This window comes from Lepidochelys kempii, unplaced genomic scaffold (assembly GCF_965140265.1).
Source record: "Lepidochelys kempii isolate rLepKem1 unplaced genomic scaffold, rLepKem1.hap2 scaffold_83, whole genome shotgun sequence".
In the NCBI taxonomy this organism is placed as follows: Eukaryota; Metazoa; Chordata; order Testudines; family Cheloniidae; genus Lepidochelys; species Lepidochelys kempii.
The window spans coordinates 239264-310416 of NW_027333647.1; the positions used below are offsets into that span (position 1 = coordinate 239264).

The 71153-nt window shown below is 50.5% G+C and overlaps 1 protein-coding gene and 1 pseudogene across 1 annotated transcript; both read right to left on the reverse strand.

The window, feature by feature from the left end:
- Positions 1 to 7407: 7407 nt before the first annotated feature.
- Positions 7408 to 13937, reverse strand: LOC140904834 (phospholipase A2 inhibitor and Ly6/PLAUR domain-containing protein-like; annotated as a pseudogene).
- Positions 13938 to 22310: 8373 nt separating this feature from the next.
- Positions 22311 to 45734, reverse strand: LOC140904826 (phospholipase A2 inhibitor and Ly6/PLAUR domain-containing protein-like). Its single transcript, XM_073327153.1, has 6 exons — positions 45655 to 45734; positions 43184 to 43281; positions 41549 to 41665; positions 41037 to 41189; positions 40698 to 40844; positions 22311 to 22502 (listed from the first exon to the last, which is right to left on the reverse strand). Exons 1-6 carry the CDS (start codon positions 45732 to 45734, stop codon positions 22342 to 22344), a joined length of 756 nt encoding a protein of 251 aa, XP_073183254.1. The 3' UTR covers positions 22311 to 22341.
- Between the last annotated feature and the right edge of the window lie 25419 nt (positions 45735 to 71153).

The following is a 71153-nucleotide window of genomic DNA, read 5'->3' on the forward strand; positions in this document are numbered from 1 at the left end:
AGCCTCAGCCGTGAAGACTGATGCAGAGAATTCATTTACTTTCTCCGCAGTGGCCTTATCCTCCTTGGGTGCTCCTTTGGCATCTCAGCAAGTAGGACTCCAGGGTTCTCTCTGCAACTCTGCCAGGGGAGTGGAGTCTAGTGGGTCAGAGCAAGGGGGGCTGGGACTGAGCCAGGACACCTGGGCTCCACCTCGTACTCTGTGTTCAGACCCCGCCCCCATCTGGAGGACTTACCCAGTGTTAACACCCCATAATCCTCAACACAATGGTCCTCGGCGCCGGTGCAGGCCAAGAGCTCCTTCTTCTTCTGCCAGTGATCTGCCCCCGATTTGAAGAATGACAGGCACTGCCGGCCGTTGGGGACGGAGCTCACAGTTGGCACTGAGAACAGTCAGACACACACAGTCAGCCAGGGGTGGGGAGTCACCACACCCTGGGCTCAATCCCAGCTCAGGGAAGCGAGTGGGGTCTAGTGGTTAGGGATGGGGGCTTTGGGCTGGCACCCAGGACTCCTGGGTTCTCTCCAGGCAGGTGTGGCCAGAGCAGGGCTCTAGGCTTGCAGCAGACACACACCTGGGATGGCCCCGGCGTTGCAGCCGTCGGTGTCACAGCAGGCGATGTTCGCCCGCACAGTGACATTGTGCGGGTAGGTCAGCGAGAAGGGGCCGGGCTCACAGTTCTCGGGCTCCAGGCACGACTTACCCGTGTAAGAGAAGGAGTTTCCCTCTGTGGAAGGGAAACAGAGCATCACCTCTGAGCTCCCCAATGGACCCCCAGCTACTCCATCCTCCCCTTTTGTTCCATCCACCCCACCCCCAACTAATCTCATCTTCCCTCCGACCCCCGATAAAATCCTCTCTTCTGTCTGATCCAGGCCCCACAGCCACCCACTGCAATTCCCCATCTCATCCCATCCCCCGTCTATGACATTACCTTTCCAGACTGGGCAGTCCCTGCTCCTGGAGAGGAGCAGAGTCTATTGGTTAGAGTAGGGGGAGGGGCTGGGAGCCAGGACTCCTGGGTTCCACCCCTGGCTTCAGGAGGACAATGGTGTCTACACTTAGTAGGAATCTTCTTTCACTCACCCAGCCTGATCTCTGCCATGACAGTGATGCAGGTCCCTTCCGAGGGGGCGCAGGGCTGCAGGGGGCCGGAGCACGATTGCTCTCTGGACGCACACACCTCGCATTGCAGAGCGCTCCCTGGAGGTTGGGAAAATCCCTTCTCAGTACAAACCCCGGCTCCCCACCCCTCCCCAGGCAGTGCCCGTGGGCGAAATACCACCAAGAACCAAGAGGTGGCGCTGTGGGAGTTGTTACCACCAATGCCTCCTCACTGAACGTGTGGGCAGGCAGATCTTGGAGAAATGCCACCTGCTTTTTCAGCAGTTCTGCCCAGTTCCATTTAACGCTCCGGATGGGGAAAGGCATCTTGCTAGCTGGTCATTTGTATCTTACTCAACACTGCAGACAAGTCTGTTTGCTGCCTGAGTGTCTGTGGCTAGAATTCATTTTCATCTTCTGACGTGGCTATCTGGGGTGCAGCTTGTGCCTGCGAACAAACCCCACACGTCTGTGTAGGCAGAAAAACAAGAATTCAGCTGCTCTGAGGAGGGGTTTCTGCCTGGCTTTGCGGTGGACTTTTCACACACACACACACACACCCCGCCGTCACTCTCTGCTCCAGGCCTCTGCCTCTCAGAGTTACGTCAGCTCAGCCACACTCGACTTCAGCCCACTTTTCATCGCTAATCCTGCCAATTCTCTTCTTCAGAATATGATTGACGCTTGTTAAGACTCTGGATAGATGGCTGTGTGCCTCCAGCAAGTGATCCCAGGAGCATCAACTCTTTCCTCTCCAGAGAGTGGGGGCCTTAGAATTCATAATGTGAGCATAAGGCTTTTTAAGAAAGAAAGAAAGAAAGAAAGAAAGAAAGAAAGAAAGAAAGAAAGAAAGAAAGAAAGAAAGAAAGAAAGAAAGAAAGAAAGAAAGAAAGAAAGAGAAAAATTTTCCCACTTTGGTTTTTTTCGAGTTTTCATGTGGAAGCATCAATTAAACCTCAGAACGCCTTCCCCTGCCCCTTCTATGTCCCTAGATGGTAGCAAAGTGATCTTATCCCCATCTAAGAAATAGGGAAACTCAGGTAGAAAAAAGATGTGTTCAATTCAGGGTTAGAAGAAAGATAACAGCCGAGAAGTCCTCACTCCTGACACCCAGCCCACTCTAACCCACGAGACCCCACTCCTCTTTCCGAGCCACGGACAGAACCTGGGAGTCCTGATTTGCAGCCATCTCTGCTCAAACTCACTACACCCCAGCCCTCTTCCACAGCTGGGGAATGAACCCAGGAGTCCTGGCAGGAATCTCAGTGCTGGTGGGCAGGGGAACATTTCCAAGCAGGATTACAAGTGGACGGGGGTGGTGCTCCTCATCAGGATGACCCCAAGCCTGGGCGAGAGCTGGAGGAGGAATGAGAAGAAGGAAGGACAGACGGACTCAGACCCGCTGGCCAGACCCCTAGCGTTGGCTGTGGGAGTCCCAAGCTCCAATCCCTGCTCTCCCCGAGTCAGCCGGGGGACGTGGCCCCGGGTTTTCCTCTCACTGCTTTTACCCACAAATTCCATCCTGACCCCAGAATCCGCTATCGACAGCGGTACGTTCCCCAAGTAAATTCCCGACCCCCCCACCCGGCTCCCTGTGCCCGGGGACGGACGGGACTCACCTGTGGCCAGGAGAGCGGACAGCAGGCAGAGGGGCAGAGCCACCCACATGGTGCCCGGGTGTTTGCTGCAGTGAGCAGAACAGCGAAGAAGGATCTGGCTGTGGTTTTATCCGGCAGGATGGCAAATACCTGCCCCTTGGGGGATCGGCTGGGGCTGCCCCATGACATCCTGGTGGACCCGGAGATGGGAGATTTCACAGCCTTGCATGTGACACTGGCTGATCAGGTGATGCCAATGTGTACTGATGCCAATTCCCTTGTGCATTAGTGGAGATCAGTGGTTCTCAGCCAGGGGTCCGTGTACCCCAGGGGTACACACAGGTCTTCTGGGGGGAACATCAGCTCATCTTGATGTTTGCCTCATTTTACAACAGGCCAGATATAAAGCACTAGTGAAGTCAACACGAGCTAAAATTTCCGGACACAATGACTTGTTTGTGCAGCTCTATGTACTGTCCACTGAAATGTAAGTGCAATATTTATATCCCAGTGGAGTTATCTTATAATTACACGGTGGAACTGAGAAAGGAAGCTATTTGTCAGTCACGATGTGGCCGTAACACTTATGTATTTTTATAATAACATAAGAAAGGACCTGTCATAAATATAAAGGGAAGGGGAACCACCTTTCTGTCCCCAGTGCTGTAAAATCCCTCGTGGCCAGAGGCAAAACACTTTCACCTGTAAAGGGTTAAGAAGCTAAGGCAACCTTGCTGGCACCTGACCCAAAATGACCAATGAGGAGACAAGATACTTTCAAATCGGGAGTGAGGGAAACAAAGGGACTGCTTGTCTGTGTGATCTTTTGCTGGAACAGCTCAGGAATGGAGTCTCAGAACTTCTGTTAGTTAGTAAGTAATCTAGCTAGAAATGTGTTAGATTTCCTTTTGTTTAATGGCTGGTAAAATAAGCTGTGCTGGAGGGAATGAATATTCCTGGTTTGGTGTCTTTTTGTAACTTAAGGTTTTGCCAAGAGGATTCTCTATGTTTTGAATTTGATTACCCTGGAAGGTATTTACCATCCTGATTTTACAGGGGTGATTCTTTCACCTTTTCTTTCATTCAAATTCTTCTTTTAAGAACCTGTTTGCTTTTTCATTGTTCTGAAGATCCAAGGGTTTGGGTCTGTGTTCACTTGTACAAATTGGGGAGGATTCTTATCAAGCCTTCCCCAGGACTTGGGGTGATATTTTGGGGGAAGACATATCCAAGTGGGCTCTTTCCCTGGTCTTTGTGTAAGACGCTTGGTGGTGGCAGCGTACGGTTCAAGGACAAGGCAAAGTTTGTACCTTGGGGAAGTTTTTAACCTAAGCTGGTAAGAATAAGCTGAGGGGGTCTTTCCTGCGGGTCCCCACATCTGTACCCTCGAGTTCAGAGTCGGGAAGGAACCCTGACAGGGCCACACTGGGTCAGACCAAAGGTCCATCTAACCCAGTATCCTGTCTTCCGACAGTGGCCAATGCCAGGTGCCCAGAGGGAATGAACAGAACAGGTAATCAAACATCAAGTGTTCCATCCCCTGTCATCCATTCACAGCTTCTGGCAAACAGAGGCTAAGGACACCATCCCTACCCAGCCTGGCTAATAGCCATTGATGGCCCTATCCTCCATGAATTTATCTAGCTCTTTTTTGAACCCAGTTTACTTTTGGAATTTGCACATTCCTCTGGCAAGGAGTTCCACAGGTTGATGGTGCATTATGTGAAAAAACACTTCCCTTTGTTTTTTTAAACCTACTGCCTCTTAATTTCATTTGGTGGCCCCTAGTTCTTGTGTTATGAGAAGGAGTAAATAACACTTCCTTATCTACTTTCTCCACACCACTCATGATTTTCTAGACCTCTCTCCTATCCACCCTTGTCCGTCTCTTTTCCAAGCTGAAAAGTCCCACTCTTATGAATCTCTCCTCACGGAGCTGTTCCATCCCCCTAATAATTTTATGACCCTTTTCTGAATCTTTTCTGAATACAGTGGATGTATTGTTTCTTGACTTTAGCAAAGCTTTTGACACGGTCTCCCACAGTATTCTTGTCAGCAAGTTAAGGAAGTATGGGCTGGATGAATGCACTATAAGGTGGGTAGAAAGTTGGCTAGATTGTCGGGCTCAACGGGTAGTGATCTATGGCTCCATGTCTAGTTGGCAGCCGGTATCAAGTGGAGTGCCCCAGGGGTTGGTCCTGGGGCCGGTTTTGTTCAATATCTTCATAAATGATCTGGAGGATGGTGTGGATTGCACCCTCAGCAAATTTGCGGATGATACTAAACTGGGAGGAGTGGTAGATACGCTGGAGGGGAGGGATAGGATACAGAGGGACCTAGACAAATTGGAGGATTGGGCCAAAAGAAATCTGATGAGGTTCAATAAGGATAAGTGCAGGGTCCTGCACTTAGGACGGAGGAACCCAATGCACAGCTACAGACTACGGACCGAATGGCTAGGCAGCAGTTCTGCGGAAAAGGACCTAGGGGTAACAGTGGATGAGAAGCTGGATATGAGTCAGCAGTGTGCCCTTGTTGCCAAGAAGGCCAATGGCATTTTGGGATGTATAAGTAGGGGCATAGCGAGCAGATCGAGGGACGTGATCGTTCCCCTCTATTCGACATTGGTGAGGTGTCATCTGGAGTACTGTGTCCAGTTTTGGGCCCCACACTACAAGAAGGATGTGGATAAATTGGAGAGAGTCCAGCGAAGGGCAACAAAAATTATTTGGGGTCTGGAACACATGACTTATGAGGAGAGGCTGAGGGAGCTGGGATTGTTTAGCCTGCAGAAGAGAAGAATGAGGGGGAATTTGACAGCTGCTTTCAACTACCTGAAAGGGGGTTCCAAAGAGGATGGCTCTAGACTGTTCTCAATGGTAGCAGATGACAGAACGAGGAGTAATGGTCTCAAGTTGCAGTGGGGGAGGTTTAGATTGGATATTAGGAAAAACTTTTTCACTAAGAGGGTGGTGAAACACTGGAATGCGTTACCTAGGGAGGTGGTAGAATCTCCTTCCTTAGAGGTTTTTAAGGTCAGGCTTGACAAAGCCCTGGCTGGGATGATTTAACTGGGAATTGGTCCTGCTTCAAGAAGGGGGTTGGACTAGATGACCTTCTGGGGTCCCTTCCAATCCTGATATTCTATGATTCTATGATTCTATGATTTTCCAATTCCGATATCTCTTTTATACGCTGAGGTGACCACATCTCCACACAGTTTTCAAGAATGGGAGTAGCATGGATTTATATAGGGGCAATATGACATTTACTGTCTCATTATCTCTCCCTTTCTTAATGATTCCCAACATTCTGTTCTCTTTTTTGACATGCACTGCGTACTGTGAACTATCCACTGTGACTCCAAGATCTCTTTCTTGACTGGGAACAGCTAATTTAGACTCCATGTCTGGTTTTGGAAGCAAGTAGCTTTAAGTGAGGGGAAACTTGGGCTATGCAAGACACATCAGACTGCCACAATGGGTACAGCGGTCTGGAAAGGTCGAGAGCCCCTGGCCGAGATCAAAGGCATGGCGAAGGTAGAACAGTGTGTTTGGAGTTTCAATTTCATGAAAACCAATGGGCCGTGGTATGGTTTTCCCTTCCCCGTCTGCTGTTTTCGCGGAGTAACAACCATTCACCCTGAGCACAGCCCTGGGACTCACTGACCCAGCAGAGACGGTGGAGGGATGCTAAGGAGGAACTTTCGCACCAGGAAAGTGCTGAGTCCAAAGGCAGGGGCCATCGTGTGTGCTGACTGCCGCGTTCCTCCCTCCCTCATCGAAGGCAAAGCCCACGTGGGTGGGGGCCCTGCCAGCTTGTTCTCTGGGAGAAGAAGCTGTAAGGATGGATTCAGGGAAGGATCCTGCCTCGCTGGGCTGGCTGGACTCTTACAGGGACCAGAACCAGATGCAAAGCAGGGATCCCCGGAGACCGTCTGGGGGCACCTGAAAAGACTTGGGAGAATGGCAGGTTCTTCCATCACCGCCACCGTTTGGAATTACAGAATGCGACTCATCTGGGCATGAATTTTACCGCCTTTAACCCCTTGTGACCCTCATTTCCTTTCCTTAGCTCACGAACCTTTAGCGAGTTTCCTACAGACCTGGCTGCCAGGGTTGCCTTTAGTGGAGGATCTGGGGTCCCGTGGCTCTGGGGTAAGTGACCGGTCTCCTGGGGCTGGGAACAACCTGGGTGGGCTGGTTTGGGGTGTACGTGACCTTTCCTCACAAAGTCCGGCTTGTCTGAGAGTATCTGAGGGGACTGGCTGTGACTCCGGGGTCAGACGGGGGCAGCGATCCAGGAGTTCACGCTGGGTGAAATCTGCTCACAGAGCACCACCGGTTGGGGGGATCTGCCCTGTTTCCTGACACCTTCCCTGAGCCCGGCACTCCCAGTGGAGCCGCTCCAGAGAGCGGGACGAACTGAGCCCTGCAAAATCAACCTAGAAGGACATTTCTCCCCTCCAGGGCGTTCCCGCCCGCCAGGACAGCTGGGTGAGCCACGGCCTCTCCTTCCCACAGCCCTCCTTCCCCAGGGAAGATCAGAGATCATGGGGGGTACTTTCCCCACAACTCGCTTTATTCAACCAATGCACAAAAGGAACCCGCAATCTCCCCCAAAGAGAAGCAGCAGCCAGTGGCTGCTGAAGGGAGGTGCACTGCAGCCCGGCACGCAGCAGAAGGGAAGGATGCTAGTCCGGGACTCAGGGCTCCCCGATGCCTCCACCGGCCCTGGGAGCTGGGTAGCACTCGGCCCAGATCAACATCTCCACCATGCCCTGGGAGTATTTCTTCACCCCCACTCTCTTCACGCAGGCGCCAGGCGAGCCACATCCAGCCGCAATCTTTATCACGGTGATGTCACCTGTACGGGGGGAGACAGACATGATCAGAGGCTCCCACATCCCCCCCCCAACCCCCATGAGGTCTCTCACACACTCCCCTCCCAGCAGGACTGCACCCGGCTCTGCAGGCAGACTGGGGTCTAGTGCTCAGAGCAGGGGGCTGGAACAACGTGAGAACATAACAGAGGAACGGCCCCCCTGGGTCACCCCAAAGGTCCATCTAGCCCAGTATCCTCTGGCCAATGCCAGGTGCCCCAGAGGGAATGAACAGAACAGGGAACCATCCAGTGATCCATCCCCTGTCGCCCATTCCCAGCTCCTGGCAAACAGAGGCTAGGGCCACCATCACTGCCCATCCTGGCTATAGCCACAGATGGACCTGTCCTCCAGGAACTTCTCTAGTTCCTGTTTGAACCCTTCGCCTTCACAAGATTTCCCGGCAATGACTTCCACAGGTTGACTGTGCGTTGTGTGAAGCAGTGCTTCCTTTTGTTTTTTTAAACCTGCTGCCCGTTCATTTCATTTGGTGGCTCCTAGTTCATATGTTAGAAAGAGTAATAACACTTTCTTCACACCCTTCAACCTTTTACAGAACTCTTTCCTATCCCCCCTTAGCCATCTCTTTTCCAGGATTAAAAGTCCCACTCTTATTAATCTCTCCTCATATGGCAGCCGTTCCATCCCCCTCGTCATTTTGGTTGGGCTTTTCTGAAGCTTTTCCAATTCCAGTAGATCTTTTTGGAGACAGGGCGACCACATCCGCACTCAGTGTTCAAGCTGTGGGCGTCCCATGGATTTATATTGAGGCAACACGATTTTTTCTGTCCTATTCTCTGTCCCTTTCTTAATTATTCCCAGCATTCTGTTTGCTGTTTTCACAGCCGCTGCACATGGAGTGGATGATTTCAGAGAACTATCCATAGTGACTCCAAGATCTTTCTTGAGTGGTAAATTTGACCCATCATTGTGTATGTCTAATTGGGATTATGTTTGCCCATGTGCATTATTTAGCATTTATCAATATTGAATTTCCTCTGCCGTTTTGTTGCCCAGTCACCCTGTTTTGAGAGACCCTTTAGTACTTCTTCACAGTAAGCTTTGGACTTAACTATCTTGAGTAGGTTTGTATCTTCTGCAAATTTTGCCACCTCACTATTTACCCCTTTTTCCAGAACATTTCGGAATATGGTGAATAGCTAATGTACTCAATGCTTTTTTGACTCTGTCTTCAGGAACAAGGTCAGCTCCCAGACTGCTGCGCTGGGCATCACAGCATGGGGAATAGGTGGCCAGCCCTCTGTGGAGACAGAGGTGGTTCGGGACTATTTAGAAAAGCTGGACATGCACAAGTCCATGGGGCCGGATGCATTGCATCCGAGAGTGCTAAAGGAGTTGGTGGATGTGATTGCAGGGCCATTGGCATTATCTTTGAAAACTCGTGGCGAATGGGGGAAGTCCCGGATGACTGGAAAAAGGCTAATGTAGTGCCCATCTTTAAAAAAGGGAAGAAGGAGGATGCTGGGAACTACAGGCCAGTCAGCCTCACCTCAGTCCCTGGAAAAATCATGGAGCAGGTCCTCAAGGAATCAATCCTGAAGCACTTACATGAGAGAAAAGTGATCAGGAACAGTCATCATGGATTCGCCAAGGGAAGGTCATGCCTGACTAATCTAATCGCCTTCTATGATGAGATTACTGGTTCTGTGGATGAAGGGAAAGCAGTGGATGTATTGTTTCTTGACTTTAGCAAAGCTTTTGACACGGTCTCCCACAGTATTCTTGCCAGCAAGTTAAAGAAGTATGGGCTGGATGACTGCACTATAAGGTGGATAGAAAGTTGGCTAGATTGTCGGGCTCAACAGGTAGTGATCAATGGCTCCATGTCTAGTTGGCAGCCGGTATCAAGTGGAGTCCCTCAAGGGTCAGTCCTGGGGCCAGTTTTGTTCAATATCTTCATAAATGATCTGGAGGATGGTGTGGATTGCACTCTCAGCAAATTTGCGGAGGAGTGGTAGATAAATTAGGAGGAGTGGTAGATACGGTGGCAGGTAGGGTTAGGATACAGAGGGCCCTAGACAAATTGGAGGATTGGGCCAAAAGAAATCTGATGAGGTTCAATAAGGATAAGTGCAGGGTCCTGCACTTAGGACGGAAGAACCCAATGCACAGCTACAGACTAGGGACCGAATGGCTAGGCAGCAGTTCTGCGGGAAAGGACCTAGGGGTGACAGTGGACGAGAAGCTGGATATGAGTCAGCAGTGTGCCCTTGTTGCCAAGAAGGCCAATGGCATTTTGGGATTTATAAGTAGGGGCATAGCCAACAGATCGAGGGACGTGATCGTCCCCCTCTATTCGACATTGGTGAGGCCTCATCTGGAGTACTTTGTCCAGTTTTGGGCCCCACACTACAGGAAGGATGTGGATAAATTGGAGAGAGTCCAGCGAAGGACAACAAAAATGATTAGGGGTCTGGAGCACATGACTTATGAGGAGAGGCTGAGGGAGCTGGGATTGTTTAGTCTACAGAAGAGAAGAATGAGGAGGGATTTGATAGCTGCTTTCAACTACCTGAGAGGTGGTTCCAAAGAGGATGGTTCTAGACTATTCTCAGTGGTAAAAGATGACAGGACAAGTAGTAATGGTCTCAAGTTGCAGTGGGGGAGGTTTAGGTTGGATATTAGGAAAAACTTTTTCACTAGGAGGGTGCTGAAACACTGGAATGCGTTAACTAGGGAGGTGGTAGAATCTCCTTCCTTAGAAGGTTTTAAGGTCAGGCTTGAGAAAGCCCTGGCTGGGATGATTTAATTGGGGATTGGTCCTGCTTTGAGCAGGGGGTTGGACTATATGACCTCCTGAGGTCCCTTCCAACCCTGATATTCTATGATTCTATGAATAGGACTGGGCCCAGTGCAGATCCCTGGGGGACTCCCACTTTTTACCTCTCTCCGTTCTGAAAACTGACCATTTCTTCCTACCTGTTTTTCCCTATCTTTTAACAAGTTACTGAGCCATGAGAGGATTTTATCCCATGACAGCTCACGTTTCTGAAGAGCCTTTGGTGAGGGACCTTTTCAAAGGCTTTCTCAAAATCTAAGTACACTGTATCCACTGGATTCCCCTTGTTCACACGCTTGTTGACCCCCTCAGAGAATTCTAGTAGATTGGTGAGGCGTGATTTCCCTTTACCGAAACCATGTTGATCCTTCCACAACAAATTATGTTCATCTATGTGGCTGACAATTCTCTTCTTTCCTGTAGTTTCAATGAGCTTGCCCTGTACTGAAGTCAGACTTATTGGCCTGTAGTTGAAAGGATCACCTCTGGAGCCCTTTTTAAAAATTGGCGTGTCATTAGACGTCCTCCAGCCAGTTGGGACAGAAGCTGATTTAAATGCTAAGTTACAAACCACAATAAGTCGTTCTGTAATTTGACATTTGAGTTCCTTCCGATCTCTTGGGCGAAACCCATCTGGACCTGGTGACTTATTACTGTTTAATTTATCAATTTGTTGCAAAACCTCCTGTAATGACTCCTCAATCTGGGACAGTTCCTCAGATTTGTCATGAAAACAGAATGGTTCCGGTTTGGGAATCTCCCCCCCAGCCTCAGCCGTGAAGACCGATGCACAGAATTCATTTAGTTTCCCCGCAGTGGTTTTATCCTCCTTGAGTGCTCCTTTGGCATCTCGGCAAGTAGGACTCCTGGGTTCTCTCTGCAACTCTGCCAGGGGAGTGGAGTCTAGTGGGTCAGAGCAAGGGGGCCTGGGACTAAGCCAGGACACCTGGGCTCCACCTCGTGCTCTGTGTTTAGACCCCTCCCACATCTGGAGGACTTACCCAGTGTTAATATCCCAGATTCCTCAACACAATGGTCCTCGGCTCCGGTGCAGGCCAAGAGCTTGTTGTCCTGACAGTTTCCTCCCCACAGGTTGAAGCATGACGGGCACTGCCGGCCGTTGGGGACGGAGCTCACAGTTGGCACTGAGAACAGTCAGACACACACAGTCAGCCAGGGGTGGGGAGTCACTACACGCTGGGCTCGATCCCACCTCAGGGAAGGGAGTGGGGTCTAGTGGTTAGAGCAGGGGGGCTGGGAGCCAGGACTCCTGGGTTCTCTCCAGGCGGGTGTGGCCGGAGCAGGGCTCTAGGTTTGCAGCAGACACACACCTGGGATGGCCCCAGCGTTGCAGCCGTCAGTGTCACAGCAGGCGATGTTCGCCCACACGGTGACATTGTACGCGTAGGTCAGCGAGAAGGGGCCAGGCTCACAGTTCTTGGGCTCTAGGCACGATTTAGCCGTGTAGGACAAGGAGAATCCCTCTGTGGAAGAGAAACAGAGCATCACCTCTGAACTCCAAAATGGACCCCCAGCTGCTCCATCCTCCCCTTCTGTTCCATCCACCCCACGCCCAACTAATCTCATCTTCCCCCTCACCCGGATAAAATCCTGTCTTCTTTCTGATCCAGGCCCAACAGCCACCCACTGCAATTCCCCATCTCATCCCGTCCCCTGTCTATGACATTATCTTTCCAGACTGAGCAGTCCCTGCTCCTGGAGAAGAGCAGAGCCTATTGGTTAGAGTAGGGGGAGGGGCTGGGAGCCAGGAATCCTGGGTTCGACCCCTGGCTTCAGGAGGACAATGGTGTCTATACTTAGTAGAAATCTTCTTTCACTCACCCAGTCTGAACTCTGCCACGACGGTGATGCAGGTCCCTTCCGAGGGGGCACAGGGCTGCAGGGAGCCGGAGCACGATTGCTCTTTAGACTCACACACCTCGCATTGCAGAGCGCTCCCTGGAGGTTGGAAAAAATCCCTTCTCAGTACAAACCCCAGCTCCACACCCCTCCTCAGGCAGTGCCCGTGGGTGAAATACCACCAGCAACCAAGAGGTGGCGCTGTGGGAGTTGTTACCACCAATGCCTCCTCAGTGAACGTGTGGGCAGACAAATCTTGGAGAAATGCCACCTGCTTTTGCAGCAGTTCTGTCCAGTTCCATTTAACTCTCCGGATGGGGAAAGGCATCTTGCTAGCTGGTCATTTGTATCTGACTCAATGCTGCAGACAAGTCTGTTTGCTGCCTGAGTGTCTGTGGCTAGAATACATTTTCAGGTGCTGATGTGGCTATCTGGGGTGCAGCTTGTGCCTGCGAACAAACCCCACACGTCTGTGTAGACAGAAAAACAAGAATTCGGCTGCTCTGAAGAGGGGTTTCTGCCTGGCTTTGCGGTGAACCTTTCACACACACACACACACCCCGCCGTCACTCTCTGCTCCAGGCCTCTGCCTCTCAGCCACACTCGACTTTAGTCCACTTTTCATGGCTGATCCTGCTAATTCTCTTATTCAGAATACGATTGACGCTTGTTAAGCCTTTGGATAGATGGCTGTGCACCTCCAGCCAGCGATCCCAGGAGCATCAACTCTTTCCTCTCCAGAGCGTGGGGGCCTTTAATTTATGACGTGAGCGTAAGGTAGTTTTAAGAAAGAAAGAAAGAAAGAAAGAAAGAGATTTTCCCACTTTGGTTTTTTTAGAGCTTTCATGTGGAAACATCAATTAAACCTCAGAACGCCTTCCCCTGCCCCTTCTATGTCCCTAGATGGTAGCAAAGTGATATTCTCCCCATCTAAGAAATAGGGAAACTGAGGTAGAAAAAAGATGTGTTCAATTCAGGCTTAGAACCAAGAAGACAGCCGAGAAGTCCTCACTCCTGACTCCCAGCCCACTCTAACCCACGAGATCCCACACCTCTTTCAGAGCCACGGACAGAACCCGGGAGTCCTGATTTGCAGCCATCTCTGCTCAAACTCACTACACCCCAGCCCTCTTCCACAGCTGGGGAATGATCTGAGGAGTCCTGGCTCCCAGCCCCCACCCGTTGCACCCGCATTCCCCTTTCAAACCCGGGGAATGAAGCCAGGAGTCCTGGCAGGAATCTCAGCGCTGACAGGCAGGGGAACATTTCTAGGCAGGACGACATGTGGACGGGGGAGCTGCTCCTCATCGGGATGACCCCAAGCTTGGGCGAGAGCTGGAGGAGGAACGAGAAGAAGCAAGGACAGAGGGACTCAGACCCGCTGGCCAGGCCCCTAGCGTGGGCTGTGGGAGTCCCAGGCTCCAATCCCTGTTCTCCCCGATTCAGCCAGGGGAATGTGACTCCGGGTTTTCCTCTCGCTGGTTTTACCCATTAATTCCATCCTGACCCCAGAATCCACCATTGACAGCAGCACGTTCCCCAAGTGAATGCCCGACCCCACCACCCAGTTCCCTCTGCCCGGGGATGGATGGGACTCACCTGTGGCCAGGAGAGCGGACAGCAGGCAGAGGGGCAGAGCCACCCACATGGTGCCTGGATGTTAGCTGCGGTGAGCAGAACAGCAAGGAAGCATCTGGCTGTGGTTTTATCCGGCAGGTTGGCAAATACCTGCCCCCTGGGGGATCGGCTGGGGCTGCCCCATGACATCCTGGTGGACCCGGAGATGGGAGATTTCACAACCCTGCATGTGACATTGGCTGATCAGGTGATGCAATGTGTCTTGAGGCCAATTCCCTTGTGCGTTAGTGGAGATCAGTGGTTCTCAGCCAGGGGTCCGTGTACTCCAGGGGTACACATAGGTCTTCCATGGGGTACATCAGCTTATCTTGATGTTTGCCTCATTTTACAACAGGCCAGATATAAAGCACTAGTGAAGTCAGTACGAGCTAAAATTTCCTGACACAATGACTTGTTTGTGCAGCTCTATGTACTATCCACTGAACTGTAAGAACAATATTTATATCCCAGTGGAGTTATCTTATAATTACACGGTGGAATTGAGAAAGGAAGTTATTTGTCAGTCACAATGTGGCTGTGACACTTATGTATTTTTAGAATAACATAAGAAAGGACCTGTCATAAATATAAAGGGAAGGGGAACCACCTTTCTGTCCCCGGAGCTATAAAATCCCCATGCCCCGTGGAAAAACACTTTCACCTGTTGTCATAAATAGAAAGGGAAGGGTAAACTCCTTTATAATCCCTCCTCTCCAGAGGAAAAATCCTCTCACCTGTAAAGGGTTAAGAAGCTAAAGGTAACCTCGCTGGCACCTGACCAAAATGACCAATGAGGAGATAAGATACTTTCAAAAGCTGGGAGGAGGGAGAAAAACAAAGGGTCTTTGTCTGTCTGTGTGATGCTTTTGCCGGGGACAGAACAGAAATGGACTCTTAGAACTTAGTAAGTAATCTAGCTAGTTATGTGTTAGGTTATGATTTCTTTAAATGGCTGAGAAAATAGCTGTGCTGAATAGAATGGATATTCCTGTCTGTGTGTCTTTTTGTAACTTAAGGTTTTGCCTAGAGGGATTCTCTCTGTTTTGAATTTAATTCCCCTGTAAGGTATTTGCCATCCTGATTTTACAGAGGTGATTCTTTTCTACTTCTATTAAAAGTTTTCTTGTAAGGAAACTCAATGCTTTTTCATTGTTCTAAGATCCAAGGGTTTGGGTCTGTGGTCACCTATTCAAATTGTTGAGGATTTGTACCAAACCTTCCCCAGGAAGTGGGGTGCAAGGGTTGGGAGGATTTGGGAGGGAAAGACGTGACCAAACTACGTTTCCCAGTAAACCCAGTTAAAGTTTGGTGGTGGCAGTAGAAATCTAGGGGCAAAGGACAAAATTAATTTGTACCTTGGGGAAGTTTTAACCTAAGCTGGTGAAAGTAAGCTTAGGAGGTTTTCATGCAGGTCCCCACATCTGTACCCTAGAGTTCGGAGTGGGGAAGCAACCTTGACATGGTGGCGGGGGGGGGGGGGGGGGTTAGGATTTTGATTTTTTTTTAGAAGGAGCACAGATTTGAACACGAAATTTTTTTTCCTTTGGGGCTGCTGATAAGCAGGTTACCAAGTAGTTGGAGGTTTTTTGCTTTGATTTGGGGCCAGAGCAGAGACAAAGGGAATTGTCTTTTTCTGTAGGCTGACAATCACTATCAGAGAATAGGTATCCTATTCCAGTACAGCAAAATTTTACAGCCAAGTTTTGTTTGTTTATTTCCAAACCTCGGGTGTAAAGTTAGTTAAAAACAGAGAGGGTAGGATGACAGAATCCACGGCTCAAGAAACGCTGGAATTTCAGGCTGAGGAAAAACAAAAGGAACATGAAAGACAGATAGAACTCATGCGGCTGGAGAAGGAGGTACAGGAGGCTGCCCACAGGAGGGTAATGGAGGCAAGGAAGTATGTGGAGGAGGAGAAGGAAAAAGAGAGGAAGCATGTGGAGGAGAAGAAGGAAAAAGAGGAAGCATGAACTGGAGATGGAGAAGGTAAAGACTAGGCAGAATATACCAACAAACCCTAGCAATCCTTCTCCAGGTACCACTTCCCATCCCAGAAAGTTCCCCACCTACAAGGCAGGCGATGATACCGAGGCTTTCTTAGAAAACTTCAAAAGGGCCTGGCTTGGGTACAGCATCTCTACAGACCAATACATGGTAGAGCTGAGGCCGCAGCTCAGTGGACCCTGAGCTGAGGTGGTGGCAGAAATGCCTAAAGAACACATGAACAAGTACGAACTGTTTAAATCCAAGGCGAGAGTTAGAATGGGGATAACACCCAAGCATTCTCGTCGGAGGTTCAGAGCCCTAAGGTGGAAACCAGACATGTTATTTACCCAACATGCCTACCACATTGTGAAACACTGGGATGCCTGGATATCAGGAGCAAGTGTTGAATCTCCAGCAAATTTGCCCTTCCTAATGCAAATGGAACAATTATTAGAGGGTGTTCCTGAGGAAATAGAAAGATACATCCTAGATGGGAAGCCCAAAACTGTAATCGAGGCAGGAGAGATTGGAGACAGATGGGTGGAGATGGTAGAGAAGAAAAAAACTGGTCGCAGTTGGAGCGGAGACCAGAAGGAACAACCCCAGACCACACCCTATTTCCGGGGGCTGCCCAAGGCCCCACCTACCTCCCAAAGAACCCTCCAAACACTTTATCGTCCCACCACCCCGTTCTCCAGCAACCCACCTCACCCCAGTGACCCGTCAGCTGGACGATGTTTTAAATGTAACGATCTGGGGCATGTAAAGGCCAACTGCCCCAAGAACCCCAACAGATTACAGTTCATTGCACCGGAATCACACCAAAGATCCGCAGGCCCAGATACCTCCCAGATACCCTTGGAGTGGAGGAAAACTGTGAGTGTGGGCGGGAAGAAGGTCACCGCGTGGAGGGACACCGGAGCACAAGTGTCAGCTATCCATGCTTCCTTAGTGGACCCCAATTTAATCAACCCAGAGATCCAAGTGACGATTCAACCCTTCAAGTCCAACTCTTTCAATTTGCCTACAGCCAAGTTGCCTGTCCAGTACAAGGGCTGGTCAGGAACGTGGACTATTGCAGTCGATGATGATTATCCCATCCCCATGCTGTTGGGGGAAGACTTGGCCAATCATATGAAGCGGGCCAAGAGGGTGGGAATGGTCACCCGCAGCCAGGCTAAACAAGCCGTGAGGCCTAGCTCTGTTCAGGAAACTTCTATCAGGACCCGGTCAGAGGTGATGGACCCGGACCCCAGGCCAATGTCTGCAACAGCAGTAGTGGATCCAGTCCCAGAGACCCAGACAGAACCAGTCCCAGAACTGGAACCAGAAGAACAACCAGCACCAGACCCATTGCCAGCACTGAATCCAGTACTTGCAACCTCAACACCAGAGGGCCCCACCGAACCTGAACCGGCAGCAGCCCTTAACCCTACATAAGAGGCTCAGCAGGAGCCTGAACCTCAACATAGTGTCCCAGCGGAGAGCGGTTCACAGTCAACGGAAACAGCCCCATCCCCTACATCGCTTCCAGAGGGACCAAGCATAGGTCCACAATCTAATGAGGAACTGATGTCTCCAGCATCAAGGGAACAGTTCCAGATCGAACAGGAAGCGGATGAAAGCCTCCAGAGAGCTTGGATGGCAGAATGAAGTAACCCACCGCCTCTCAGCTCTTCTAATCGATCCAGGTTTGTTGTAGAAAGAGAACTTTTATACAAGGAAACTCTTTCTGGTGGACACCAGGAAGTCTGACATCCTCAGAGACAGTTGGTAGTTCCAACTAAATACCGGGCCAAGCTCTTGAGCTTAGCCCACGATCACCATAGTGGCCATGCTGGGGTGAACAGGACCAAAGACCGTTTTGGGGGGTCATTCCACTGGGAGGGAATGGGCAAGGATGTTTCTACCTATGTCCGGTCTTGTGAAGGATGCCAAAGAGTGGGAAAACCCCAAGACCAGGTCAAAGCCCCTCTCCAACCACTCACCATCATTGAAGTTCCATTTCAGTGAGTAGCTGTGGATATTCTGGGTCCTTTTCTGAAAAAGACACCCAGAGGGAAGCAGTACAGACTGACTTTCATGGATTTGGCCACCCGATGGCTGGAAGCAGTAGCTGTAAGCAACCCCAGGGCTAAAAGTGTGTGCCAGGCACTAGCAGACATTTTTGCCAGGGTAGGTTGGCCCTCCGACATCCTCACAGGTGCAGGGACTAATTTACTGGCAGGAACTATGGAAAACCTCTGGGAAGCTCATGGGGTAAATCACTTGGTTGCCACTCCTTACCACCATCAAACAAACAGCATGGTGGAGAAGTTTAATGGGACTTTGGGGGCCATGATCCGTAAATTCGTAAATGGGCACTCCAATGATTGGGACCTAGTGTTGCAGCAATTGCTCTTTGCCTACAGAGCTGTACCACATCCCAGTTTAGGGTTTTCCCGATTTGAACTTGTATATGGCCATGAGGTTAAGGAGCCATTACAGTTGGTGAAGCAGCAATGGGAGGGATTTACACCTTCTCCAGGAACTAACATTCTGGACCTTGTAACCAACCTACAAAACACCCTCCGAACCTCTTTAGCCCTTGCTAAAGAAAACTTACAGGATGCTCCAAAAGAGCAAAAAGCCTGGTATGATAAACATGTCAGAGAGCGTTCCTTCAAAGTAGGGGACCAGGTCATGGTCTTAAAGGCACTCCAAGCCCATAAAATGGAAGCATCGTGGAAAGGGCCATTCACGGTCCAGGAGCGCCTGGGAGCTGTTAATTTTCGCATAGCATTCTCCACCTCCAACCGGAAGCCTAAGGTGTACCATATTAATTCTCTAAAGCCCTTTTATTCCAGAGAATTAAAGCTTTGTCAGTTTACAGCCCAGGGAGGAGAGGACGCTGAGTGGCCTGAAGATGTCTACTATGAAGGGAAAAGTGCTGGTGGTGTGGAAGAGGTGAACCTCTCCATGACCCTTGGGCGTATGCAGCGACAGCAGATCCAGGAGCTGTGCACAAGCTATGCGCCGATATTCTCATCCACCCCAGGACAGACTGAACGGGCATACCACTCCATTGACACAGGTAATGCTCACCCAATTAAAGTCCAACCTTACCGGGAGTCTCCTCAAGCTAAAACTGCTATAGACCGGGAGACCCAGGATATGTTACAGAGTGCATGGGCATCTCCAGTGGTTCTAGTTCCCAAACCAGATGGGAAGATACGTTTTTGCGTGGACTACCATAAGCTAAATGCTGTAACTCGCCCAGACAACTATCCAATGCCACGCACAGATGAACTATTAGAGAAACTGGGGCGGGCCCAATTCATCTCTACCTTGGACTTAACCAAGGGATACTGGCAGGTACCGCTAGATGAATCCGCCAAGGAAAGGTCAGCCTTCATCGCACATCTCGGGCTGTATGAATTTAATGTCCTCCCTGTCGGGCTGTGGAATGCACCCGCCACCTTCCAAAGACTTGTAGATGGTCTCCCAGCGGGATTAGGAGAATATGCAGTCGCCTACCTTGACGATGAGGCAGTATTTTCAGATTCCTGGGCAGAACACCTGGAACATCTACAAAAAGTCCTTGAGCGCATAAGGGAGGCAGGACTAACTGTTAAGGTTAAGAAGTGTCAAAAAGGCCTAAACAGAGTGACTTACCTTGGACACCAGGTGGGTCAAGGAACTGTCAGCCCCCTACAGATCAAAGCGAATACTATCCAAAAGTGGCCTGTCCCAAAGACAAAGAAACAGGTTCAATCCTGCTTAGGCTTGGCCGGTTATTACAGACGATTTGTACCGCAATACAGCCAAATCACCACCCCACTGAGAGACCTAACCAAAAAGAAACAGCCAAATGCCGTTCAGTGGACCAAAAAGTGTCAGGAGGCCTTTAACCAGCTTAAAGCGACACTCATGTCTGACCCTGTACTAAGGGCCCCAGACTTTGACAAACCCTTCCTAGTAACCAGAGATGCGTCCGAGCGTGGTGTGGGAGCAGTTTTAATGCAGAAAGGACCGGATCAAGAATTCCACCCTGTAGTGTTTCTCAGCAAAAAACTGTCTGAGAGGGAAAGCAACTGGTCAGTCAGAGAAAAAGAATGTTTCGCCATTGTCTACGTCCTGGCAAAGCTACGCCCATACATTTGGGGACGGCGTTTCCACCTGCAAACCGACCATGCTGCACTACAGTGGCTTCATACCGCTACGGGAAATAACAAAACACTTCTTCGGTGGAGTTTAGCTCTCCAAGATTTTGATTTCGACATCCAACACATCTCAGGAGCTTCTCACAAAGTGGCTGATGCACTCTCCCGTGAAAGTTTCCCACAATCAACTGGTTAAAACCGTCCTTGAGATGTGGAAAAGATTGTTAGTCTTTATGTACTTGGTAGTATATTTAGAGGTGCATGTGTCTTATTAACTCTGTTTTTCCTAGAGCTCCAGGAAGAAATCCTAGCCACCATTTCACCCTAGCTGAGATTTGGGGGACGTGTCATAAATATAAAGGGAAGGGTAAACCCCTTTAAAATCCCTCCTGGCCAGAGGAAAAATCCTCTCACCTGTAAAGGGTTAAGAAGCTAACGGTAACCTCGCTGGCATCTGACCAAAACGACCAATGAGGAGACAAGATACTTTCAAAAGCTGGGAGGAGGGAGAAAAACAAAGGGTCTGTGTCTGTCTGTATGCTGCTTTTGCCGGGGATAGAAAAGGAATGGAGTCTTCGTACTTTTAGTAAGTAATCTAGCTAGGTATATGTTAGATTATGATTTCTTTAATTGGCTGACAAAAGAACTGTGATGAATAGAATGACTATTCCCGTCTGTGTGTCTTTTTTGTAACTTAAGGTTTTGCCTAGAGGGAATCTCTATGTTTTGAATGTAATTACTCTGTAAGGTATCTACCATCCTGATTTTACAGAGGTGATTCCTTTACTTCTATTAAAAGTCTTCTTGTAAGAAAACTTAAAGCTTTTTCATCTTTCTAAGATCCAAGGGTTTGGGTCTGTGGTCACCTATGCAAACTGGTGAGGATTTTTACCAAACCTTCCCCAGGAAGTGGGGTGCAAGGGTTGGGAGGCTTTTGGGGAAAGACGTGTCCAAACTACATTTCCCAGTAAACACAGATAAAGTTTGGTGGTGGCAGTAGAAATCCAAGGGAAAGGGTAAAATTAATTTGTACCTTGGGGAAGTTTTAACCTAAGCTGGTGAAGGTAAGCTTAGGAGGTTTTCATGCAGGTCCCCACATCTGTACCCTAGAGTTCAGAGTGGAGAAGGAACCTTGAGAATGGCGTAGGGATGCTAACGAAGAACTTTAGCACCAGAAAAGTGCTGACCCCAAAGGCAGGGGCCATCGCGTGTGCTGACCACCGCGTTCCTCCCTCCCCCAATCGAAGGCACAGCCCACGTGGGTGGGGGCCCTGCCACCTTGTTCTCTGGGAGAAGAAGCTGTATGGATGGATTGAGGAAACCCTGCCTCTCTGGGCTGGCTGGACCGTTACACGGACCGGAACCGAATGCAAAGCTGGGATCCCTGGGGACCGTCTGGGGACACCTGAAAAGACGGGGGCAGCGATCCAGGAGTTCACAGAGGTTTAGATTGGATATTAGGAAAAAATTTTTCACTAAGAGGGTGGTGAAACACTGGAATGCGTTACCTAGGGAGGTGGTAGAATCTCCTTCCTTAGAGGTTTTTAAGGTCAGGCTTGACAAAGCCCTGGCTGGGATGATTTAACTGGGAATTGGTCCTGCTTTGAGCAGGGGGTTGGACTAGATGACCTTCTGGGGTCCCTTCCAACCCTGATATTCTATGATTCTATGATTCTATGAGAGCACCACCGGTTGGGGGGATCTGCCCTGTTTCCTGACACCTTCCCTGAGCCCGGCACACCCAGTGGAGCCGCTCCAGAGAGAGCGGGACGAACTGAGCCCTGCAAAATCAACCTAGAAGGACATTTCTCCCCTCCAGGGCGTTCCCACCCGCCTGGACAGCTGGGTGAGCCACGGCCTCTCCTTCCCACAGCCCTCCTTCCCCAGGGGAGCTCAGCCAGCCGGTGCCCTTCCACAGGCCACGGGCCTTGCCTTTGGGGAGGGGGTCTAGGTAGGACTCCTGGGTTCCATTCCCTGGCCCTGCAAGGGGAGAGGGGTCCAGTGGTTAGAGCAGGGGGCTTGGGAGCCAGGACTCCTGGGCTCTATCCCTGGCTTTCAGAAGGGAGTATGGTCTGGTGGGTTACAGGGTGGGGTACTGGGAGTCAGGACTCCCGGGTTCTCTTCCTGCCAGCATCACTTGTGCACAGACAGGGGTTGCGGGGGGGGGAGCCGGTACGGGACGGTCAGGGGACAAGGAGCTAGGGGGGTACTTTCCCCACAACTCGCTTTATTCAGCCAATGCACAAAAGGAATCCGCAATCTCCCCCAAAGAGAAGCAGCAGCCCGTGGCTGCTGAAGGGAGGTGCACTGCAGCCCGGCACGGAGCAGAAGGGGAGGATGCCAGGCCGGGGCTCAGGGCTCCCCGATGCCTCCACCGGCCCTGGGAGCTGGGTAGCACTTGGCCTGGCTCAGGATCTCCGGCACGCCCTGGGCGTATTTCTTCACCAACGCTCTCTTCACGCAGGCGCCAGGGGAGCCACATCCAGCCGCAGTCATCCTCAGTTTGATGTCACCTGGACAGGGGAGAGACGTGATCGGGGGCTCCCAATTCTCCCCCCCGACCCTCATGAGGTCTCTCACACACTCCCCTCCCAGTAGGACTGCACCCGGCTCTGCAGGCAGACTGGGGTCTAGTGCTCAGAGCAGGGGGCCTGGAACAACGTGAGAACATAACAGAGGAACGGCCCTCCTGGGCCACCCCAAAGATCCATCTAGCCCAGTATCCTCTGGCCAATGCCAGGTGCCCCAGAGGGAATGAACAGAGCAGGGAATCATCCAGTGATCCATCCCCTGTCGCCCATTCCCAGCTCCTGGCAAACAGAGGCTAGGGCCACCATCCCTGCCCATCCTGGCTAATAGCCACAGATGGACCTGTCCTCCAGGAACTTCTCTAGTTCCTGTTTGAACCCTGTTATAGTCTGCACCTTCACAACTTCCCCCGGCAATGAGTTCCACAGGTTTCTTGTGCGTTGTGTGAAGCAGTACTTCCTTTGGTTTGTTTTATACCTGCTGCCTGTGGTGACCCCTCGTTCTTATGTTAGGAGGAGTAAATAACACTCCTTCTCTACTTCCTCCACACGCTTCAACCTCGATCGTATGCCCCCTTAGCCGTTTCATTTCATGGTGAAGTTACTGAGACATGAGAGGATTTTATCGCATGACAGCTCACTTTGTTTAAGAGCCTTTGGTGAGGCATGCTTTCTGAAAATCTAAGTACACTATATCCACGGGATGCCCCTTGTCCACACGCTTGTTGACCCCCTCAGAGAATTCTTGTACATTGGTGAAGCGTGATTTCCCTTTACCAAAACCATGTTGACCCTTCCCCAACAAATTATGTTCATCTATGTGGCTGACAGTTCTCTTTTTTCCTATAGTTTCAATGAGTTTGCCCAGTACCGAAGTCAGACTTATTGGCCTGAAGTTGCCGGGATCACCTCTGGAGCCCTTTTTAGAAAATTGGAGTGTCATTAGCCGTCCTCCAGCCAGTTGAGACAGAAGCTGATTTAAATGGTAGGTTACAAACCACAGTTCGTTGTTCTGTAATTTGACGTTTGAGTTCCTTCCGAACTCTTGGGCGAATCCCATCTGGTCCTGGTGACTTATTACTGTTTAATTTATCAATTTGTTGCAAAAACTCCTGTAATGACTCCTCAATCTGGGACAGTTCCTCAGATTTGTCACCAAAACGGAATGGCTCAGGTATGGGAATCTCCCTCCCAGCCTCAGCCGTGAAGACCGATGCACAGAATACATTTACTTTCTCTGCAGTGGCCTTATCCTCCTTGGGTGCTCCTTTGGCATCTCAGCAAGTAGGACTCCAGGGTTCTCTCTGCAACTCTGCCAGGGGAGTGGAGTCTAGTGGGTCAGAGCAAGGGGGGCTGGGACTGAGCCAGGACACTTGGGCTCCACCTTGTACCCTGTGTTCAGACCCCGCCCCCATCTGGAGAACTTATCCAGTGTTAATATCCCAGATTCCTCAACATAATGGTCCTCGGCGCCGGTGCAGACCAAGAGCTCCTTCTCCTTCTCCTGCCAGCCATCTGCCCCCATTTTGAAGAATGACGGGCACTGCCGGCCGTTGGGGACAGAGCTCACAGTTGGCACTGAGAAGAGTCAGACACACACAGTCAGCCAGGGGTGGGGATTCACCACACGCTGGGCTCGATCCCAGCTACGGGAAGGGAGTGGGGTCTAGTAGTTAGAGCAGGGGGGCTGGGAGCCAGGACTCCTGGGTACTCTCCAGGCAGGTATGGCCAGAGCACGGCTCTAGGTTTGCAGCAGACACACACCTGGGATGGCCCCGGCGTTGCAGCCGTCGGTGTCACAGCAGGCGATGTTCACCCGCACGGTGACATTGTGTGCGTAGGTCAGCGAGAAGGGGCCGGGCTCACAGTTCTTGGGCTCCAGGCACGATTTACCCATGTAGGAGAAGGAGTTTCTCTCTGTGGAAGGGAAACAGAGCATCACCTCTGAGCTCCCCAATGGACCCCCAGCTGCTCCATCCTCCCCTTTTGTTCCATCCACCCCACCCCCAACTAATCTCATCTTCCCCCCCTCCATCCCCGATAAAATCCTCTCTTCTGTCTGATCCTGGGCCCACAGTCACCCACTGCAATTCCCTTCTCATCCCATCCCCTGTCTATGACATTACCTTTCCAGACGGAGCAGTCCCTGCTCCTGGAGAGGAGCACAGTCTATTGTTTAGAGTAGGGGCAGGGGCTGGGAGCCAGGACTCCTGGGTTCGACTCCTGGCTTCAGGAGGACAATGGTGTCTACACTTAGTAGGAATCTTCTTTCACTCACCCAGCCTGAACTCAGCCACGACAGTGACGCAGGTCCCTTCCGAGGGGGCGCAGGGCTGCAGGGGGCCGGAGCATGATTGCTCTTCGGACGCACACACCTCGCATTGCAGGGTGCTCCCTGGAGGTTGGAAAAATCCCTTCTCAGTACAAACCATGGCTCCCCACCCCTCCCCAGGCAGTGCCTGTGGGCGAAATACCACCACCAACCAACTGTGGGAGTTGTTACCATCAATGCCTCCTCACTGAACGTGTGGGCAGGCAGATCTTGGAGAAATGCCACCTGCTTTTGCAGTAGTTCTGCCCAGTTCCATTTAACTCTCCGGATGGGGAAAGGCATCTTGCTAGCTGGTCATTTGTATCTTACTCAAAACCACAGACAAGTCTGTTTCCTGCCTGAGTGTCTGTGGCTAGAATACATTTTCAGCTGCTGACGTGGCTATCTGGGGTGCAGGTTGTGCCTGCGAACAAACCCCACACGTCTGTGCAAACAGAAAAAAAAGAATTTGGCTGCTCTGAAGAGGTTTCTGCCTGTGAACCTTTGCGGTGAACCTTTCACACACACACACATTCACACACACACACCCTGCTGTCACTCTCTGCTCCAGGCCTCTGCCTGGGATTGTTTAGTCTGCAGAAGAGAAGAATTAAGGGGGATTTGATAGCTGCTTTCAACTTCCTGAGAGGTGGTTCCAGAGTGGATGGTTCTAGACTATTCTCAGTGGTGGAAGAGGACAGGACAAGGAGTAATGGTCTCAAGTTGCAGTGGGGGAGGTTTAGGTTGGATATTAGGAAAAACTTTTTCACTAGGAGGGTGGTGAAACACTGGAATGTGTTATCTAGGGAGGTGGTAGAATCTCCTTCCTCAGAAGTTTTTAAGGTCGGGCTTGAGAAAGCCCTGGCTGGGATGATTTAATTGGGGATTGGTCCTGCTTTGAGCAGGGGGTTGGACTAGATGACCTCCTGAGGTCCCTTCCAACCCTGATATTCTATGATTCTATTATTCTAATTACCCTGTAAAGTATCTACCATCCTGATTTTCCAGAGGTGATTCCTTTACTTCTATTAAAGGTCTTCTTGTAAGGAAACTGAATGCTTTTTCATCGTTCTAAGATCCAAGGGTGTGGGTCTGTGGTCACCTATGCAATTGGTGAGGATTTTTACCAAACCTTCCCCAGGAAGTGGGGTGCAAAGGTTGGGAGGATTTTGGGGGGAAAGACATGTCCAAACTACGTTTCCCAGTAAACCCAGTTAAAGTTTGGTGGTGGCAGTGGAAATCCAGGGGCAAAGGATAAAATTAATTTGTACCTTGGGGAAGTTTTAACCTAAGCTGGTGAAAGTAAGCTTAGGAGGTTTTCATGCATGTCCCCACATCTGTACCCTAGAGTTCAGAGTGGGGAAGGAAACTTGACATACTGCATTCCAGCCGAGTTATTTTGTAATGGTGGAAATGAGAAAGGAAGCAATTTGTCAGCAGCAGTGTGGCCGTGACATTGTCCATTTTTATGGATGGTTTTGTGAGCAAGTCGTTTTTAGGTGAGGGGAAACTTGGGGTACCCAAGACACATCAGACTGCTGCAAGGGGTACAGCTGTCTGGAAAGGTCGAGTGTCACTGGCCTAGATCAAAGGCATGGCAAAGGTAGAACACTGTGTTTGGAGTTTCGATTTCATGAAAACCAATGGACCATCGTATGGATTTCCTTTCCCTGTCTCCTGTTTAATGGAATAACAACCATTCACCCTGAGCACAGCCCTGGGACTCACTGACCCAGCAAAGACGCCCGGCGATGCTAATGAAGAACTTTAGCACCAGAAAAGTGTCCACTCCAAAGCCGGGGACCATCCTGTCCTGTCAACTCTCTTCTTCCGAATTTGATTGGCCAAGTTCACCCTTGCCACTGATGCCTTCACACCTCCATCATGCATGCAAAAACTCTGGACTGGCTGAAGAGATCCCATGATCGTTAACTCTTTCCTGTCTAGAGCTTGGGAGAGTTACAGTTCAGTCAGTGAACATAAGTTTTTAATTGAAGGAGGAGAGAAAGAAAACCAATTCATGCACTTTGGTTTTTTCCAGAGCTTTCCTCTGGAAACATCACTTCAACCTCCAAATGCCTTCCCCCGCTTTTGCCAGGGTCCCAGGTGGGAGGAAGGGAACATTATCCCCAATCTTATAAACAGGGAAACTGAGGCAGAAAGAGGCGGTGTCAGACTCAGAGCCACGAATACAGCCAAGGAGTCAGATTTCAGAGTAGCAGCCGTGTTAGTCTGTATCCCCAGAAAGGACGGGAGTACTTGTGGCACCTTAGAGACGAACCAATTTATATGACTTTGTTAGTCTCTAAGTTACCACAAGTACTCCTGTTCTTTTAAGCAAGGAGTCCTAATTGCTGCTGGCTTCCAGCCTATTCTAGACCCACCCCCTCCCTGACCTGGGGATAGAACCCAGGAGTCCTGGCTCCCAGAAATCAGACCATGTGAGTCAGTGCGATGGTGCAACAGTGTCCCCTCCTGGCCAAGCAGGGCGCGGTCCCGGCTCACCCAGCTCAGCGCGGCCCTCACGCTAGTCCCTGTGCCCAGGAATCTGCAAAACCCTCTCTGCTGCTCAGCCCTTTTCTCCCTGCACTCCTTGGGCCAGCGTGGGGTACATACACCCCAGAAGAGACCCCCCCACTCCCTCCCAGAGCCTGGGAATGATCCCAGGAGTCCTGGCAGGAATCTCAGTGCAGGGGGCAGGGGAACATTTCCAAGCAGGATGACAAGGGTGGGGGACGGTTTTCCTGGCTCCTGAGAATTGTCTGTGATTTCCAAACGTTTCCTGCTCCTCATCGGTGCCCGGCTCCATGTGCCTAGGGGCGGATGGGACTCCCCTGTGACCAGCTGAGCAGACAGCAGGCAGAGGGGTTGGGGCGCCCACATGGTGGCCGGGCATTTTCTGCAGTGACCAGAGCAGGCAGGCAGGCAGGTTCAGAGAAGCAGAGAACCATAGAAGATCAGGGTTGGAAGAGAGCTCAGGAGGTCATCTAGTCCAAACCCTGCTCAAAGCAGGACCAACCCCAACTAATTCATCCCAGCCAGAGCTGTGTCAAGCTGGGCCTTAAACACTTCAAAGGATGGAGATTCCACCCCCTCAGAAACGACTCAGAAGAACGCAGACCGCAACAAACATCGATATGATGCTAGAGTGCGTTCCCAGGAACTCCAGCCGGGGGACAGAGTCCTGCTGCGAAATTTGGGTATTGCCGGCAAACACAAGATAGCTGACGGATGAAAGGCAATACCTTACCTGGTGATGGAAAAGCTGGGAGATCTGCCAGTCTACAAGATCAAACCTGAAGACGGTCCAGGGCAAATAAAGACAGTGCATAGAAACCTTTTGCTCCCTGTGGGGGAATTGGTAAGCACCCCTTATGAGATGGGCCATGACAGGGCAGTCGGCCAGAACAGAAGAGCTAGACCAAAGCTGCCATCCAACACAGACAGCGGGACCCGGGCAGCTAACTTACCCCTATTCTGCACATCTGAGAGTGAGTCTGAGGAGGAAGACACAACCCTGGTGTATCCTGGGATGGAGACAAGATTTCAGTCTCGATCAGCTGAACGAAATGAAAGTTCTCCCTCTTCCGCCCTAAACCCCATAGCGGAATTATTTAGGCCCATTTCCGACACCCCTGTGCCGCTGATGACACACACAGGTTATTGGACAGTGGACACACAGGTAGAGGATGTCCTGGGCACCTTGGACCCTCCAGCGTTAGAACTAGGAGTGCAGGGGCCTATGCCAGTAGCCAAGGGACCCTCAAAGGAAGCCTCTCCATCCATCACTCAAGAGGATGTTCCCCCTACCTCGGCAACAGAGATTCTCAATAGACGAGACAAGGTGATAAGACCAGTAAAATGGTTAACTTATGATGCACCTGGGGTGACTAGTGAGGAGCCAATACATTTAGCACACAGGATTGTGGAAGCTCAAGTGGGCTTCCTGAGGCCCTTTGGAGGAAACCAATGAGTTGGTATAAAGGGAGTGTGATTTGTCGGGACGACAAATTCTCGGCTGGGGGGAGGATGTAAGCAGAGCCAGGATGAGCTCCACCCTGACATCTGGTGGTGAGGTGTGGCAAGTTGTGGAAAAGAACTTCAGGGGCCGATCTCATTTGCATAGGCACATCCACCCCGCCTAGAATGAGGCCATAGCTGCCCAAATGGTCACTTTGGCTGTTGTGGGATCCCCAGTGTCTCTGTTATTGGGGCAGGAAGAATAACTTGCTATTACCCTGATTATGGGAACTGTGCTTGGAACTGTACTTGGCCATTTGTTATGATGGAGGGACTCACCATCAACAAAGTAGCAGTCGCTAGGGAAGGGACATGGGTGCCAAAACTCTGTGACTGGAGAGAGGCTTGAGACAGGTATTAGTACCTGGTGGTGTGGGCCCCTTTGTGAGGGCCTGAAACACCAGTTGCACCTCTGTCTGTCTCTCTCCACTGTGGAATGTCAGAGCTAATTTTGGGTCTATTAAGAGTCTTGCTACAGGTACTGTGCTGAATTCACTTTGGCCTTATGGTGCACCAGCACTAAGGCTCCCACTACTTTGAGCTGGAATCACTGAGCGCTGTGTCAAGTAGTGGGGAGCCGGAAGATCTAGAGTGCAGCGGTGCTGATCGTGGACAGGCTGGCGGAGCCGTTTGTGAGACAGCGAGGCGAGCTGTGCGGAGCGGAGCTGTTCGTGAGACGGCGAGCTGTGCAGAGCGGAGCCGTTCGTGGCGGAGCGGAGCCGGTCGTGGTGGAGTGGAGCGGAGCCCTGTGGGGCAGTCAGCTTCAGGTCACGTAAGGTGCCCCTTACCTCTTTCCCCCACACACAGGCACATTTTTAGCCAGACTGGGGAGTAACACTCTGCAGATGAACTTTTGAACTCTGGGGCTGGACTTTTTGGACTTTGGGTGATTTGTGGATTGCTGGACTCAAGACGTTTGGGTTCTGGGACTCAAGAACCCGAGGGAAAGGATGTGGCCCAATTTGCTGGGGTGGGTCTTTGCTCATGGTTTGGTTAATGAACACTAGTTGTGGTGTTTTCCCAATTTAATGCTGATGTCGTTTACCTCATGTTATTAAAGATTCTCTGCTACACCGAGACTCTGTGCTTGCAAGAGGGGAAGTATCGCCTCTTTGAGGTGTCCAGGGGGTGTGTAAGATTTTCCCAGGTCACTATGTGGGGGCTCGAGCCAGTTTTCCATTTGCTTTGATGAGAGGGAACCACTGTGTACTGAACCCGGCCCTTGCTGCTATCAACTTGGCCTGGCAGAAGGGTTACATACGCATCATCACCTTTGGAACTGTGCGCTAGGAACGTGTAGTCCCGGAACTCTTTGCCAATAAAGGTCTTAACAAATATTGAAAGACATTCGTCACCCTTAAATTCCCAGGATTTTTCTGGCTTTAGGGACATCGCAAAAATGTAATTGGGCACATGCAACCCAGTCTCCTGCGTACATTGAAAATCATAAAAAATATACTTTTCTGAGGATTCGGGCTTCCTAAGGCTGTCCATAAAACAGAGGTGACTGTCTATATCTCCAACGACCAAACCCTGACCCTGCTTACAGCGCCTCCCTTTACACCGGTGCCGCTTGTCCACGTACGACGGACACTGATCACACAAAGTTTTAGACAGGCATTCAACTGGTTTTTTTTGATGCACAGTTGACATGTCTGTCTAAACACTCTTTGGGCCGACAAAACAGTCTACAGCTAGGACACCTCAGGAGCACCCCCACGCCAGAACCCCATAGTAATGTTCATCATGCAACAGGATGAAATAAGTCTTAGGGTAAAACCCCAGCCACCTTTCACTGCATACAGCACCACCTCCTAAATGCTGTTCAAACTTTGCTACGTCACTGAGCAGAACCTTCTCTGGATCTGACCACCCCAGTTTCTCATGCAACTTTCTAGCCTCTGCTAACAATTCCGCATCCGTAGGTTTATGACCGGCCATGACGGACAAGAGCCCACCCGCAAAACATAGAAATTGGTACCAGTGTAAGTCAGCTCTACTAAACATTGTCTCTTTTTTGGAATAATTTGACTACTAAGGATAGAATTTAAAACTCTTCGAGCGCCCCCACCCCTATTTTTTACAACTGTCACAATGAGGCGCAATGTCCCATCGACATGCAATTCTCTATCGCTCTGTAGCAGCTTTGAGGTCTGGTTTAAGAAATCCTCAGCGGACAGCTCATCCCTACTTCTTCTGACTGAAAACAAAGGGTCAGTTCAATGACGGCTCTCTAAACATAACTGTACATAATCATCAGGGCCTACCCTACCATTAATGTCATCGAGAACTAGCTGTATCCCTCTGTGTATGGCTTCAACAACCTCTTCAGCTTCAGCTGAATTTATTTCCTCAAGATTGACAAAACAAAACTCCTCACAATACACTGACCCCCCAAATCTAGGTAATTCACGTTGCCAACTTCTCACTCTCTCCATATAGATCTCTGCATTTTCAGGGTTACTTGGGGGTTCCTCTACAGAACCATCAGTGGCATCTTCTACATCCCATACTAATTGAGAGTCAGACTCTGAGACGCCTCTGTGAGGGTCATTGGGAGTAGATGGGGCCCCCGTCTAGAGAGCCCTCTGGGGAATTTTCTAAACCAGAGTCTGATTTCGCCTCCCCATTTTCAGACATGCCAGTTGATGCCCCCTACCGGAGGCTCTCATCTTTTTGGGTTTTTTTCCTCATTACCTCTTTAGCCCTTTTTAAAATTTTTACAGCGACCCTGGCCTGGAACTTTTTGGCAGCCATCTGTTTATCCCCCAAGCGCTGTCCGCCCTTTTGTTTACACATGAGCTGACGTGCACCCTTCAGGGTACCCCTTTCCACACCTAGTCATGCCTGATCAGAGCCACCCTTTCCAGACCCCCTTTCTTTTAGGCCCCCTGAGGATTCAGCATCCATCAGTTTTCTGAACAAAGCATCGTATTTTTTCCAAATCTTTTGAGAATGCTGTTGTTTTAGACCCCCCGAGGATACAGCGTCCATCAGTTTTCTGAATGAAGCATCAAACTCTTCCAAAATACGAGAATATGGGGGATCTGTGACAAGCTTATGGTTTTGGGAGAATGGCTTATCAATCCTTGGTTTTTTGTTCACAACCCCGAGAGCGCCTGCTCCGGGTTTGGAATGTGTGTGTTTCTGGGCACATTCAGAGCCCCTAGCGTGCGTGCTCTGGGTTTGTGAACGTGGGCGTTTTCGCTCACAGTTTTCTCAGGGCTCGGTGTGGCGGTGGCCGCTGAGGAACTGGAGTTGTGTTTGCATGGGTGTTTTTTACCAGAGTGTTTGTTTTGTCCTTGGCTTTGACGTAAATGAGGTTTGGACTGGCCTGATGCTTCATCTGCTCTCTTGTGCTGTTTTGCCTTGTTAAAGGTCTCAAAGCAGATTCCTGGTTCTTTGGTGGTTCTCGGGGTTGTGTCCTGGTAGCTCCCACTACAGCCTTGTCAGAAGGGCTGCACCTGACTGATTGGGACGGGGGGAAAAATGCATTTTGTACAAAAACGTAACTTTGCCAGCTTTCTCACCCACACCTATGTATTTACTTAAAATACAAAACCTCATAAATTAACCAGACTGTCAAGGTTCCTCCCCCACTCTGAACTCTAGGGTACAGATGTGGGGACCTGCATGAAAAACCTCCTAAGCTTATCCTTACCAGCTTAGGTCAAAACTTCCCCAAGGTACAAAATATTCCACCCGTTGTCCTTGGACTGGCCGCTACCACCACCAAACTAATACTGGTTACTGGGGAAGAGCTGTTTGGACGCGTCCTTCCCCCCAAAATACTTCCCAAAACCCTGCACCCCACTTCCTGGACAAGGTTTGGTAAAAAGCCTCACCAATTTGCCTAGGTGACTACAGACCCAGACCCTTGGATCTTAAGAACAATGAACAATCCTCCCAACACTTGCACCCCCCCTTTCCTGGGAAATGTTGGATAAAAAGCCTCACCAATTTGCATAGGTGACCACAGACCCAAACCCTTGGATCTGAGAACAATGAAAAAGCATTCAGTTTTTTACAAGAAGACTTTTAATAAAAAATAGAAGTAAATAGAAATAAAGAAATCCCCCCTGTAAAATCAGGATGGTAGATATCTTACAGGGTAATTAGATTCAAAAACATAGAGAACCCCTCTAGGCAAAACCTTAAGTTACAAAAAAGATACACAGACAGAAATAGTTATTCTATTCAGCACAATTCTTTTCTCAGCCATTTAAAGAAATCATAATCTAACACATACCTAGCTAGATTACTTACTAAAAGTTCTAAGGCTCCATTCCTGGTCTATCCCTGGCAGAAACCAGCATACAGACAGACACAGACCCTTTGTTTCTCTCCCTCCTCCCAGCTTTTGAAAGTATCTTGTCTCCTCATTGGTCATTTTGGTCAGGTGCCAGCGAGGTTACCTTTAGCTTCTTAACCCTTTACAGGTGAGAGGAGCTTTCCCCTGGCCAGGAGGGATTTCAAAGGGGTTTACCCTTCCCTTTATATTTATGACACAGACTAATAAGCAAAATATATTTACCCAGCTTCATCCATCCATCCGTCACTGATACTGATGAATTTTTCTTTTCAGTTGTCTCTTTCCTTTTTCTTTTGAGGTTGTTTACCCCCTCACGTTTTGACCGTACTGTAAAGCAAACAACATTCTAATAAGACACATGAAACTATCTAGTAAACTTTAAAATCAAAAAATATTCATTAGGGTGTTTTTTCTATTTAAAAAAGTCATAGCTTTAAAACAAAATAATCCATTTCAGGGTGTACAAGCAACACAGGTTTTGAGTTTATTTCTACCGCTTTAAAAACAACCCCCACAAATATATATATATATATAATACATTTTAAAATACATCTCATTTTGCAAAGTAAAAACCCTGTTAATTGGAAACACACCATCACCATCACTTTGTAGACATATACTTTTTAAAAACCACCTATGTTTTACACATACACACACACACAGAGCAGTTTAAAACCCTGTTTGCAACAAAATACTTTTCAATAAAACCACATGCTTTTAAAGAGACCCCTGGTTGTTCTGTCCCCCGCCCCAGCCATGTGTGCTTGGAGCCTTTGGGTTAAAAAACAAGCCAAAATGTTAGTTAGTATTAGCCCCCAAATCCCTATTCATCCTATGTAATACCTGAAGTTATTAAGCAAAACTACAGTTAAAATGTTCTTTTTTTACCTTGGCCTGGTGATGAACTGCAACTTAAAGTTACTGGCTCCATGCTAAACAGATCACACTGCAATAAAGATAGGCACCATTATTTACTAAGACAGCATGGCCAAAGCATGGCATTATCTAATAAATATATATTTTTTTCAGAGTTAAAAACAGGGAACATACCTCCTCTTGCAGTCCAGCAGCAATTCAAGAGAGTTTCTGTTGAAAGAGAAAGTCTCCAAGCTATCTGAGGTTTTTAGACCATCCTAACTCTTTTGTTTCAAAATAGTTAGCAGGTTGATTGGATCACCCCTCCCTAGCATTCCCTTTTGTGATCTGGGGGGAATAAGTTTTCTGCACAATTGGCCTGCTTTTCTTTTTTAAGTTCAAATACATATTTTTCCCCCACCCCTGTAGGGCCTTCTTACAATAACCGTTTCAAGTGAGAGACCCTTTGCAGATATCAATGAATGTCTTGGGGCTTGTGTTTTTTCTTGTTGTTGTTTTTTTTAAACATGTGTCTTTCATGCTTAAAGTTGGGTGGGGTGGGGGTGCTTTCTAGAAAAAGTGCCCCATGGCCTTCACCCCACTCCTGGGTCATATTTAAACTGGCCTATAGCGTTCTGCCAACTCCAGGGGTTATATTTAAACTGTCCAATAGCATCTGCGAACTCCTGAGGTTTTATTTCATTTCATATTAATCAGAACTCACCATCCTCACCCACCCACCTCCCTGACGATGGGTGCACCCCCCCCGCATCAAAATTAACCCTATGGCCACAAGGGTGAGTAATCACAGTCACTCTGGCTATTCAGTGAGGGGGGTGGTTAAACCCATTCAGTTCAACAGGATAAATCAGCTCTATTGTCCTCAACCACATGTCTGAACCATCCCTGTTTGTTTTATTGTAAACACGTTTTTAGGATATTTTTTCCCCTTCCACAACATACATTTCAGCTTTTTTTTTTTTTTTTTTTTGCTGTCAGTGGGTCTTTCTCTTACACAAAAGACACAAGAGCGAGGTGCTCACAAACAATTTTTTATTTAAAAGACATACAGCTCCTTTAAAACAAACCACAATACTCCATTAAAAAAAAAAAGAAAGAAAGAAAGAAAGAAAACCTTTAAACTCCCTTAAGGGCCAGAGCCGTTTTAACAGAAATACAGAGAGTCACAAAGCCCTTTTCAATAGATTTTATTTTGAATTTACAGCTACCAAGTTTTATATCGCATGTTTGGCCCCTCGCCATTTTCTAACTTAATCCTTATAGATTTCTTACAAATAGCCATTTTCTTAAGCAGGGTTCTGTAACTTTTTGTGCGGACCAGCTGGTCAATATAACTGTCTAAGCAGGCATCTTCCGGTTTGGCCATTTTCTTTAAAACACAGCCAGGGTCTCCACTGAATTGCACAGCATTTATCAAGGTCACCCCTTGCGCTAAATGTTCTTGGGTTAGACACAGACAGTGCGTAGCATAACCTATGGCAATCACAGTGGTTAATAAGCTTTCCAAACCCAGCTCAGCACACAGGCCCCGGAGCTGGCAGTTTATATCCACTGAAGTCCAAGTCACACAGTCATGGTGCCGCTGGCCTGGCACATCTATGACACAGCCCTCAAAATCTTCAAAAAGCTTTTCCCTGAGACAGTGATTAAGAACAGCATAAACAGCAACGCGTACAATAGTCCGCATGACTTTTTTACGCTCACGACGTGACACTGGCTCAGTCAGTTCCATGCCAAGCCTCCTCCTAAACTCCTCCTAGCCGTCATCCTCGGAGTCCTCTTCAACATTTTGTATCGGCGTTGAGCAAAAACAAGGGGGGCCCAGTTCATCCTTGCCGCTTGGTGCAACGCTGTCCAGGGTCTCCGGGTCCTCTAGAACGGCATCATCGAGCTGTCGAGAGATTTTTTTCAAAAAAGGAACAGCGTAAGCACCCCACTGCTTGGTTTTTGATTTACACAATCCCTGGTTCCTAGCCCCCCATTACACACCCCCACCCCGACCGTCACCTCTTAAACATTCATTTACCTGAGCCACATCCTTTGCAGTCACCTTGTCTGCCCGTAACTCCCCCAAGCCATGATCACCTTCCACCTCTCGGGGGGTGGACAACAAGAGGCCATCACGCTCATCACGGTGCCTCACAAGCAGCCGGGTTTCGGGGTCCCGTGTGTGCATCAACGGTTGGGCCAAAGGGCTCCCCTCAGTTGCCCCCGTCTCCTCCTTGGAACTCTTGCTGATGTAACGCTTTCTCTGCGGTTTGTCGAAGGCCCTTGGGGCTAAAACAAAGTCCGAAGTTCCCACAGGGGTGGTGAAGGAGTCCATGTTTCCACGATTTCTAAAACACGAGCTCTTGGTAAAAGACAGCCTCTTCTGCCCGACGCTGGGACTTATGGGGTGATGGTGCTGCGTTCTGATTGGCAGAGGGGGTCATATGCCCCTCTTCTGGGCGGTTCACCCCATCCCAGAACCTGCCCTATTTTGGTCAAATCTGCTCTCGGGGCGGCCTGATTGGCAGACGTTGGTGGGAGGAGGAGTTGTTAGAGGGGTCACACTAATCATTTCCAGATGGGTCACCCTGCCCCCGGAACTCATCCTGATTGGTCAGATCTCCTCTTGGTCCTATAGGGACAAAACCCCTCCTGATTGGTAGAGGGTGGGAGGAGGAGTTGTTAGAGGGGTCACAAGACCCACTTCCGGGGAGGACATACTGCCCTGAAACTCGCCCTGATTGGTCAAATCTCCTATTGGGGGAAGTCCTACTGGGGCAAAACCTCTCCTGGTTGGTAGAGGGCAGTGGGAGAACTTGTTAGAGGGGTCACATGACATACCTTGCTTCCGGTCTTGTGGCAGCCTTGACCCCGGAAGTAATACCCCATTGGGGTGGGACTTCCGGTGGGAGCCAGAGGTCAAGGGCTAAGTGGTCAAGGGGCGGAGTTAGGGTTTGATTGACTGTAGGGCCATTATACTACTAACCTCACTGGCACCTGACCAAAATGACCAATGAGGAGATAAGATACTTTCAAAAGCTGGGAGGAGGGAGAAAAACAAAGGGTCTGTGTCTGTCTGTGTGATGCTTTTGCTGGGGACAGAACAGGAATGGACTCTTAGAACTTAGTAACAGGTTTCAGAGTAACAGCCGTGTTAGTCTGTATTCGCAAAAAGAAAAGGAGGATTTGTGGCACCTTAGAGACTAACCAATTTATTTGAGCATAAGCTTTCGTGAGCTACAGCTCACTTCATCGGATGCATACTGTGGAAACTGCAGCAGATATTATATACACACAGAGATCATGAAACAACACCTCCTCCCACCCCACTGTCCTGCTGGTAATAGCTTATCTAAAGTGATCATCAAGTTGGGCCATTTCCAGCACAAATCCAGCACAGTGATCCATCCCCTGTCGCCCATTCCCAGCTTCTGGCAAACAGAGGCTAGGGCCACCATCCCTGCCCTATAGCCACAGATGGACCTGTCCTCCAGGAACTTCTCTCGTTCCTGTTTGAACCCTGTTATAGTCTTCGCCTTCACAACATCCCCCGGCAATGAGTTCCACAGGTTGACTGTGCGTTGTGTGAAGCAGTACTTCCTTTTGTTTGTTAAAAACGTGCTGCCTGTGGTGACCCCTCGTTCTTATGTTAGGAGGAGTAAATAACACTTCCTTATTTCCTTCCTCCACACCCTTCAACCTTCTCTAGACCTCGATCATATCCCCCTTAGCCGTCTCTTTTCCAGGCTCAATAGTACCACTCTTATTAATCTCTCCTCATATGGCAGCCGTTCCATCCCCCTCATCATTTTCGTTGGGCTTTTCTGAAGCTTTTCCAATTCCCTTATCTCTCTTCTGAGACGGGGCGACCACATCCGCATTCAGTGTTCTACTTGTGGGCATCCCATGGATTTATATTGAGGCAACACGCTCTTTTCTGTCCTATTCTCTGTCCCTTTATGAATGATTCCCAGCATTCTGTTCACTTCTTTCACGGCTGCTACAAATCATAGAATCATAGAATCATAGAATATCAGGGTTGGAAGGGACCCCAGAAGGTCATCTAGTCCAACCCCCTGCTCAAAGCAGGACCAATTCCCAGTTAAATCATCCCAGCCAGGGCTTTGTCAAGCCTGACCTTAAAAACCTCTAAGGAAGGAGATTCTACCACCTCCCTAGGTAACGCATTCCAGTGTTTCACCACCCTCTTAGTGAAAAAGTTTTTCCTAATATCCAATCTAAACCTCCCCCACTGCAACTTGAGACCATTACTCCTCGTTCTGTCATCTGCTACCATTGAGAACAGTCTAGAGCCATCCTCTTTGGAACCCCCTTTCAGGTAGTTGAAAGCAGCTATCAAATCCCCCCTCATTCTTCTCTTCTGCAGGCTAAACAATCCCAGCTCCCTCAGCCTCTCCTCATAACTCATGTGTTCCAGTCCCCTAATCATTTTTGTTGCCCTTCGCTGGACTCTCTCCAATTTATCCACATCCTTCTTGAAGTGTGGGGCCCAAAACTGGACACAGTACTCCAGATGAGGCCTCACCAATGTCGAATAGAGGGGAACGATCACGTCCCTCGATCTGCTCGCTATGCCCCTACTTATACATCCCAAAATGCCATTGGCCTTCTTGGCAACAAGGGCACACTGCTGACTCATATCCAGCTTCTCGTCCACTGTCACCCCTAGGTCCTTTTCCGCAGAACTGCTGCCTAGCCATTCGGTCCCTAGTCTGTAGCTGTGCATTGGGTTCTTCCGTCCTAAGTGCAGGACCCTGCACTTATCCTTATTGAACCTCATCAGATTCCTTTTGGCCCAATCTTCCAATTGGTCTAGGTCCTTCTGTATCCTATCCCTCCCCTCCAGCGTATCTACCACTCCTCCCAGTTTAGTATCATCCGCAAATTTGCTGAGAGTGCAATCCACACCATCCTCCAGATCATTTATGAAGATATTGAATAAAACCGGCCCCAGGACCGACCCCTGGGGTACTCCACTTGATACCGGCTGCCAACTAGACATGGAGCCATTGATCACTACCCGTTGAGCCCGACAATTTAGCCAGCTTTCTACCCACCTTATGGTGCATTCATCCAGCCCATACTTCCTTAACTTGCTGACAAGAATACTATGGGAGACCGTGTCAAAAGCTTTGCTAAAGTCAAGAAACAATACATCCACTGCTTTCCCTTCATCCACAGAACCAGTAATCTCATCATAAAAGGCAATTAGATTAGTCAGGCATGACCTTCCCTTGGTGAATCCATGCTGGCTGTTCCTGATCACTTTCCTCTCATGCAAGTGCTTCAGGATTGATTCTTTGAGGACCTGCTCCATGATTTTTCCAGGGACTGAGGTGAGGCTGACTGGCCTGTAGTTCCCAGGATCTTCCTTCTTCCCTTTTTTAAAGATTGGCACTACATTAGCCCATGGATGTGGAGTGGATGATTTCAGAGAACTCTCCACAATGACTCCAAGATCTTTCTTGAGTGGTAAAATTTGACCCATCATTGTATATGTCTACTTGGGATAACGTTTGCCCATGTGCATTACTTTGCATTCATCAACATTGAATTTCATCTGCCGTTTTGTTGCCCAGGCACCCTGTTCTGAGAGACCCTTTAGTACCTCTTCACAGTCTGCTTTGGACTTCACTATCTTGAGTAGCTTTGTATCTTCTGCAAATTTTCCCACCTCACTATTTACCCTTTTTTCCAGAACATTTCGGAATATGGTGAATAGGACTGGGCCCAGTGCAGATCCCTGGGGGACTCCCACTATTTACCTCTCTCCCTTCTGAAAACTGACCATTTCTTCCTACCCTTTTTTCCCTATCTTCTAACCAGTTACTGAGCCATGAGAGGATTTTATCCCATGACAGCTCACTTTGCTTAAGAGCCTTTGGTGAGGGACGCTTTCTGAAAATCTAAGTACACTATATCCACGGGATCCCCCTTGTCCACACGCTTGTTGACCCCCTCAGAGAATTCTAGTACATTGGTGAGGCGTGATTTCCCTTTACCGAAACCATGTTGACCCTTCCCCAGCAAATTATGTTCATCTATGTGGCTGTCAGTTCTCTTCTTTCCTATAGTTTCAATGAGTTTGCCCAGTACCGAAGTCAGACTTATTGGCCTGTTGTAGCTGGGATCACCTCTGCAGCCCATTTTAGAAATTGGCGTCTCATTAGCCATCCTTCAGCCATTTGGGACAGAAGCTGATTTAAATGGTAGGTTACAAACCACAGTTAGTAGTTCTGTAATTTGACGTTTGAGTTCCTTCCGAACTCTTGGGCAAATCCCATCTGGTCCTGGTGACTTATTACTGTTTAATTTATCAATTTCTTGCAAAAACTCCTGTAATGACTCCTCAATCTGGGACAGTTCCTCAGATTTGTCACCAAAACAGAATGGCTCCGGTTTGGGAATCTCCCTCCCAGCCTCAGCCGTGAAGACTGATGCAGAGAATTCATTTACTTTCTCCGCAGTGGCCTTATCCTCCTTGGGTGCTCCTTTGGCATCTCAGCAAGTAGGACTCCAGGGTTCTCTCTGCAACTCTGCCAGGGGAGTGGAGTCTAGTGGGTCAGAGCAAGGGGGGCTGGGACTGAGCCAGGACACCTGGGCTCCACCTCGTACTCTGTGTTCAGACCCCGCCCGCATCTGGAGGACTTACCCAGTGTTAACACCCCATAATCCTCAACACAATGGTCCTCGGCGCCGGTGCAGGCCAAGAGCTCCTTCTTCTTCTGCCAGTGATCTGCCCCCGATTTGAAGAATGACAGGCACTGCCGGCCGTTGGGGACGGAGCTCACAGTTGGCACTGAGAACAGTCAGACACACACAGTCAGCCAGGGGTGGGGAGTCACCACACCCTGGGCTCAATCCCAGCTCAGGGAAGCGAGTGGGGTCTAGTGGTTAGGGATGGGGGCTTTGGGCTGGCACCCAGGACTCCTGGGTTCTCTCCAGGCAGGTGTGGCCAGAGCAGGGCTCTAGGCTTGCAGCAGACACACACCTGGGATGGCCCCGGCGTTGCAGCCGTCGGTGTCACAGCAGGCGATGTTCGCCCGCACAGTGACATTGTGCGGGTAGGTCAGCGAGAAGGGGCCGGGCTCACAGTTCTTGGGCTCCAGGCACGACTTACCCGTGTAAGAGAAGGAGTTTCCCTCTGTGGAAGGGAAACAGAGCATCACCTCTGAGCTCCCCAATGGACCCCCAGCTACTCCATCCTCCCCTTTTGTTCCATCCACCCCACCCCCAACTAATCTCATCTTCCCTCCGACCCCCGATAAAATCCTCTCTTCTGTCTGATCCAGGCCCCACAGCCACCCACTGCAATTCCCCATCTCATCCCATCCCCCGTCTATGACATTACCTTTCCAGACTGGGCAGTCCCTGCTCCTGGAGAGGAGCAGAGTCTATTGGTTAGAGTAGGGGGAGGGGCTGGGAGCCAGGACTCCTGGGTTCCACCCCTGGCTTCAGGAGGACAATGGTGTCTACACTTAGTAGGAATCTTCTTTCACTCACCCAGCCTGATCTCTGCCATGACAGTGATGCAGGTCCCTTCCGAGGGGGCGCAGGGCTGCAGGGGGCCGGAGCACGATTGCTCTCTGGACGCACACACCTCGCATTGCAGAGCGCTCCCTGGAGGTTGGGAAAATCCCTTCTCAGTACAAACCCCGGCTCCCCACCCCTCCCCAGGCAGTGCCCGTGGGCGAAATACCACCAAGAACCAAGAGGTGGCGCTGTGGGAGTTGTTACCACCAATGCCTCCTCACTGAACGTGTGGGCAGGCAGATCTTGGAGAAATGCCACCTGCTTTTTCAGCAGTTCTGCCCAGTTCCATTTAACGCTCCGGATGGGGAAAGGCATCTTGCTAGCTGGTCATTTGTATCTTACTCAACACTGCAGACAAGTCTGTTTGCTGCCTGAGTGTCTGTGGCTAGAATTCATTTTCATCTTCTGACGTGGCTATCTGGGGTGCAGCTTGTGCCTGCGAACAAACCCCACACGTCTGTGTAGGCAGAAAAACAAGAATTCAGCTGCTCTGAGGAGGGGTTTCTGCCTGGCTTTGCGGTGAACTTTTCACACACACACACACACACCCCGCCGTCACTCTCTGCTCCAGGCCTCTGCCTCTCAGAGTTACGTCAGCTCAGCCACACTCGACTTCAGCCCACTTTTCATCGCTAATCCTGCCAATTCTCTTCTTCAGAATATGATTGACGCTTGTTAAGACTCTGGATAGATGGCTGTGTGCCTCCAGCAAGTGATCCCAGGAGCATCAACTCTTTCCTCTCCAGAGAGTGGGGGCCTTAGAATTCATAATGTGAGCATAAGGCTTTTTAAGAAAGAAAGAAAGAAAGAAAGAAAGAGAGAAAGAAAGAGAGAAAGAAAGAGAGAAAGAAAGAGAGAAAGAAAGAGAGAAAGAAAGAGAGAAAGAAAAATTTTCCCACTTTGGTTTTTTTCGAGTTTTCATGTGGAAGCATCAATTAAACCTCAGAACGCCTTCCCCTGCCCCTTCTATGTCCCTAGATGGTAGCAAAGTGATCTTATCCCCATCTAAGAAATAGGGAAACTCAGGTAGAAAAAAGATGTGTTCAATTCAGGGTTAGAAGAAAGATAACAGCCGAGAAGTCCTCACTCCTGACACCCAGCCCACTCTAACCCACGAGACCCCACTCCTCTTTCCGAGCCACGGACAGAACCTGGGAGTCCTGATTTGCAGCCATCTCTGCTCAAACTCACTACACCCCAGCCCTCTTCCACAGCTGGGGAATGAACCCAGGAGTCCTGGCAGGAATCTCAGTGCTGGTGGGCAGGGGAACATTTCCAAGCAGGATTACAAGTGGACGGGGGTGGTGCTCCTCATCAGGATGACCCCAAGCCTGGGCGAGAGCTGGAGGAGGAATGAGAAGAAGGAAGGACAGACGGACTCAGACCCGCTGGCCAGACCCCTAGCGTTGGCTGTGGGAGTCCCAAGCTCCAATCCCTGCTCTCCCCGAGTCAGCCGGGGGACGTGGCCCCGGGTTTTCCTCTCACTGCTTTTACCCACAAATTCCATCCTGACCCCAGAATCCGCTATCGACAGCGGCACGTTCCCCAAGTAAATTCCCGACCCCCCCACCCGGCTCCCTGTGCCCGGGGACGGACGGGACTCACCTGTGGCCAGGAGAGCGGACAGCAGGCAGAGGGGCAGAGCCACCCACATGGTGCCCGGGTGTTTGCTGCAGTGAGCAGAACAGCGAAGAAGGATATGGCTGTGGTTTTATCCGGCAGGATGGCAAATACCTGCCCCTTGGGGGATCAGCTGGGGCTGCCCCATGACATCCTGGTGGACCCGGAGATGGGAGATTTCACAGCCTTGCATGTGACACTGGCTGATCAGGTGATGCCAATGTGTACTGATGCCAATTCCCTTGTGCATTAGTGGAGATCAGTGGTTCTCAGCCAGGGGTCCGTGTACTCCAGGGGTACACACAGGTCTTCCGGGGGGTACATCAGCTTATCTTGATGTTTGCCTCATTTTACAACAGGCCAGATATAAAGCACTAGTGAAGTCAACGCGAGCTAAAATTTCCTGACACAATGACTTGTTTGTGCAGCTCTATGTACTGTCCACTGAAATGTAAGTGCAATATTTATATCCCAGTGGAGTTATTTTATAATTACACAGTGGAACTGAGAAAGGAAGCTATTTGTCAGTCACGATGTGGCCGTGACACTTATGTATTTTTAGAATAACATAAGAAAGGACCTGTCATAAATATAAAGGGAAGGGGAACCACCTTTCTGTCCCCGGTGCTGTAAAATCCCTCGTGGCCAGAGGCAAAACACTTTCACCTGTAAAGGGTTAAGAAGCTAAGGCAACCTTGCTGGCACCTGACCCAAAATGACCAATGAGGAGACAAGATACTTTCAAATCGGGAGTGAGGGAAACAAAGGGACTGCTTGTCTCTGTGATCTTTTGCTTGGAACAGCTCAGGAATGGAGTCTCAGAACTTCTGTTAGTTAGTAAGTAATCTAGCTAGAAATGTGTTAGATTTCCTTTTGTTCAATGGCTGGTAAAATAAGCTGTGCTGGAGGGAATGAATATTCCTGGTTTGGTGTCTTTTTGTAACTTAAGGTTTTGCCAAGAGGATTCTCTATGTTTTGAATTTGATTACCCTGGAAGGTATTTACCATCCTGATTTTACAGGGGTGATTCTTTCACCTTTTCTTTCATTCAAATTCTTCTTTTAAGAACCTGTTTGCTTTTTCATTGTTCTGAAGATCCAAGGGTTTGGGTCTGTGTTCACTTGTACAAATTGGGGAGGATTCTTATCAAGCCTTCCCCAGGAAAGGGGGTGTAGGACTTGGGGTGATATTTTGGGGGAAGACGTCTCCAAGTGGGCTCTTTCCCTGGTCTTTGTGTAAGACGCTTGGTGGTGGCAGCGTACGGTTCAAGGACAAGGCAAAGTTTGTACCTTGGGGAAGTTTTTAACCTAAGCTGGTAAGAATAAGCTGAGGGGGTCTTTCCTGCGGGTCCCCACATCTGTACCCTCGAGTTCAGAGTGGGGAAGGAACCCTGACAGGGCCACACTGGGTCAGACCAAAGGTCCATCTAACCCAGTATCCTGTCTTCCGACAGTGGCCAATGCCAGCTGCCCAGAGGGAATGAACAGAACAGGTAATCAAACATCAAGTGTTCCATCCCCTGTCATCCATTCCCAGCTTCTGGCAAACAGAGGCTAAGGACACCATCCCTACCCAGCCTGGCTAATAGCCATTGATCGCCCTATCCTCCATGAATTTATCTAGCTCTTTTTTGAACCCAGTTTACTTTTGGACTTCGCACATTCCTCTGGCAAGGAGTTCCACAGGTTGATGGTGCATTATGTGAAAAACACTTCCCTTTGTTTTTTTAAACCTACCGCCTCTTAATTTCATTTGCTGGCCCCTAGTTCTTATGTTATGAGAAGGAGTAAATAACACTTCCTTATCTACTTTCTCCACACCACTCATGATTTTCTAGACCTCTCTCCTATCCCCCCTTGTCCGTCTCTTTTCCAAGCTGAAAAGTCCCACTCTTATGAATCTCTCCTCACGGAAGCTGTTCCATCCCCCTAATAATTTTATGACCCTTTCCTGAATCTTTTCCAATTCCGATATCTCTTTTATACGCTGGGGTGACCACATCTCCACACAGTTTTCAAGAATGGGAGTAGCATGGATTTATATAGGGGCAATATGACATTTATTGTCTCATTATCTCTCCCTTTCTTAATGATTCCCAACATTCTGTTCTCTTTTTTGACATGCACTGCGTACTGTGAACTATCCACTGTGACTCCAAGATCTCTTTCTTGACTGGGAACAGCTAATTTAGACTCCATGTCTGGTTTTGGAAGCAAGTAGCTTTAAGTGAGGGGAAACTTGGGCTATGCAAGACACATCAGACTGCCACAAGGGGTACAGCGGTCTGGAAAGGTCGAGAGCCCCTGGCCTAGATCAAAGGCATGGCGAAGGTAGACCAGTGTGTTTGGAGTTTCGATTTCATGAAAACCAGTGGGCCGTGGTATGGTTTTCCCTTCCCCGTCTGCTGTTTTAGCGGAGTAACAACCATTCACCCTGAGCACAGCCCTGGGACTCACTGACCCAGCAGAGACGGTGGAGGGATGCTAATCAGGAACTTTAGCACCAGGAAAGTGCTGAGTCCAAAGGCAGGGGCCATCGTGTGTGCTGACCAACGCGTTCCTCCCTCCCCGCATCGAAGGCAAAGCCCACGTGGGTGGGGGCCCTGCCAGCTTGTTCTCTGGGAGAAGAAGCTGTAAGGATGGATTCAGGGAAGGATCCTGCCTCGCTGGGCTGGCTGGACTCTTACAGGGACCGGAACCGGATGCAAAGCGGGGATCCCTGGAGACGGATTGGGGGCACCTGAAAAGACTTGGGAGAATGGCAGGTTCTTCCATCACTGCCACCGTTTGGAATTACAGACTGCGACTCACCCGGGCATGAATTTTACCTGCTTTAACCCCTTGTGACCCTCATTCCCTTTCCTTAGCTCACGACCCTTTAGCGAGTTTCCTACAGACCTGGCTGCCAGCGTTGCCTTTGGTGGAGGATCTGGGGTCCCGTGGCTCTGGGGTAAGTGACCGGTCTCCTGGGGCTGGGAACAACCTGGCTGGGCTGGTTTGGGGTGTACGTGACCTTTCCTCACAAAGTCCGGCTTGTCTGAGAGTCTCTGAGGGGACTAGCTGTGACTCCGGGGTCAGACGGGGGCAGCAATCCAGGAGTTCACACTGGGTGAAATCTGCTCACAGAGCACCACCGGTTGGGGGGATCTGCCCTGTTTCCTGACACCTTCTCTGAGCCCGGCACTCCCAGTGGAGCCGCTCCAGAGAGCGGGACGAACTGAGCCCTGCAAAATCAACCTAGAAGGACATTTCTCCCCTCCAGGGCGTTCCCGCCCGCCTGGACAGCTGGGTGAGCCACGGCCTCTCCTTCCCACAGCCCTCCTTCCCCTGGGGAGCTCAGCCAGCCGGTGCCTTTCCCCGGCAATGGGCCTTGCCTTCCGGGAGGGGGTCCAGACAGGACTCCTGGGTTCCATTCCCTGGCCCTGCAAGGGGAGAGGGGTCCAATGGTTAGAGCAGGGGGCTTGGGAGCCAGGACTCCTGGGCTCTATCCCTGCCTTTCAGAAGGGAGTGGGGTCTGGTGGGTTACAGGGTGTGGTACTGGGAGTCAGGACTCCCGGGTTCTCTTCCTGCCAGCATCACTCGTGCACAGATAGGGGCGGGAGGCGCCCGGTAGGGGGCGGTCAGGGGACAAGGAGCAAGGGGGGTGCTTTCCCCAGAACTCGCTTTATTCAGCCAATGCACAAAAGGAACCCGCAATCCCCCCAAAGAGAACCACCAGCCGGAGGCTGCTGAAGGGAGGTGCACTGCAGCCCGGCACGCAGCAGAAGGGGAGGATGCCAGGCCGGGGCTCAGGGCTCCCTGATGCCTCCACCGGCCCTGGGAGCTGCGTAGCACTTGGCCTGGCTCAGGATCTCCGGCACGCCCTGGGCGTATTTCTTCACCAACGCTCTCTTCACGCAGGCGCCAGGGGAGCCACATCCACCCGCAATCATCCTCAGTTTGATGTGACCTGGACAGGGGGAGAGACGTGATCGGGGGTTCCCAATTCCCCCCACCCCCGCGACCCTCATGAGGTCTCTCACACACTCCCCTCCCAGCAGGACTGCACCCGGCTCTGCAGGCAGACTGGGGTCTAGTGCTCAGAGCAGGGAGCCTGGAACAACATGAGAACAGAAGAGGAATGGCCCTCCTGGGTCACCCCAAAGGTCCATCTAGCCCAGTATCCTCTGGCCAATGCCAGGTGCCCCAGAGGGAATGAACAGAACAGGGAATCATCCAGTGATCCATACCCTGTCGCCCATTCCCAGCTTCTGGCAAACAGAGGCTAGGGCCACCTTCCCTGCCCATCCCGGCTAATAGCCGCAGATGGACCTGTCCTCCAACAACTTCTCTAGTTCCTGTTTGAACCCTGTTATAGTCTGCGCCTTCACAACTTTCCCCGGCAATAAGTTCCACAGGTTTCTAGTGCATTGTGTGAAGCAGTACTTCCTTTGGTTTATTTTATACCTGCTGCCTGTGGTGACCCCTCGTTCTTATTTTAGGAGGAGTAAATAACACTTCCTTATTTCCTTCCTCCACACCCTTCAACCTTCTTTAGACCTCGATCATATCCCCCCTTAGCCGTCTCTTTTCCAGGCTCAATAGTACCACTCTTATTAATCTCTCCTCATATGGCAGCCAATCCATCCCCCTCATCATTTTGGTTGGCATTTTCTGAAGCCTTTCCAATTCCAATAGATCTTTTTTGAGACAGGGCGACCACATCCGTCCGCAGTGTTCAAGCTGTGGGCGTCCCATGGATTTATATTGAGGCAACACGATCTTTGGGGTTAGATCTCTGTCCTATTCTCTGTCCCTTTATGAATGACTCCCAGCATTCTGTTTGCTTTTTTGACGGCCACTGCACATGGAGTGGATGATTTCAGAGAACTCTCCACAGTGACTCCAAGATCTTTCTTGAGTGGTAAATTTGACCCATTATTGTGTATGTCTACTTGGGATTACGTTTGCCCATGTGCATTACTTTGCATTTATCAACACTGAATTTCCTCTGCCATTTTGTTGCCCAGTCACCCAGTTCTGAGAGACCCTTTAGTACCTCTTCACAGTCTGCTTTGGACTTCACTATCTTGAGTAGCTTTGTATCTTCTGCAAATTTTGCCACCTCACTATTTACCCCTTTTTCCAGAACATTTCGGAATATGGTGAAAAGCACTGGGCCCAGTGCAGATCCCTGAGGGACTCCCACTATTTACCTCTCTCCATTCTGAAAACTGACCATTTCTTTCTACCCTTTTTTCCCTATCTTTTAACCAGTTACTGAGCCATGAGAGGATTTTATCCCATGACAGCTCACTTTGCTTAAGAGCCTTTGGTGAGGGACGCTTTCTGAAAATCTAAGTACACTATATCCATGGGATCCCCCTTGTCCACACTCTTGTTGACCCCCTCAGAGAATTCTAGTACACTGGTGAGGCGTGATTTCCCTTTACCGAAACCATGTTGATCCTTCCACAACAAATTATGTTCATCTATGTGGCTGACAGTTCTCTTCTTTCCTCTAGTTTCAATGACTTTGCCCTGTACTGAAGTCAAACTTATTGGCCTGTAGTTGCCGGGATCACCTCTGGAGCCCTTTTTCGAAACAGGTGTGTCATTAGCCATCCTCCAGCCAGTTGAGACAGAAGCTGATTTAAATGGTAGGTTACAAACCACAGTTAGTAGTTCTGTAATTTGACGTTTGAGTTCCTTCTGAACTCTTGGGTGAAACCCATCTGGTCCTGGTGACTTATTACTGTTTAATTTATCAATTTCTTGCAAAAACTCCTGTAATGACTCCTCAATCTGGGACAGTTCCTCAGATTTGTCACCAAAGCAGAATGGCTCCGGTTTGGGAATCTCCCTCCCAGCCTCAGCCGTGAAGACTGATGCAGAGAATTCATTTACTTTCTCCGCAGTGGCCTTATCCTCCTTGGGTGCTCCTTTGGCATCTCGGCAAGTAGGACTCCTGGGTTCTCTCTGCAACTCTGCCAGGGGACTGGAGTCTAGTGGGTCAGAGCAAGGGGGGCTGGGACTGAGCCAGGACACCTGGGCTCCACCTCGTACTCTGTGTTCAGACCCCGCCCGCATCTGGAGGACTTACCCAGTCTTAATTTCCCAGATTCCACAACACAATGGTCCTCGGCGCCGGTGCAGGCCAAGACATCCTTCTCGTTCCAGTTATATGGCCCCACTCTGAGGAACGACTGGCACTGCTGGCCGTTGGGGACGGAGCTCACAGTTGGCACTGAGAACAGTCAGACACACACAGTCAGCCAAGGGTGGGGAGTCACCACACATTGGGCTCAATCCCAGCTCGGGGAAGGGAGTGGGGTCTAGTGGTTAGGAATGGGGGCTTTGGGCTGGGAGCCAGGACTCCTGGGTACTCTCCAGGCAGGTATGGCCGGAGCAGGGCTCTAGGTTTGCAGCAGACACACACCTGGGATGGCCCCGGCGTTGCAGCCGTCGGTGTCACAGCAGGCGATGTTCGCCCGCACGGTGACATTGTGTGGGTAGGTCAGCGAGAAGGGGCCGGGCTCACAGTTCTTGGGCTCCAGGCACGATTTACCCGTGTAGGAGAAGGAGGATCCCTCTGTGGAAGGGAAACAGAGCATCACCTCTCAGCTCCCCAGTGGACCCCCAGCTTCTTCATCCTCCCATTTTGTTCCATCCACCCCACCCCCAACTAATCTCATCTCCCCTCCGACCGCCGATAAAATCCTCTCTCCTTCTGATCCAGGCCCCACAGTCACCCACTGCAATTCCCATCTCATCCCATCCCCCGTCTATGACATTATCATTCCAGACGGAGCAGTCCCTGCTCCTGGAGAGGAGCGGAGACTATTGGTTAGAGTAGGGGCAGGGGCTGGGAGCCAGGATTCCTGGGTTCGACCCCTGGCTTCAGGAGGACAATGGTGTCTACACTTAGTAGGAATCTTCTTTCACTCACCCAGCCTCATCTCTGCCACGACAGTGACGCAGGTCGCTTCCGAGGGGGCGCAGGGCTGCAGGGGGCCGGAGCACAATTGCTCTCTGGACGCACACACCTCGCATTGCAGAGCGCTCCCTGGAGGTTGGAAAAATCCCTTCTCAGTACAAACCCCGGCTCCCCACCCCTCCCAGGCAGTGCCTGTGGATGAAATACCACCAGCAACCAAGAGGTGGCGCTGTGGGAGTTGTTACCACCAATGCCTCCTCACTGAACGTGTGGGCAGGCAGATCTTGGAGAAATGCCACCTGCTTTTGCAGCAGTTCTGCCCAGTTCCATTTAACTCTCTGGATGGGGAAAGGCATCTTGCTAGCTGGTCATTTGTATCTTACTCAAAACCACAGACAAGTCTGTTTGCTGCCTGAGTGTCTGTGGCTACAATACATTTTCACCTGCTGACGTGGCTATCTGGGGTGCAGCTTGTGCCTGCGAACAAACCCCACACGTCTGTGTAGACAGAAAAACAAGAATTCGGCTGTTCTGAAGAGGGGTTTCTGCCTGGCTTTGTGGTGAACCTTTCTCACACACACACACACCCCGCCGTCACTCTCTGCTCCAGGCCTCTGCCTCTCAGAGTTACATCAGCTCAGCCACACTAGACTTCAGCCCACTTTTCATCGCTGATCCTGCCAATTCTCTTCTTCAGAATACAATTCACGCTTGTTAAGCCTTTGGATTGATGGCTGTTCGTCTCCAGCCAGCGATCCCAGGAGCATGAACTCTTTCCTCTCCAGAGCATGGGGGCCTTTAAATTCATTACGTGAGCATAAGGTAGTTTTAAGAAAGAAAGAAAGGAAGATTTTCCCACTTTGGTTTTTTTAGAGCTTTCATGTGGAAACATCAATTAAACCTCAGAACACCTTCCCCGCCCCTTCTATGCCCCTAGATGGTTGCAAAGTTATATTATCCCTATCAAAGAAATATGGAAACTGAGGTAGAAAAAAGATGTGTTCAATTCAGGGTTAAAACCAAGAAGACAGCTGAGAAGTCCTCACTCCTGACTCCCAGCCCACTCTAACCCACGAGATCCCACTCCTCTTTCAGAGCCACGGACAGAGCCCGGGAGTCCTGATTTGTAGCCATCTCTGCTCAAACTCACAACACCCCAGCCCGCTTCGACAGCTGGGGAATGAGCCCAGAAGTCCTGGCTCCCAGCTCCCCCCCTTTGCACCCCCATTCCCCTTTCAAACCCAGGGAATGAAGCCAGGAGTCCTGGCAGGAATCTCAGCACTGACAGGCAGGGGAACATTTCTAGGCAGGACGACATGTGAACGGGGGTGCTGCTCCTCATCGGGATGACCCCAAGCTCGGGCGAGAGATGGAGGAGGAACGAGAAGAAGGAAGGACAGACGGACTCAGACCCGCTGGCCAGGCCCTAGCGTGGGCTGTGGGCGTCCCAGGCTCCAATCCCTGCTCTCCCCGAGTCAGCCGGGGGACGTGGCACCGGGTTTTCCTCTTGCTGGTTTTACCCACAAATTCCATCCTGACCCCAGAATCCGCCATCCACAGCGGCACGTTCCCCAAGTGAATTCCCGACCCCACCACCCGGCTCCCTGTGCCCGGGGACGGACGGGACTCACCTGTGGCCAGGAGAGCGGACAGCAGGCAGAGGGGCAGAGCCACCCACATGGTGCCTGGATGTTAGCTGCAGTGAGCAGAACAGCAAGGAAGCATCTGGCTGTGGTTTTATCCGGCAGGTTGGCAAATACCTGCCCCCTGGGGGATCGGCTGGGGCTGCCCCATGACATCCTGGTGGACCCGGAGATGGGAGATTTCACAACCCTGCATGTGACTTTGGCTGATCAGGTGATGCAATGTGTCTTGAGGCCAATTCCCTTGTGCGTTAGTGGAGATCAGTGGTTCTCAGCCAGGGGTCCGTGTACTCCAGGGTACACACAGGTCTTCAGGGGGTACATCAGCTTATCTTGATGTTTGCCTCGTTTTACAACAGGCCAGATATAAAGCACTAGTGAAGTCAGTACGAGCTAAAATTTCCTGACACAATGACTTGTTTGTGCAGCTCTATGTACTATCCACTGAACTGTAAGAACAATATTTATATCCCAGTGGAGTTATCTTATCATTACCCGGGGAAACTGAGAAAGGAAGCTATTTGTCAGTCACAATGTGGCCGTAACACTTAGGTAATAACATAAGAAAGGACGTGTCATAAATATAAAGGGAAGGGGAACCACTTTTCTGTCCCCGGTGCTATAAAATCCCCCATGGCCAGTGGCAAAACACTTTCACCTGTTGTCATAAATAGAAAGGGAAGGGTAAACTCCTTTATAATCCCTCCTCTCCAGAGGAAAAATCCTCTCACCTGTAAAGGGTTAAGAAGCTAAAGGTAACCTCGCTGGCACCTGACCAAAATGACCAATGAGGAGATAAGATGCTTTCAAAAGCTGGGAGGAGGGAGAAAAACAAAGGGTCTGTGTCTGTCTGTGTGATGCTTTTGCCGGGGACAGAACAGGAATGGACTCTTAGAATTTAGTGAGTAATCTAGCTAGTTATGTGTTAGATTATGATTTCTTTAAATGGCTGAGAAAATAGCTGTGCTGAACAGAATGGATATTCCTGTCTGTGTGTCTTTTTGTAACTTAAGGTTTTGCCTAGAGGGATTCTCTCTGTTTTGAATCTAATTCCCCTGTAAGGTATTTGCCATCCTGATTTTACAGAGGTGATTCTTTTCTACTTCTATTAAAAGTCTTCTTTTTAAGGATACTCAATGCTTTTTCATTGTTCTAAGATGCAAGGGTTTGGGTCTGTGGTCACCTATGCAAATTGGTGAGGATTTTTACCAAACCTTCCCCAGGAAGTCGCGTGCAAGGGTTGGGAGGTTTGGGAGGGAAAGACGTGTCCAAACTACGTTTCCCAGTAAACCCAGTTAAAGTTTGGTTGTAGCAGTAGAAATCTAGGGGCAAAGGACGAAATTAATTTGTACCTTGGGGAAGTTTTAACCTAAGCTGATGAAAGTAAGCTGAGGAGGTTTTCATGCAGGTCCCCACATCGGTACCCTAGAGTTCAGAGTGGGGAAGGAACCTTGACAGGTGTGTAGGGGAACGGATGGACAGGCGTGAAGGCAGATGGATGGATGGACAGACAGCCTCGTAGGGGAATGGATGGATGGGTGTGTGGGGGGAAGGGTGGACGTGAAGGAGGATGGACGGACGGAAGGATGGGTGTTGTCAGGGAGTCCCCGGGCGATGCTCTGGACCTGCTCCCTACGAAGCCAGGCAGGACTCTGGGGAAGTCTCCTCTCTGTGAGCAGCCTGTCTGCAGGACACACAGCTCGCCCGGCTTCCACCTTCCTGGGTCTGACCTCGGAGCATTCAGCCTCCTCTGCCATTCCATGCGCTTCTCACAGTGAGTCTGCCCAGGCGGGGTCCTGGGGAAGCCAGAGGGTCCTGTCCCCCAACTCCACAGTCAGACGGGACTCTCAGCCAGCCAGTAAAACAGAGGTTTATTAGACAACAGGAACACGGTCTAAAACAGAGCTTGTGGGTGCAGAGAACAGGACCCCTCAGCCGGGTCCATTTTGGGGGGCAGTGAGCCAGACAACCCCATCTGCACTTCACTCCACTCCCCAGCCAGCCCCAAACTGAAACTCCCTCCAGCCCCACCTCCTCTGGGCTTTCCCCTTTCCCGGGCCAGGAGGTCCCCTGATTCCTTTGTTCTCCAACCCTTTAGCTCTCACCTTGCAGGGGGGAAGGGCCCAGGCCATCAGTGGCCAGGAAACAGGGTGTCGGCCATTCTCTGTGTCCAGACCCCTGCACACACCTGCCCTCTCGGGCTCTGCAAGGATCATACATCCTTATCCCACCTAGATACTTAAGAACTGCCTAGGGGAAACTGAGGCACCCCCACACTATTCAGAGGAAACATTAAGAACGCTTCCACTTCCTCACAGGTGTGTCGGGGATGGATGGAGGGGCGGCCCTGCACAGCCTTGCAAAGCACAGAGGGAAACTGAGGCACTCCATGGCATCGTAGAAATAGGAGCTCAATTCCCACTTTGTCGCATCCCTCTGTGCCCCAAACTGCTGCAGACACCAGCCGGTGCACCCTGCCCCTGCCAGCACCGATCCCAGGCACTGGCTTTAACAGGGGGAGTGAGATCAACCCAGCCAAGGCCACCTCCACGAACCCGAGGCCTTCGGGGACCGGACGAGAAAAGGGGGACGCTGGCACCAGAAATTAAAATGGAAATCCTGCTTTATTTCCCTCCTCACCAGATCCTGTTACCAGTGTAGGAGAAATTCTGTGAGTAACTGTCGTGCTCAGCCCCAGCCCTGCCCCGCTGGTCACAGCACCTGCCTCGGTGTCTAGGAGGCAAACGCACTGGTCAAGGGTGGGTGGCGCTGACTTTCCACCATCGTTCTCCGCACCGACCGTTTGCTGGCTGTGGGCGGGACACGCGCGCCAAGGGCTTAGCACACCTGGGCTCCAGGTCCCCCTCTGCCAGCCACCCTGTGTGACCTGGGACACACCACTTAGGCCCAGAGCTTCAAAGAGTTAGGTCCTGCTGAGGATCTGTGCCTCACTTTCCCCCATCTGTTCAATGCGGGTGACTGCCCTGCCCCATCCCACAAGGTGGCTGTGAGGATAATACATTAAAGATGACGCAGGGTTCAGATACCATGATGATGCGTGCCAGACAAGTATTTAGCGAGACATGCTGGCGAGGGTGGTTAACAAGCTCCTTAGGGATGTGGTGGATGCAGCATCCATCGGCATCCCCCAGGCCAGGCTGGCTGCCCTCCTGGAAGATGCTTTCATCAAATACACGTGATCGGGCACAATGTAGGGAGGACTTCTCCAGCCTGGGCTGTGCGGCAGGTCAGAGTAGATGCTGGGAATGGGCCCTTCTGGCTTGGGACGCCAGGAAAAGGGGCGAGGTGGCTCCCAGGAATCACCAGCCCTCGGGCACTGGTTTCATCTGTAAATAATTTTTGTGACTGTTTTGCTTCTAACCAGAAGCGAAGGAAAATGCAGGCTATTCCTTCTCCTGTGTATCCTCCGCCACGCCCAGGAATATCTCCCTCTTCTTCGGGAACGGGGTCTTTGTGAAGATTCAATCCCGGACCTGCTGTACGAACAGCTGCAATACCCGGTTCTCTCCTGTCTGTACGTCTCTGCATCCCTCCCTGCTTCTTCCCAGTGGCCCAGGCTCCGACTGAGTGTCAAACTGGTTTGGAAAAGGTTCTTTTCTGGAGAAGGGTGGGGTCCCGTGTAGCACCTGGTGCCATAGGAGGGACCCTGATCTCAGGGGAGGGAGGCGTGCAGTGCCTGGCACAATGGGGGCCCCCAGTAGCAGGCTGGGGGGGATCTATGCAGTGCCCAGTGCAATCAGGGCCCCTGCTCTGGGGAGTCTGTGCAGCTCTTGGCACAAGGAGGTCCCTGATCTCAGTTATTGCAGTGCTAGAAATAAGTGGTAACAAAGTAGAGAAGGCACCTGTCCTCAGCCCTGCCCGTCAACCCCCACCGACCCTCTCTTTGGGGGTCTTGCAGGGCCGATCATCAACACCGTCTAGACGGGAGGCCGGTGCCCGATCTGCATTGCCCCTGGTCGGAGCAGCTGTTCCAGCACGGAGACCCTGCAGTGCGAGGGCCGTGCCAGCCAGTGCATTTCCATCAGCGGGCAGATCTGGGAAGGTGAGCGCCTGTCCCGGATTCTTTCCAGCCCTGGCTCTCAGGGCCCATAGGCACTAGGACAAAGGGAGACCCGGGCCGGGATTTCCAGTGGGCCAGGCCCCCGCAGCCTCCCGGCAGTTCCCGCTTTACCTGGCTATGCCCTTGGCCCAGCTCTAGGCAAAGCTCAGCCCCAGGCTCCCTATGGGGCCAGAGCCTCTTGTCACACCCTGTGGCTTTGCAAGCGAGTTCGGAGCCACGCTCCCCTGTTTCAAAGCCAGCCGGCTTCCCCCTCTCCCTGTGGACATGGCTCTGACCCGTGTTTAAACCCAAACCCCGCTCCGTCCACACACAGAGCCCCCTGCCCCCACCTGCCCTGCCCAGCCAGGGCAGCTCAGCCAGGGGAGCCTGCACCCCTACCCGCAGTGCAGCGGTGGCAGATTAGCCAATGGGCCGTCAGGGCCTGTGCCCAGCAGCCTCAGCCCATTGGGGGCCCCCTGGAAAATGGGCACCCCTGCACCCCAAGCCCGGTGCCTGGCAGAAGTGCCAGGTGGCGGGGGAAGCCCCAGCGCCCGGATCCCAGCTGCGGCTGTGGCCCGGGGACTGGAAGAGCTCTCACCCCCAGTTGGCGGCGGGACAGATCTTTCCTGGTCTTGGGGCCGTGAGCGGGGGGGCTGCAAGGGGGTGGGTGGACTGGGACAGGACTGTGGGGGGAACCGGGGCAGGGCCACTGGGGAAGGAGCAGAACAGGGGTGGGACTGCAGACAGAAGGGGCGGGCGGGCCCCAGGGCCTGCACAGCCCAGCCTTCCCAGCTCCTCACTGGCCACCATCAGCCTGAAGTAGCAACCACCACCGATGGAAGAAAAAGAGACGTCCACCATGCAGCGTGCGGCCAGCTGCTCCCCAGGGCCGGGCAGCTGAGCTCTCACCGCTGTGACCTGCCCTGGGGTCCCGGTTGCTGTCCTGTGGATGCCGTCCCTCCCCTCGACCTCCAACCTAGACCTCCCCAACTGCAACTGGAGACCATTGCTCCTCGTTCTGTCATCTGCCACCACTGAGAACTGCCGAGCTCCATCCTCTTTGGAACCCCCCTCAGGTAGTTGAAGGCTGCTATCAAATTCCCCCTCACTCTTCTCTTCTGCAGACGAAAGAAGCCCAGTTCCCTCAGCCTCCCCTCCTAAGTCACGTGCTCCAGCCCCCTAATCATTTTCGTTGTCCTCCACTGGACTCTCTCCAATTTGTCCACATCCCTTCTGTAGTGGGGGGCCCAAAACTGGACCCAGTACTCCAGATGTGGCCTCACCAGTGCCGAATAGAGGGGAACAATCTCTTCCCTCCATCTGCTGGCAACGCTCCTACTGATGCAGCTCAAAATGCCGTTGGCCTTCTTGGCAACAAGGCCACCCTGCTGACTCATTGCCAGCTTCTCATCCACTGTAATCCCCAGGTCCTTCTCTGCGGAAAGGTTGGCAAATACCTACCCCTAAGGGATGGGCTGGGGCTGCCCCGTGACATCCTGGTGGGACCGGAGATGGGAGATTTCACAACCCTGCATGTGACACTGGCTGATCAGGTGATGCCAATGTGTCTTGAAGCCAATTTCCTTGTGTATTCGTGGAGACCAGTGGTTCTCAGCCAGGGGTCCGTGTACCCCAGGGGTACACACAGGTCTTCCACGGTGATACATCAGCTTATCTTGATGTTTGCCTCATTTTACTACAGGCCAGATAAAAAGCACTAGTGAAGTCAGTACGAGCTAAAATTTCCTGACACAATGACTTGTTTGTGCAGCTCTATGTACTATCCACTGAACTGTAAGAACAATATTTATATCCCAGTGGAGTTATCTTATAATTACACAGTGGAAATGAGAAAGGCAGCTATTTGTCAGTCACAGTGTGGCCGTGACACTTTTATATATTTTTAAAATAACATAAGAACGGACTTGTCATAAATATAAAGGGAAGGGGAACCACCTTTCTGTCCCTGAAGCTCTAAAATCCCTCATGGCCAGTGGCAAAACACTTTCACCTGTTGTCATAAATAGAAAGGGAAGTGTAAACCCCTTTATAATCCCTCCTGTCCAGAGGAAAAATCCTCTCACCTGTAAAGGGTTAAGAAGCTAAAGGTAACCTCGCTGGCACCTGACCAAAATGACCAATGAGGAGATGAGATGCTTTCAAAAGCTGGGAGGAGGGAGAAAAACAAAGGGTCTCTGTTTGTCTGATGCTTTTGCCGGGGACAGAACAGGAATGGACTCTTAGAAGTTAGTAAGTAATCTAGCTAGGTATGTGCTAGATTATGATTTCTTTAAATGGCTGAGAAAATAGCTGTGCTGAATAGAATGGATATTCCTGTCTGTGTGTCTTTTTGTAACTTAAGGTTTTGCCTAGAGGGATTCTCTCTGTTTTGAATCTAATTCCCCTGTAAGGTATTTGCCATCCCGATTTTACAGAGGTGATTCTTTTCTACTTCTATTAAAAGTCTTCTTGTAAGGAAACTCAATGCTTTTTCTTTGTTCTAAGATCCAAGGGTTTGGGTCTGTGGTCACCTATGCAAATTGGTGAGGATTTGTACCAAACCTTCCCCAGGAAGTGGGGTGCAAGAGTTGGGAGGATTTTGGGGGGAAAGACGTTTCCAAACTACGTTTTCTCAGGAACCCAGATAAAGTTTGGTGGTGGCAGTGGAAATCCAAGGGAAAGGGTAAAATAGCTTGTACCTTGGGGAAGTTTTAACCTAAGCTGGTAAAAGTAAGCTTAGGAGGTTTTCATGCAGGTCCCCACATCTGTACCCTAGAGTTCAGAGTGGGGAAGGAACCTTGACAATGCCGTAGGGATGCTAACGAAGAACTTTAGCACCAGAAAAGTGCTGACCCCAAAGGCAGGGGCATCGCGTGTGCAGACCACCGCGTTCCTCCCTCCCCCCATCGAAGGCAAAGCCCACGTGGGTGGGGGCCCTGCCACCTTCTTCTCTGGGAGAAGAAGCTGTAAGGATGGATTGAGGTAACCCTGCCTCGCTGGGCTGGCTGGACGCTTACAGGGACCGGAACCGGATGCAAAGCGGGGATCCCTGGAGACGGTCTGGGGGCACCTGAAAAGACTTTGGAAAATGGCAGTTTCTTCCTTCACCGCCACCGTTTGGAATTACAGACTGCGACTCACCCGGGCATGAATTTTACCTGCTTTAACCCCTTGTGACCCTCATTCCCTTTCCTTAGCTCACGAATCTTTAGCGAGATTCCTACAGACCTGGCTGCCAGCGTTGCCTTTGGTGGAGGAACTGGGGTCCCGTGGCCCTGGGGTAAGAGACTGGTCTCCTGGGGCAGGGGACAACCTGGGTGGGCTAGTTTGGGGTGGAAGTGAACTTTCCTCACAAAATCCGGCTTCTCTGAGAGTAACTGAGGGGACTGGCTGTGACTCCGGGGGCAGCGATCCAGGAGTTCACGCTGGGTGAAATCTGCTCACAGAGCACCACCGGTTGGGGGGATCTGCCCTGTTTCCTGACACCATCCCTGAGCCCGGCACTCCCAGTGGAGCCGCTCCAGAGAGCGGGACGAACTGAGCCCTGCAAAATCAACCTAGAAGGACATTTCTCCCCTCCAGGGCTTTCCCGCCCGCCTGGACAGCTGGGTGAGCCACGGCCTCTCCTTCCCACAGCCCTCCTTCCCCAGGGGAGCTCAGCCAGCCGGTGCCTTTCCCCCAGCCATGGGCCTTGCCTTGGGGGAGGGGGCCTAGGCAGGACTCCTGGGTTCCATTCCCTGGCCCTGCAAGGGGAGAGGGGTCCAGTGGTTAGAGCAGGGGGCTTGGGAGCCAGGACTCCTGGGCTCTATCCCTGGCTTTCAGAAGGGAGTGGGGTCTGGTGGGTTACAGGGTGGGGTACTGGGAGTCAGGACTCCCGGGTTCTCTTCCTGTCAACATCACTTGTGCACAGATCGGGGTGGGGCCCGGTAGGGGGCGCTCAGGGGACAAGGAGCAAGGGGGGTGCTTTCCTCACAACTTGCTTCATTCAGCCAATGCACAAAATTAACCCGCAATCTCCCCCAAAGAGAAGGAGCAGCCGGTGGCTGCTGAAGGGAGGTTCACTGCAGCCCAGCACACAGCACAAGGGAAGGACGCCAGGCCGGGGCTCAGGGCTCCCTGATGCCTCCACCGGCCCTGGGAGCTGGGGAGCAGTCAGCCTGGCTCAGCACCTCCACCACGCCCTGAGCGTATTTCTTCACCCCCACTCTCTTCACGCAGGTGCCAGGGGAGCCACATCCAGCCACAATCTTCGTCACGGTGATGCCACCTGGACGGGGGGAGAGAGACGTAATCAGGGGCTCCCACAACCCCCCTCCCCCGTCCCCCATGTGGTTTCTCACACACTCCCCTCCCAGCAGGACTGCACCCGGCTCTGCAGGCAGAATGGGGTCTAGTGCTCAGAGCAGGGGGCTGGAACAACGTGAGAACATAACAGAGGAACGGCCCCCCTGGGTCACACCAAAGGTCCATCTAGCCCAGTATCCTCTGGCCAATGCCAGGTGCCCCAGAGGGAAGGAACAGAACAGGGAATCATCCAGTGATCCATCCCCTGTCGCCCATTCCCAGCTCCTGGCAAACAGAGGCTAGGGCCACCTTCTCTGCCCATCCTGGCTATAGCCACAGATGGACCTGTCCTCCAGGAACTTCTCTAGTTCCTGTTTGAACCCTGTTATCATCTTCACCTTCACAACATCCCCCGGCAATGAGTTCCACAGATTGACTGTGCACTGTGTGAAGCAGTACTTCCTTTGGTTTGTTTTAAACGTGCAGCCTGTGGTGACCCCTCGTTCTTATATTAGGAGGAGTAAATAACACTTTCTTATTTCCTTCCTCCACACCCTTCAGCCTTCTCTAGACCTAAGTCATATCCCCCTTAGCCGTCTCTTTTCCAGGTTGAAAAGTCCCACTCTTATTAATCTCTCTTCATATGGCAGCCGTTCCATCCCCCTCATCATTTTGGTTGGGCTTTTCTGAAGATTTTTCCAATTCCAATATCTCTTTTCTGAGAGGGGCGACCACATCCACACACAGTGTTCAAGTTGTGGGCGTCCCATGGATTTATATTGAGGCAACATGCTATTCTCATGGGTGACTTTAATTTTCCTGATATCTGCTGGGAGAGCAATACAGCGGTGCATAGACAATCCAGGAAGTTTTTGGAAAGCGTAGGGGACAATTTCCTGGCGCAAGTGCTAGAGGAGCCAACTAGGGGGGGCGCTTTTCTTGACCTGCTCCTCACAAACCGGGTAGAATTAGTGGGGGAAGCAAAAGTGGATGGGAATCTGGGAGGCAGTGAACATGAGTTGGTTGAGTTCAGGATCCTGATGCAGGGAAGAAAGGTAAGCAGCAGGATACGGACCCTGGACTTCAGGAAAGCAGACTTCGACTCCCTCAGGGAACGGATGGCCAGGATCCCCTGGGGGACGAACTTGAATGGGAAAGGAGTCCAGGAGAGCTGGCTGTATTTCAAGGAATCCCTGTTGAGGTTACAGGGACAAATCATCCCAATGAGTCGAAAGAATAGTAAATATGGCAGGCAACCAGCTTGGCTTAATGGTGAAATCCTAGCGGATCTTAAACATAAAAAAGAAGCTCACAAGAAGTGGAAGGTTGGACATATGACCAGGGAAGAGTATAAAAATATTGCTCGGGCATGTAGGAATGAAATCAGGAGGGCCAAATCGCACCTGGAGCTGCAGCTAGCCAGAGATGTCAAGAGTAACAAGAAGGGTTTCTTCAGGTATGTTGGCAACAAGAAGAAAGCCAAGGAATGTGTGGGCCCCTTACTGAATGAGGGAGGCAACCTAGTGACAGAGGATGTGGAAAAAGCTAATGTACTCAATGCTTTTTTTGCCTCTGTTTTCACTAACAAGGTCAGCTCCCAGACTGCTGCGCTGGGCATCACAAAATGGGGAAGAGATTGCCATCCCTCTGTAGAGATAGAGGTGGTTAGGGACTATTCAGAAAAGCTGGCCTTCTACAAGTCCATGGGGCCGGACGAGTTGCATCCGAGAGTGCTGAAGGAATTGGCGGCTGTGATTGCAGAGCCATTGGCCATTATCTTTGAAAACTCGTGGCGAACGGGGGAAGTCCCGGATGACTGGAAAAAGGCTAATGTAGTGCCCATCTTTAAAAAAGGGAAGAAGGAGGATCCTGGGAACTACAGGCCAGTCAGCCTCACCTCAGTCCCTGGAAAAATCATGGAGCAGGTCCTCAAAGAATCAATCCTGAAGCACTTGCATGAGAGGAAAGTGATCAGGAACAGCCAGCATGGATTCACCAAGGGAAGGTCATGCCTGACTAATCTAATCGCCTTTTATGATGAGATTACTGGTTCTGTGGATGAAGGGAAAGCAGTGGATGTATTGTTTCTTGACTTTAGCAAAACTTTTGACACGGTCTCCCACAGTATTCTTGTCAGCAAGTTAAGGAAGTATGGGCTGGATGAATGCACTACAAGGTAGGTAGAAAGCTGGCTAGATTGTCGGGCTCAACGGGTAGTGATCAATGGCTCCACATCTACTTGGCAGCCGGTATCAAGTGGAGTACCCCAAAGGTCGGTCCTGGGGCCAGTTTTGTTCAATATCTTCATAAATGATCTGGAGGATGGTGTGGATTGCACTCTCAGCAAATTTGCGGATGATACTAAACTGGGAGGAGTGGTAGATACGCTGGAGGGGAGGGATAGGATACAGAAGGACCTAGACAAATTGGAGGATTGGGCCAAAAGAAATCTGATGAGGTTCAATAAGGATAAGTGCAGGGTCCTGCACTTAGGACGGAAGAACCCAATACACAGCTACAGACTAGGGACCGAATGGCTAGGCAGCAGTTCTGCGGAAAAGGACCTAGGGGTTACAGTGGATGAGATGCTGGAGATGAGTCAGCAGTGTGCCCTTGTTGCCAAGAAGGCCAATGGCATTTCGGGATGTATAAGTAGGGGCATAGGGAGCAGATCGAGGGACATGATCGTTCCCCTCTATTCGACATTGGTGAGGCCTCATCTGGAGTACTGTGTCCAGTTTTGGGCCCCACACTTCAAGAAGGATGTGGATAAATTGGAGAGAGTCCAGCGAAGGGCAACAAAAATGATTAGGGGACTGGAACACATGAGTTATGAGGAGAGGCTGAGGGAGCTGGGATTGTTTAGTCTGCAGAAGAGAAGAATGAGGGGGGATTTGATAGCTGCTTTCAACTACCTGAAAGGGGGTTCCAAAGAGGATGGCTCTAGACTGTTCTCAATGGTAGCAGATGACAGAACGAGGAGTAATGGTCTCAAGTTGCAGTGGGGGAGGTTTAGATTGGATATTAGGAAAAACTTTTTCACTAAGAGGGTGGTGAAACACTGGAATGCGTTACCTAGGGAGGTGGTAGAATCTCCTTCCTTAGAGGTTTTTAAGGTCAGGCTTGACAAAGCCCTGGCTGGGATGATTTCACTGGGAATTGGTCCTGCTTCGAGCAGGGGGTTGGACTAGATGACCTTCTGGGGTCCCTTCCAACCCTGATATTCTATGATCACCTCTGAGCTCCCCAATGGACCCCCAGGTGCTCCATCCTCCCCTTTTGTTCCATCCACCCCACCCCCAACTAATCTCATCTCCCCACCCCTGATAAAATCCTCTCTTCTGTCTGATCCAGGCCCCACAGCCACCCAATGCAAATCCCCATCTCATCCCATCCCTCGTCTATGACATTACCTTTCCAGACTGAGCAGTCCCTGCTCCTGGAGAGGAGCGGAGACTATTGGTTAGAGTAGGGGGAGGGGCTGGGAGCCAGGACTCCTGGGTTCGACCCCTGGCTTCAGGTGGACAATGGTGTCTACACTAAGTAGAAATCTTCTTTCACTCACCCAGCCTCATCTCTGCCACGACGGTGACGCAGGTCCCTTCCGAGGGGGCGCAGGGCTGCAGGGGGCCGGAGCACGATTGCTCTCTGGACGCACACACCTCGCATTGCAGAGCGCTCCCTGGAGGTTGGAAAAATCCCTTCTCAGTACAAACCGCGGCTCCCCAACCCTCCCCAGGCAGTGCCTGTGGGCGAAATACCACCACCAACCAACTGTGGGAGTTGTTACAACCAATGCCTCCTCACTGAACGTGTGGGTAAGCAGATCTTGGAGAAATTCCACCTGCTTTTGCAGCAGTTCTGCCCAGTTCCATTTAACTCTCCGGATGGGGAAAGGCATCTTGCTAGCTGGTCATTTGTATCTTACTCAAAACCGCAGACAAGTCTGTTTTCTGCCTGAGTGTCTGTGGCTAGAATACATTTTCAGCTGCTGACGTGGCTATCTGGGGTGCAGCTTGTGCCTGCGAACAAACCCCACACGTCTGTGTAGACAGAAAAACAAGACTTCGGCTGCTCCGAAGAGGATTTTCTGCCTGGCTTTGCAGTGAACCTTTCACACACACACACACACACCCCGCCGTCACTCTCTGCTCCAGGCCTCTGCCTCTCAGAGTTACGTCAGCTCAGCCACACTCGACTTCAGCCCACTTTTCATCGCTGATCCTGCCAATTCTCTTCTTCAGAATACGATTAATGCTTGTTAAGCCTTTGGATTGATAGCTGTTCGTCTCCAGCCAGCGATCCCAGGAGCATCAACTCTTTCCTCTCCAGAGCGTGGGGGCCTTTAATTCATTACGTGAGCGTAAGGTAGTTTTAAGAAAGAAAGAAAGAAAGAAAGAAAGAAAGAAAGAAAGAAAGAAAGAAAGAAAGAAAGAAAGAAAGAAAGAGATTTTTCCACTTTGGTTTTTTTAGAGCTTTCATGTGGAAACATCAATTAAACCTCAGAACACCTTCCCCTGCCCTTCTATGTCCCTAGATGGTTGCAAAGTTATATTATCCCTATCAAAGAAATATGGAAACTGAGGTAGAAAAAAGATGTGTTCAATTCAGGGTTAGAACCAAGAAGACAGCTGAGAACTCCTCACTCCTGACTCCCAGCCCACTCTAACCCACGAGATCCCACTCCTCTTTCACAGCCACGGACAGAACTCGGGAGTACTGATTTGCAGCCATCTCTGCTCAAACTCACTACACCCCAGCCCGCTTCTACAGCTGGGGAATGAGCCCAGAAGTCCTGGCTCCCAGCCCCCACCTGTTGCACCCCCATTCCCTTTCAAACCCGGGGAATGAAGCCAGGAGTCCTGGCACGAATCTCAGCGCTGACAGGCAGGGGAACAGCGAGGAAGCATCTGGCTGTGGTTTTATCCGGCAGGATGGCAAATACCTGCCCCCTGGGCGATCGGCTGGGGCTGCCCCATGACAACCTGGTGGACCCGGAGATGGGAGATTTCACAGCCCTGCATGTGACTTTGGCTGATCAGGTGATGCGATGTGTCTTGAGGCCAATTCCCTTGTGCGTTAGTGGAGATCTGTGGTTCTCAGCCAGGGGTCCTTGTACTCCAGGGGTACACACAGGTCTTCCAGGGGGTACATCAGCTTATCTTGATGTTTGCCTCATTTTACAACAGGCCAGATATAAAGCACTAGTGAAGTCAGTACGAGCTAAAATTTCCTGACACAATGACTTGTTTGTGCAGCTCTATGTACTATCCACTGAACTGTAAGAGCAATATTTATATCCCAGTGGAGTTATTTTATAATTACATGGTGGAACTGAGAAAGGAAGCTATTTGTCAGTCACAATGTGGCCGTAACACTTTTATGTATTTTTAGAATAACATAAGAAAGGAGCTGTCATAAATATAAAGGGAAGAGGATCCACCTTTCTGTCCCCGGTGCTATAAAATCCCCCTTGCCCCGTGGCAAAACACTTTCACCTGTTGTCATAAATAGAAAGGGAAGGGTAAACTCCTTTATAATCCCTCCTCTCCAGAGGAAAAAATCCTCTCACCTGTGAAGGGTTAAGAAGCTAAAGGTAACCTCGCTGGCACCTGACCAAAATGACCAATGAGGAGATAAGATACTTTCAAAGGCTGGGAGGAAAGAGAAAAAACAAAGGGTCTGTGTCTGTCTGTGTGATGCTTTTGCTGGGGACAGAACAGGAATGGACTCTTAGAACTTAGTAAGTAATCTAGCTAGGTATGTGTTAGATTATGATTTCTTTAAATGGCTGAGAAAATAGCTGTGCTGAATAGAATAGATATTCCTGTCTGTGTGTCTTTTTGTAACTTAAGGTTTTGCCTAGAGGGATTCTCTCTGTTTTGAATCTAATTCCCCTGTAAAGTATTTGCCATCCTAATTTTACAGAGGTGATTCTTTTCTACTTCTATTAAAAGTCTTCTTGTAAGGAAACTCAATGCTTTTTCATTGTTCTAAGATCCTAGGGTTTGGGTCTGTGGTCACCTATGCAAATTGGTGAGGATTTTTACCAAACCTTCCCCAGGAAGTGGGGTGCAAGGATTGGGAGGATTTGGGGGGAAAGACGTGTCCAAACTATGTTTCCCAGTAAACCCAGCTAAAGTTTGGTGGTGGCAGAAGAAATCTAGGGGCAAAGGACAAAATTAATTTGTACCTTGGGGAAAGTAAGCTTAGGAGATTTTCATGCAGGTCCCCACATCTGTACCCTAGAGTTCAGAGTGGGGAAGCAACCTTGACATGGTGGAAGAGTGGTGGGATTAACCTGAAATCATTTTGAGATCAATTTGAGATTTTTTTGAACCAGAAAAACGGATTTTAAAAAGGAATTTTTTTTTCCTTTGGGGCTGCTGGAAAGGAGGTCCAACTGAAAGCAACTAGTTTTTTCTCCGCTTTGGGGCCAGAGCAGAGACAAAAGGGGATTATCTTTGTGAATTGCAGGTTTTCTTTGCCTGGAGGCAGAGTAGTTAATCTCCTGCAGAGAAATTCACAGTCTTCGAAAACCTGAGGTTTTTTTTCCCCTAAAACTAAATGGGGTGGGGGGTGTTCTTCCCGTTTTCCTGGAGACAAAAGTGGCAGGGGGGTTTTTTTTAGGATTTTGACTTTTTTTTCGAAGGAGCACAGATTTGAACACAACTTTTTTTTTTCCTTTGGGGCTGCTGATAAGCAGGTTTCCAAGTAGTTGGAGGTTTTTTGCTTTGATTTGGGGCCAGAGCAGAGACAAAGGGAATTGTCTTTTTCTGTAGGCTGACAATCACTATCAGAGAATAGGTATCCTATTCCAGCACAGCAAAATTTTACAGCCAAGTTTTGTTTGTTTGTTTGTTTATTTCCAAACCTCGGGTGTAAAGTTAGTTAAAAACAGAGAGGTTCGGATGACAGAATCCACGGCTCAAGAAACGCTGGAATTAGCCAGATTTCAGGCTGAGGAAAAACAAAAGGAACATGAAAGACAGATAGAACTCATGCGGCTGGAGAAGGAGGCCAGAGCAGAGACAAAGGGAATTGTCTTTTTCTGTAGGCTGCCCACAGGAGGGAAATGGAGGCAAGGAAGCATGTGGAGGAGGAGAAGGAAAAAGAGAGGCAGCATGTGGAGGAGGAGAAGGAAAAAGAGAGGAAGCATGAACTGGAGATGGAGAAGGTAAAGACTCAGCAGAATATACCAACAAACCCTAGCAATCCTTCTCCAGGTAGCACTTCCCATCCCAGAAAGTTCCCCACCTACAAGGCAGGCGATGATACCGAGGCCTTCTTGGAAAACTTCAAAAGGGCCTGCCTTGGGTACAGCATCTCTGCAGACCAAGACATGGTAGAGCTGAGGCCGCAGCTCAGTGGACAATTAGCTGAGGTGGCGGCTGAAATGCCTAAAGAACACATGAACAAGTATGAACTGCTTAAATCCAAGGAGAGAGTCAGAATGGGAATAACACCCGAGCATTCTCGTCGGAGGTTCAGAGCCCTAAGCTGGAAACCAGACGTGTCATTTACCCGACATGCCTACCACATTGTGAAACACTGGGATGCCTGGATATCAGGAGCAAGTGTTGAATCTCCAGTAAATTTGCCCTTCCTAATGCAAATGGAAAAATTCTTAGAGGGTGTTCCTGAGGAAATAGAAAAATACATCCTAGATGGGAAGCCCAAAACTGTAATCGAGGCAGGAGAGACTGAAGACAGATGGGTAGAGGTGGCAGAGAAGAAGAAAACTGGTCGCACTTGGAACGGAGACCAGAAGGGACAACCCCAGACCACACCCTATTTCCGGGAGCCACCCAAGACCCCACCTACCTCCCAAAGAACCCTCCAAACACCTTATCGTCCCACCACCCCGTTCTCCAGCAACCCACCTCACCCCAGTGACCCTTCAGCTGGACGATGTTTTAAATGTAACGAGCAGGGGCATGTAAAGGCCAACTGCCCCAAGAACCCCAACAGATTACAGTTCATTGCACCGGAATCACACCAAAGATCCGCAGGCCCAGATACCTCCCAGATACCCTTGGAGTGGAGGGAAACTGTGAGTGTGGGCGGGAAGAAGGTCACCACGTGGAGGGACACCGGAGCACAAGTGTCAGCTATCCATGCTTCCTTAGTGGACCCCAATTTAATCAACCCAGAGATCCAAGTGACTATTCAACCCTTCAAGTCCCACTCTTTCCATTTGCCTACAGCCAAATTGCCTGTCCAGTACCAGGGCTGGTCAGGAACTTGGACTTTTGCAGTCGATGATGATTATCCCATCCCCATGCTGTTGGGGGAAGACTTGGTCAATCATGTGAAGCGGGCCAAGAGGGTGGGAATGGTCACCCGCAGCCAGGCTAAACAAGCTGTGAGGCCTAGCTCTGTTCCGGAAACTTCTCTCAGGACCCGGTCAGAGGTGATGGACCTGGACCCCAGGCCAATGTCTACAACAGCACTAGTGGATCCAGTCCCAGAGACCCAGACGGAACCAGTCCCAGAACCGGAACCAGAGGAACAACCAGCACCAGACCCATTGCCAGCACTGAATCCAGTACTTGCAACCTCAGCACCAGAGGGCCCCACCGAACCTGAACCAGCAGCAGCCCATAACCCTACACAAGAGGCTCAGCCAGAGCCTGAACCCCAACATAGTGTCCCAGCGGAGAGCGGTTCACAGTCAACGGATATAGCCCCCCCCCTACATTGCTTCCAGAAGGACCAAGCATAGGTCCACAATCCAATGAGGAACTGATGTCTTCAGAATCAAGGGAACAGTTCCAGACTGAACAGGAAGAGGATGAAAGCCTCCAGAGAGTTTGGACGGCGGCACGGAGCAACCCACCGCCTCTCAGCTCTTCTATTCGATCCAGGTTTGTTATAGAAAGATGATTTTTATACAAAGAAACTCTTTCTGGTGGACACCAGGAAGACTGGCATCCTCAGAGACAGTTGGTAGTTCCAACTAAATACCGGGCCAAGCTCTTGAGCTTAGCCCACGATCACCCTAGTGGCCAGGCTGGGCTGAACAGGACCAAAGACCGTTTTTGGGGGGCATTCCACTGGGAGGGAATGGGCAAGGATGTTTCTACCTATGTCCGGTCTTGTGAAGGATGCCAAAGAGTGGGAAAACCCCAAGACCAGGTGAAAGCCCTTCTCCAACCACTCCCCATCATTGAAGTTCCATTTCAGTGAGTAGCTGTGGATATTCTGGGTCCTTTTCTGAAAAAGACACCCAGAGGGAAGCAGTACAGACTGACTTTCATGGATTTTGCCACCCGATGGCCGGAAGCAGGAGCTCTAAGCAACCCCAGGGCTAAAAGTGTGTGCCAGGCACTAGCAGACATTTTTGCCAGGGTAGGTTGGCCCTCCGACATCCTCACAGGTGCAGGGACTAATTTCCTGGCAGGAACTATGGAAAACCTCTTGGAAGCTCATGGGGTAAATCATTTGGTTGCCACTCCTTACCACCATCAAACAAACGACATGGTGGAGAAGTTTAATGGGACTTTGGGGGCCATGATCTGTAAATTCGTAAATGAGCACTCCAACGATCGGGACCTAGTGTTGCAGCAGTTGCTCTTTGCCTACAGAGCTGTACCACATCCCAGTTTAGGGTTTTCCCCATTTGAACTTGTATATGGCCGTGAGGTTAAGGGGCCATTACAGTTGGTGAAGCAGCAATGGGAGGGACTTACACCTTCCCCAGGAACTAGCATTCTGGACTTTGTAACGAACCTACAAAACACCCTCCGAACCTCTTTAGCCCTTGCTAAAGAAAACTTACAGGATGCTCAAAAAGAGCAAAAAGCCTGGTATGATAAACATGTCAGTGAGCGTTCCTTCAAAGTAGGGGACCAGGTCATGGTCTTAAAGGCGCTCCAGGCCCATAAAATGGAAGCATCGTGGGAAGGGCCATTCATGGTCCAGGAGCTCCTGGGAGCTGTTAATTACCTCATAGCATTCCCCACCTCCAACCAAAAGCCTAAGGTGTACCATATTAATTCTTTAAAGCCCTTTTTTTCCAGAGTATTAAAGGTTTGTCAGTTTCCAGCCCAGGGAGGAGACGACGCTGAGTGGCCTGAAGGTGTCTATTACGAAGGGAAAACTGTTGGTGGTGTGGAAGAGGTGAACCTCTCCATGACCCTTGGGCGTATGCAGTGATAGCAGACCAAGGAGCTGTGCACAAGCTATGCGCCGATGTTCTCATCCACCACAGGACTGACTGAACGGGCATACCACTCCATTGACACAGGTAATGCTCACCCAATTAAAGTCCAACCTTACCGGGTGTGTCCTCAAGCTAAAACTGCTATAGACCGGGAGATCCAGGATATGTTACAGAGTGCAAGGGCATCTCCAGAGGTTCTAGTTCCCAAACCAGATGGGAAGATACGTTTTTGTGTGGACTACCATAAGCTGAATGCTGTAACTCACCCAGAAAACTATCCAATGCCACGCACAGATGAACTATTAGAGAAACTAGGGCGGGCCCAATTCATCTCTACCTTGGACTTAACCAAGGGGTACTGGCAGGTACCGCTAGATGCATCCACCAAGGAAAGTTCAGCCTTCATCACACATCTCGGGCTGTATGAATTTAACGTCCTCCCTTTCGGGCTGCGGAATGCACCCGCCACTTTCCAAAGACTTGTAGATGGTCTCCTTGCGGGATTAGGAGAATATGCAGTCGCCTACCTTGACGATGTGGCCATATTTTCAGATTCCTGGGCAGAACACCTGGAACATCTACAAAAAGTCCTTGAGCGCATAAGGGAGGCAGGACTAACTGTTAAGGTTAAGAAGTGTCAAATAGGCCTAAACAGTGTGACTTACCTTGGACACCAGGTGGGTCAAGGAATTGTCAGCGCCCTACAAGACAAAGTGGATGCGATCCTAAAATGGCCTGTCCCAAAGTCAAAGAAACAGGTTCAATCCTTCTTAGGCTTGGCTGGTTATTACAGACGATTTGTACCAAATCACCGCCCCACTGAGAGACCTAACCAAAAAGAAACCGCCAAATGCTGTTCAGTGGACCAAAAAGTGTCAGGAGGCCTTT

Coding starts and splice junctions, on each gene's coding strand:
- LOC140904826 (XM_073327153.1), bottom strand. CDS start 45,734: ATGGCCCCTGCCTTTGGACTCAGCACTTTCCTGGTGCTAAAGTTCCTG. Junction 41,666..43,183: donor GTCCGCTCTCCTGGCCACAG/GTGAGTCCCGTC, acceptor CCCAACCTCCAG/GGAGCGCTCTGCAATGCGAG. Junction 40,845..41,036: donor CAACGCCGGGGCCATCCCAG/GTGTGTGTCTGC, acceptor GACTGTTCTCAG/TGCCAACTGTGAGCTCCGTC.